Below are 55,761 nucleotides of genomic sequence, written 5' to 3'. Positions count from 1 at the left end.
ATAAAAGCAATTATAAAGTGATTGTATTTGACACAAAACCCAAACATTATTAAACCTCGATTTATATATAATCGATGCATAGTAACAAAACAACATGATATAATTCAAAAGTAATTTGTAAGTAGTTCTGAGATTTTTCTTTTTCGTGAGACTTATTCGATCTCCAATAATTTCCATAATTCACGTTGTCTAAATTTTCATGTAGATATATTATCCAAAAAAAACATTGGACTACCGACACCCATTTGACGTTTTGACTCCCGTGGAAATGGGGTCCCTGGAAGCGGAATACTTTTTTTTAATTATTACCCCATAGGTTCCTTCCCATTTAAGATTCTGAAATTGATTTCGCTTTCTTTCTATTCATTGGATATTGTTCGTAATTGAATAATAAATATTAAATATGTTAAAAATATTAAATCTTAATAAATAATAAAAAAAGTTTTAAATTTGTTTATCACAATTTACTCGAATATAAAAAAATATAAAATTTTGATAGAATAAATATATAATTTAATTAAAGTATAAAAAGATTACAGACTAAAAATTAAAAACTGAAAAAAATTTAATGAATGTAAAATGTGCAAGTCTTGATGAAATGTTGATTAGTTTTTTCTGTATTTTCTTCTTTCTATTTATAATGTCAGAATAGTGAAAGTATTTTTCTTGAAACTTAGCACGTTCTATCGAAAAATTAAGAATCTCGCGAAACCTATGGAATGTGCTCTCCATTTTAATAATCAGCCCGTTTCACTGAATTATTTGCGTATAAATTTTAACATTACTTATGATCGTGTTTTCATACCAACAGTTTAATATTTACAGTTGATAAAATTTCGACATGTTTACTTGTTGTAACCTTTATTAAACTTTGAGGCCGGTTTCTTTTATTTATATTTGGCTTGACGTTTTAATTATTCAGCCTAATTAATCTTATAACCTATTTGATTGATGTTTTATATTTAATTCAAACAGATATTTTTCTTAATTTGGTTAAATGATTTCTCGTGAAAGTGAAGAACCTTCAAGAGGAAATCCTGGCTGGTATCCAATCTGGTCATGCGTATGCGTGGGACCCCAAACAGGTCGCCTTAATTGGATTTTCCAAGAATAATACATAGAAGAGAACGTGAGAGTTATTTTTTTTTCAAAATAAATTATAAATATTAGTTCTGGCAATTATAAATTTAAGAGTTTAAATTATAAATAATATTTTTAAGGTAAAAATATAATTCTTAGTTCATCATGAAAATTTTTATTTTAAACTATTTGAATTAATATTTGTAATGTATTTTTTTAAAAATTGTTGAAAACCTATCCCTTATCTTGATAATTTATCACCGTGAACAAACTTTTCTTTTAACGATGACTATGAGATATCGAATTGTTTTGTAAAAATAACAAAGTCCTGACAGTTTGAACTAATGAAAGCTCGGTTTTTAGTAAATTTTCTTAGGAAAAGAGCGGCAAATATTGATTTAAAGTTGCAAACAAATATCTCGATTACAGAGTGAGAGTTATATTTATAAATGGGAGAATTAATTTATAGGTCTTATAGTTTTTTAAATTTTGAATTAAGCCCTTGTCATTTATTTTGTTTTAATCAAATCCTTATAATTTGATCTATTAAATATGTTGATCATTGAAGACTAAAATTAATAATAAATTATTAAATTTTCCAAAAAAATACTTCTAGAGTTTATAAAAAATTTAATTTAATACTTGAAAAAATAATAATAATAATTTTCTATATTATAGAAATAAAAATTTAGTTTTTTAAAATGCCATAATTTCATTAAAGTTTTTAAGGAGTTTTGTGTTATTAAATATTAAAGTGATAAGACTATTTTACTTTTATTGATAAGTTATAATTTATTGTTTGATTCTTTTTTAATGAAAAATATTATTTTTTAAGCAAAAATTGTGACTAGGCTTGTTATTTTAAGAACTTGTCTTTTCATAATAAAAATTACATTTGATAAGTTATAATTTTTTGTTCAACTCTTACAATTTACATAATAAAAGTTATTATTTTTTAAGTAAAAGTTGTGATCAAAGCTTGTTTATCAATAATAGAAATTACATTTGACAAGTTGTAATTTCTTGTTTAACTCTTGTAATTCACAAAACAAAAAATATTATTCATTAAGCAAAAATTCTAATTGGGTTTGTTATTTCAATAAGGGTAAAATATTTTTTTTACTTTACAATTTATTGACACAAAAATCTTTAGAGGCTTAGTGAAATTATTGCATTTCAAGAGATTAAATTCTCATTAATATAATTTAGAATGATTTGATTGTCATTTTCTCTTAATACCTTTAGCAATAATAGAAAAAGAAAATTTAATTTAATGCACTATTTAAATTTTTATTAATTTTTTATTAAAATTCTATAAGTATAAAAAATATTTAAAAGACAACATAATTATATAAATTTTGGGTTATAAAAATTATACAAATAATTTTTAAAGTTATATAATTGTGGCCAAACAGAAATTCTAAAGTTATATAATTATTTAATAAAAGTATAAAAGTTTTTATTTTTTAAAGAAAAAATTTAAGGAATTTAATTTTCAGGGGTCAAAAAAATTAATTGAACAAACTATAAAAGTTGAATTAAAATAAAATAAATTATAGAGACTTAATTTAAAATTGATGAAAATTATAAAAATTTGCAGATATATTTTCCTATTATAATATTTTTTGAATAGTAAGCAAATGGGGGTGGGCAAAATTGTTAATGGGATCAACTCAATAAAATTGTTAATTGCGGAAGTCTCCGGGACATTGAGAGAAAAATGATACCAAAAATATTCAAAGTTACTTCTTCCATGGTCCCTTTTATAAATAAATGCAGTAATCCAGTAAGTGAAGTGAAATGAAATGAAAAAAAGTTAATGATGAAATTTTATTTTTTGTTAAAAAATAAAATAATATGTTGTTATTAGAATAATAAAAAGTAATGCATATATGTATGTATGTATGTATATATATATATATATATGTCTTTCTTTTTAAAAAAATCATATTTATTCATAGACTATTACTTTTGTTCCTTTGGGCAGTACCAATGAGCTTCTTGAGACGATATTGAACCCTAAAAAAAGTTTAATTAAGTGGGGCTAGACTATATGGGTGTAAAGACTTTCTTGCAGTAATTTCCTCCATATATAACAATCAAACAAATCACTTGAACCAATATATTGTTATTCCAAATCCTTTTTAACATTTAACTTCTGTTATTTAGATTCAATTCTTTTGTGGTAAGGAGCAACAAGGTTTGAAAATTATAAACTAAAGTATTTATATTCTTTTTTTACCAGTAAACTAAAGTATTTACATTCAAAAATCTTAAATTATAAATTGTAAAATTATTGTAAATTTATCGCGAGAGATTTTGCTCCGTATTTAATGGAAGGGAGAAGAGGGGAGGAATTTTAATACACTTTTGTTTGGTTTGGAAAGAGAGAGGAAGGGAATAAAAAATAAGTTAATAATTTTATTTTTATCAAATTTAACTTAAATTTTATTTTTTGCTTTGAAAAGAATTGTCATATTAGAATTTATTAAGTTTTTATTTTAAGAATATAAACTTATATTAATAAAAAAAATTAAAGAACAAATTATATTTTATCAATGAGTCTAATGAAAAATATTAAAATTTTATATATTAAAAAATTATATATTAATTTTTGTAAGGTGATAAAATTTATTTTATTATGATAAAGAGAGAGAGAAAGATAATACACAATCTTTTAACATCAAAAGTAGTTTAGAATTTTTAAAATAAATATTTAAATTTGTTTTAATTATTTTCTCTCTCCTCTACCCTAAAAAAAATCCCAAATTGGAAGGAGGTTAATTTTCTAACCAATCCCCTCCTCTCTTTTTATTAATTACTAACCAAACAAGGGAAGAGGCGCAACTTCCCTCCCCTTCTATCCCATCTAAAAACTTTTAACCAAATAGGCCCTTAAATTCTTTGAACAACTCATGTATTGCGATTTAAAAATTCTGACTCAAATGCCACTAAAGTTTATATCCAATAATTCAAAGACTCAGATTGATGTAACACCCTAAATTTTAACACTTTTTTTTCACAAATTAATAATTTTATAAACTATTTTAATAATTTTAAACTCTTATCATGATAGAAAAATAATTACAAAACATTTCACAAATAGTCTATCATGATAAAAAGAGTCTATTATGGTAAAAATATTCAAACATAATAAATTTACTTTATCTTAGTAATTAAGAAAAGCAATCATAAAATACTTCAAATGTACATCTCTATTATAATTTCAAAGCTCTGGTCAATTGAGCAACGTTTAACAAGCCATGCTTTTACTACAGATACCTAACTTGGGTCCCAAATTATACTTTTTCAAACACTGGTAACCACTAAATACTACTATATAGGGCATACTTAATTGAAATTTTACTTCACAAATACCCAGGGCTATGAGAGACAGATGAAATTCTTTTGACATATAAAGTACAATAATAAATAAAGTTTATATATTCAGTATATATATATATATATTCTAAGCTAGCATAATATATATCATTAATGAAAATAAAGAGGCTAAAATAAAAAATGGTGTCTTATACACCGAATTATGCTTCAGATACTTCTTTAGCCGAACTCACTCTTGAAAAATTTAATAACCACGAGAAATGAGACTTAAAAGTTCAAGTTGTAACACACCAAATTTTTTTTTATAATTTAACTCAATCATAGTTGGGTTATAGTCACCCAACACATTTTATATCAATAAATTTAATATAAAAATATTTTATAATTGGCTTCAACTCGCATAATACAACATTTCAGCTGAATTTTTACCTCATACATGTCATTAGGCTAAATCACATTTGTCCATCCTTATACTCCCAACAAGTAAACTAAATCACATTTGTCCATCCTTATACTCCCAACAAGTAAAATAACTAATTTAGTCAATTTTCAAAACAAGACAGTTATTTAACCTCATAATCATGCCATTTTAACCAATCCAAAATAAACCAAATATTAAAATTACAGTCATCCAAAATGTACCAAAAATAGAAATAGTTTAAAAGGCATGATTACATTTATATATTCATATAATTGTCAATAAACAAAAAGCCCTAATATTGACAATATAAAACATTATAAATCATAAATCAAATACCAAAAAAAGACAGTAGATCTATACCAAAAAATAATATAATTCTAACAAATATAAAAAATATTACTATACACACAAATAATCATCCTTATATCCCTCCATTAACCTCGAGCCGTAGCCCTCACTCGGTGCTAAATTACCCGGCCAAAGGTAGATTAGCCCGAGCCCTTACAAGCCACCTATTGAGCTCCAATAGGGGTGTACCACGTGGCATATAAATACAACAACAATAGCAAGTTTCCCAACACCTCCCACAATAATCAAACAAATTCATAATAATATTGCACAATTATACAATATTACAAAATTCATAATTTTCTTAATAATCACCCAATTAACATGAAGTAACAATAATCACAAATTAAAAGCATAGTTACCTCGTGACTTTTTTAATAAATTATTCCTTACAAATTTCTCTCCTACCACAATCTTCACCAACAACACAATCTACAAATAATATATTATTTATAAATATTAGTTTCAATTATTGAAACTAATAAAATAATTCTAATAATAGAATTAAAAATATGACATAATTCCTAATCTCAATATTAATACAAATCTAGAGTTAATACTATTAAGTAAAATTTTTAACTCCTCTTTTACTCATCAATAAACATTAATAATCTAAAAATCAACTTCTAAACTAATTTCTATTATCAAAATTTTCTTTTTATTTCATAAATTCGCACCTAAAATATTCAAAAATTAAAAATTGAATCTCTAGCTTAGAATTATAATCCTATAGCCATAATAATTCATTTCTCATCCGAAATAATTATCTAAACCTTAATAATTCAACATATATTTTCAAATTTAATAAAAATTTAGTCTAAGATTTGATCCTTAAGCCACAAATTTAAAGATCATTAACAAATTTATACTCTAGAACATTTATTATGCTACTAACAACCTCAAAAATCATATTTATTCAATATAAATTCATCCCTCTTTCAAATCCAAAATTTTCTACCACCACAAACTCAGAAACCAAAGAGGAAGGATGGTTAAGAACAAATTTTAAATCACTTACTTAATCTTGAAAAGCTTGAAATCACATCCTAAATATCCTATTAAAAACTCTTACCTTAAAAATTTAAATCTTCCACACCGATGACTCACGCTCATAGACGCTCTCTCTGATCGCACACGAAAGAGGAAGGAAATGAAAGAAAATGAGGAGAGAACGGTGGCTTTTTAAAAATGAATGTGGGTCTCACAATTTTTTTATTATTTTTCTCTTTCCTCTCTCTTCTTTCTTTTTTTATTATTATTATGAAATGATCGTGCGCCGAAAGTCTTTTGTTCTCCTCTTCTTTTTTTTAATTTATTAATATATATATTTGTACATTACACTGTATGAGCAAAACGTCCACCTCCTCATTTTTTTATTTTTTTTCAATACCTTTTCTCTTTTTTTATAATAATAATAATAATTTAATAATATTTTTTAATTAATTAATTAATAATTGTTTTAAAAAAATTTTAATTTAGAATTATATCCTAAGTTAGATTGAATAATCATTTTCTACTAATTAGCTTACCTCTAAATATTTTTCAAAATTTCCATTAACCTAAATTAACTATTAAAATTTAAATTGGGATGTTATACAAGTAATCAATTATTAATATGTAATAAGTAATTAATCATGTGATTGCTAAATGGGCAAGTAAAACAACAATCCAAATAATTACTTAATTAGGATGACTACACCTTATATCCTTCCTTACACCATGCTCAGACGCCAAATCACCCAACCAAAGATGAGTTAGACCAAGCTATAAGCCACATATTGGTTTCAATGAGGGTTTATCATGTGGTAATTTAACCAAACAAAAATCCCTACTGAACAATTTTCAATATATTTCGACCAATCATGCATTAATTACAGCAAAAAAAATCATTTGGTATATTTTATACCAACCAGACAATTTATCTCATGTTTTCAGCAGTGCAAATATTCATAATATAAATTTAACCCACTAGGTAATTATTTCTAAACAAAAATATACATATGTATTATTTCTCAACAAAAATCAATATTTTCCAAATAATAAAACAAACACACAATTAATCACACACATACATGCTACCACACATTAATAATGCTTATTTTATGTCTTGGATAACATGTTCAACTATACCACAACTCTTTTACCACTCTCTTGGACAACACAATCTACACAGCCATTTAATAATATATATATATATAACATTAATTTTATAATACTAAATATTAATTTTTTATTAAAATTAATAAATAATTATAATTTAAATAGTTAAAAAGTTTAGACTTAATTTAGATGTAAACCTAAATCAAAATTAATACCTCTTTTGATTTTCTAAATTACTTTATAAATTTCTCATACCTCAAAAGACTATATCTAGGTGTTAAATCATTTATAATATCAAAGTTTCATCAATTTATTTTCAAAAAATTCGTTCAAAGATAAATTAAAAATTAAAAAATTACCTTCAAGCCTCAAATCACCATTTCATAGCCTCAAAAATATTTATTTATACTCAAATAAATATCTAATAATTAGAAACATATCCCAACATCTCATATCTAATATAAACTCAATCATATAAGTCTAAAACTTAACTAAAAAATTCTCAAATCTAAGTTTCAACCTCAAAAAAAGATTTTGTAGTATTTATTATACCTCTAACAATCTCAACATTTATTTTGAATTATCATAACCTTGTATTAACTATCCTATAAAAAAATTTAATCAAAATTTTTTCTTTATGTATTAAAATAATATTAATGTTAGATAGTTTTAAATGAGTGAAAAATATTTATAAAAATATTTTGAAAAATAAAAGTTATTTCGTATATCTAAATGGTCTAGAAACTTAAAATCTTACCTGAAAAAAATAAACAATGCTGTGCGAAGGTTGAAATGGAATGAAGAAAAAGAGAAGGAAGTTGTGCGCATGAGAAGGGAATGAGGGGTTTTATAATAAGGCGTGGGTCATTTATTACTTAATATTTATTATTATATTATTAACAAAAAATTTTAAACAAAGGGGAGCAAATTCAACATAAGGGATAGCTTTCAATGAGCGAAGAAAAAATAAGGGATAAATTTCAACAAAGGAAGGACAAATTTTTTCCAACCACTTTGGTGGCTTGTCTTTCCCTATATATATTAATTATATTTAAATAAACATCTCTTATATGATTATGAGCTTAAATTTAATTCATATTTAAATGCCTAAATATGTGATTAATTTTAAATAATCTCAAATATAAATTTTTTTATTCTAAATCTAAAAACAATATGAATTTTTAAATTTGAATGCTCAACAAAAAATCAAATTTTACAATTTATTTACTATATACAGATCAGGATGTTATAATCAAAATCTTGATCCGTCCGTCTATAACTCCTTAGAGACAATAGGATTTCTTTGGTTCTATATAAGAGAGGAAAGGAAGAATTTTAATGAAAAGAATGAAAAGAACTTTAATGTTATTTTGTTTGGTTTATGAGGAGAAAGAAAGAAAAGTAATTGTATATGAATAACTTTTACTCTTATTGCCAGCTCTAACTTTTTTTAATTTGTTAAAATAATTTGACATTGACCGTGAAGTTCTAATGATAAAACTAAACATATTAAGAAAAGTTGGCATATTTAATAAAATTAATGGGCATCAACACACCATTTTTGACTTTACAATATTAGAAATTCCTAAAAAATATTTATGAGTATTTTTACATTATTGTTTGCTACATTCTTTTAACAATTAAAGTTAATAGACATTAATTAAATTTAATGGAATAAAGATTGTTACAATAATTAAAATAAGTTTATGAGTGCTACAATACCTTTGTTTACTTAAAATTATTGAGGGTTCTTGGAGGAACAAATTGCTAGATACTTTTACCCTTCAACCCTTGTGAAATCTGCTAGAGGCCGAACTTTTGCCACGTTCGTAGGTTAACGCATTGAATGCCAAAAGTCAAAACTTTGATTCTCGTTTTTTTTTTTAAAAAAAAAATCACCAACCCAGCAATCTAGTTTGGAGTGGGAAATTGGTATTAATTTTTTGTGTGGTTTTAAATTAAGTACCCAATGATCCTGGGAACGAGTGGCTTAGGCCTTATTTGGTTCATAGAAAGTATTTTAATAGAAATGAGATAGGAAATAAAGATGGAACCGGAATCCAAAAAATAAAAGGAATTATATTTAAAAATATGTTTAATATGATTGAGAAAAAATAGAATACAGAAATAATTTTTTCCTAAATATATATTCAAAATAATATAATAAGAAAAATTGCTAAAAAAGACCTCATCACAAATTTAATTGCCCTTCTTCCCTCACAAAACCGATTGCACTCACTCGTTTTCATCCTCACATCACCCATCACCACTCACCCTTCCTTAATATAGCTCCCTCACTTTCAAGACCAAAACCTTTGAGTTTTTCACTAACAACGATCATGCCGCTAATGCAAAACAAATGGGACGAATCTTGTCAATCCTATTTGCAAAGCTCTTTGTGATTCCAATTTCTTTCTTTCATTAAAAAGGTTTATTTGCTCACTTTGGTTTCTTGATGCAGTTTTCTTTTTCAATGCACTTTGTTTTTATAGAAACTTTTTGATGTTGCAATCGAGATGGAAAGGAATCTAGGAAGGATAGCTCCAAAGAAAGTGGGAATTTTAGTTTTAAGATGGGCTTTTGCATAAGATTGTGAAAGTGAAGTTGAATACCACTGGATGGCCCCCTTGGCTCACAACTGTTGCGAGGGAAGCTATTTATGGATGGGCCTGTTAGGACGAATTCTCTAAAAAAGTTATAAAATGTGGGAAATCTTATGTCCATATTTGTTAATATAAGATTGATTTTTATTCACTTGTGTCTTTTGAAATCTATATAAATGTCTAAATGGATTGAATATTTTTCTCAAGACAGACTTTGGGCTCACTTTTGAAAAAACCAATCACAAAATCCTTATAAAATCTCAATATGAATTCCAAAAATCTCAATCCCACTAGAATTCTATAATATGATAAGATATCCTCAGGCATGGACACCTTTTTTTCATAATCTCAACATTATCTAGTCACCTTAAACTTAAGGATTACTTGTGCTACAAGTACATTATTATCACCAGTATATTAGCATGGACATTTCTTCATAGATAGATAAACCTATATATGTCTTCAAGAACAAACATGCTTAAACTTCAGTGCTCGAGCTCTCAAATTTTCTACATTATAGAAGAATTTTATGTGATAGAGCCTGGGGAGTTAATTAGAAAGTTTTTATTAAATTATTGTTGTTGTTATTATCTTGTTATATGGTTTGCATAACATCCAAAAGTTTAATCTAAAATTAATTAAGCTAGTCAAGAACAAATGAGTAATTTTAGAGAAATATTTAAAAATAAATAATTTTAATTAAAAAATTATTATTGAATCTAATTTAAAATAAAATCCTAAATTATATTTTTTTAGAAAATAAAAATAATAATATTATTATTATAAAAAAAGAAGAAAGGGGATATAAAAAAAGAAAAAAGGGGATGGGGGATGGATTAACATCCATAGGGATGTGTGTGTTTGGCATATATAAATTAAAAAAAACGAAAGAGGGAGTGACATCGGGGGGCCTACAATCAATTAAAAACAACACACCCCTCTTTCCTTTTTCATTTCCTTTGTTTGCAAACAGAGAGAGCAAGAGAGTACGAAGTCAGGCTTTTTAATAAGATATTTTGGCTTAGATTTCAAATATTCTAAAATTATATAAGTGTCTTAAATATTTTTTTAATCATATTTTCTCTTGAGTTTCTGATTTTAGGGTTATGAAAAATCTAGGGTTTAAAAAGAAAATAAATTTATGATAAATAAATATAGTTATTAAGATTGTTGGTAGTATACTAAATATTTTAAAATATTATGTTGTTGATGTAGTTTGAATTTGAGGCTTTTGAATTAAACCCTAGATTTTTATAATTAGATTTTTGATTAAATATGACAATATAAGTTAATTTTTTGATATTTAGATGATTATTTGAGATGAGAAATAATTATTATAGCTATAAAATGATGATTCTAGACTTGAGACTAAGTTTGTAATTTTTAGGTATTTTTAAGTGCGAATTTATGAAATAAAAATGAAAATTTTGATATTAAAAAATTATTTGAAGGATGATTTTAGTCAAAACTTTAATCAAACTATTGTGAAAGAAGCTATTGAACTAAATGGATAGGTTTAAATATATAAAATTGGATTTTAAAATTCAAGAGGCTAAAACTAAGATCTTAAAAAATATATATTTAAGTATTGAATTGTGAATGAAACTTGTGTTAATAATATTAGTGATATATTATGATATGATTAATTATTATTTGGCACCATTCAAGCTTTAAAAAGCTTTGGAAGTATTAATTTGAGGGATAATCTACTAATTTTTGACTTTTCAAAGGTTGAGGTAATAAAAAAAAATTTATTTTATGCATTTGTGTATTAATTAATTATTTATATTTGCGAAACAAATGAATATATATATATATATATATCCAAATCTTGAAATAATTGTTTGTAATACATAGGTGGCCTCATTGAGATCTTATAATTTGTGATAAAGTTAATTGTAGCACATGTAAAGAGTTTGAATGTGATAGCTGTATGTGGAAAAAAAGAAATAAATAGAAAAGTTTGCTTGTAATGTGGAGTGTTAATATCAATTTATGTTCTCATGGGATAATGTAACATGATTTGAGTGATGAGATTGAGGATTGATAATGATGTACATACTCTTAATTATAAATTATGGATTATATATAGTGATAAATTGTGTACGAGCATGTTGGGTTTTCATATAATGTTAATGTAATTTATCTGGTAACATGAAAATTGATGCATGAGACATGAGTGAGATATGATAATTTTTTATACTTGTTGAGCATGAAATTGAGCAACATGTGAGATAATTGTAAATTACATATATAAGGATTATTAAAATGCATTGTCTCATGAGTATGATCATATAGTGAGAGTTTGTCTTAGAGAAAGAGTTAATGGTTGTGCAAAATTCATATGGTACTTGACTATTAATAGTTAATCTTAGGGGTTATGGGCATTGCTTACCTTATAGGATACTGTGGTATTGTTCTTGTTAAGAGATTTAACCCTATTAGCCTACCTAGAGTTTTAGTAAATGCTTGTCTTAGGTATAACATTTCATAATGTGTGATTTGAGAGAAATCGTGTTTATAAGTGAGTAAGGTAACTCTAATTTAGTAGCCCCTCACGATGATTAAGACCTTGAGTAGTCTCACTATATAGATAATCCCTTTCAGTTGTTGGCCCACAAATTTCATGCTAGAAGAAATAAGGGGAGTGTAAGGAAGAAATTGATCATGTATTTCATTATTCTTATACTATTTGTGGAAATGAACATTCAATGCTTATAGGCAATTGTGTCAATTTTGTACTTGGCTTTATTCTTAATATTATTCACATGAGTTAGATGTTAATATGATTAACACAATTTTGATATGATTGTTTACATGGTTATCTTGATGAATTTATTAGCTACTTGCATTCATGATTAATTATCATGCATTTGTATAACTTAGATGTACCTTAGTTACTGAATAATTGTACTTACCTCTCTCTTTTAACATGTTATAGGAGCTAGCTCATTTAGGAAGAATAGAGAAAGAGAGCATTAGGCCATGTGATAATAATCATTTCTATAGGCTTTCCTTTGTTTATTTTGATATGTGTATTCAATTTATGATATTGCTAACTACGATAATATATTCTTAATTCACTTATATTATGGGTTTTGTGTTGGATGGAAGTGTTTATATTAGTGGGCCAAAGTACTTGTGCAAGTAAAAATAATTATTATATGCATGATTTAAGAACTTGAATATTATTATGGTCTCCCCTTCTGTTTTTTATATTCAAGGGTGAATAGTTGATATTAACTATATATGAATGAAAAGAAAAATTTATACATGTGATGAGCTATTGATAAATAAATGACACACACGGAGTATGATAACTAGGTGATAATCATCGTGACAAATGTGATTGAGACTTTAACCCCTCATTATCAGTTATAAATTTGAGTGGTCAAATGTTATGTTGGTGTACGTATATTTTATGTGGAGTAGAGCACAGAGAGGAAATAAGAGAGGAAGTTTTCTCTCATCTTAAGATGTGTTTTTTAATATTTAATCAATCTCATGCTTCTGCACAAGTTTAATTGAATTATGTGAGTTTTTTAATTATCTTAAAGACTTGAGATCCCTTTATTTTAAATAGTATGTGAAAATACGTGTCAATGACTTGTTTAGGTTAATCTCTTATAGGATAATCCTTTTAAATTAATCCTTAATTACTTATAATTAATGTACTGATTTAAGTTCTAATTTAGGGCACCCAACCAATAGACTAGCCTAGTTCTGGGGGGAAGACATAATGCCAACAAGGGATGGATCTCAGAGTTTAAAAATGCAAGAGATGCTTTGGTAAGAAAAAGTAAATCTTATGATTGTAGATTTTACCGTCATTGAATTGACTTCATGTTTGGGCCAATTTTTATTTTTCTCACGGTTGATTTTTATTTTTGAGAGCTATATAGTTGATGATATTCTTGATTGTAGATTTATGAAAAAGAAAGCAAATAGGCTTTTCGTAATCATTCCACAAAAATATATGTGATTGATTTTGTCCCTTTATTAGCACGTTTTTGAAGTTTGAATTCGATGTTTTACTCAAATATTGTATTTTCTTCCTTTGAACAAGTTGCTAATCTCTACTTTGCTTGCTCTTGATCAGGCTTGTTCTTTCTTAATTCTATCAATTGCAATGTACTCAATGGAAATTTAAGTTAGTTGGTCTAGACTTACTGGGGGTAAATACTTAGGTCTCTTGAAAAATCTCCACTTTATTTCTTATAATTTAATGTATGTGGAGATTGTAGTTTATCCTACTAGGTTGAAGATGAATTTGTAGACCCAAGTGGTAGCGTTTCATCTCCTGGTCAATTTGTAGACAGCAACAATATGATGAAAAAAGACAAAAAGATGTATTATTAGAGTTGACAATTGAGAATGCATTCTTGTAATTTTACTCCCTCTTTTCTTTATTTGCATTTGAGCAAATATAGTTGACACTTAACCCTCAAATTGATTGCTTTCTTGGTCAATTACAAATTTAGGCAACTAGAGTATAGATTATGATTCTTGTATTTATGTATCTATTTTTAAAAAATGTATTGAGGCTGGTGTCAAAATTGTTTAAAATAGAACATTAATTTGCTAGATGTAATTTGTTACTTTGTAATTTATGAGATGCATAAAAGAGAACATTTCTGCTCATTGGTCTTCACTAAATTGCAAGGAATTCTATTGAAGAAGATCATTCCATTAAAGCAAAAGAATGTGTTTTCTTGTTATAATGAAGGCTTTGAGAAAAGAACACCACCTCATATATTATTTTATTGTAATGTAATTATCATGTGTTCTCTTGTTATAATGTAGTTATATTCTCAAGAGATGTAAGAATATATCATTATTTAATAATAAATGAATTTATTTATTGATGTTCAATTATTTTGCTTGATGCATTAAGTTGGTGTGGATGTCGTTTTTAAATTTTATAAAATTTATTTATAAATAAGTCTACTTTGTACAATTTATATGTAATTTTCTCAATTTTAAAAGAGTTGTCTTTTAAAACAGGACTAAATGTATGCATCGGGGTTAATGTATGTTTTTACCGTTGTTTTAATGCGATTTGCCTTGTAAACAGTTACGATCAACAACCTCTCATTTAACGATGCGATTGACTTAAAAATACAAGATTTTATACCATAAAAGCATTTGATCTCTAATATAAACCCTGCAATACCTCCTGGAAGATCCAGCAGAATTAGAGAGCAGATGAAAATAAGATGAATCTGTCAGGCTTCTTTTCTTTCGTTTTTACATTGCTGATACTTCATTTCGAAGTCGGTAAAGCCTTCAATTGCAGAGGCCCTCTCAAAACCATAACAGTTAGGCAATCAGGCAAAGCACAGTTCAAAACCATTCAAAGCGCAATCGACTCTGTCTCTAACAAAACGCAAAACACTCGATGGATTCGTATCAAGATTTTTCCTGGAGTTTACAGGTAACATTTCTTCGTGTTTTCTTGGTACAAATCTATACAGAGATTTTTGATAAAGAAAATTGATTTCAATACCTCGATTTTATACACTCGTTCATCCCACTATTCTAATCGAATTGTTCTATGCTCGTTGCAGACAACAGGTCATAATCTCCGGACTTCAAAGCTGCATATATCTAGAAGGAGCTGGCAGCAAGTCAACTTTTGTGGAGTGGAATGGCCACGATACACCGTTTACTACTCCTACCTTGATTTCAAGAGCAGATAATATTGTCGCAAAGGGCATTACTTTCATGGTAAGTATTCATAAATCAACTAATATATTTTTTGACGGTTCACGTTTATACTTTGTATGCAACACTTGGTTGGTGCGTGTATTTTTGTCAGAATTCACATAACCACCCGCTTGATGGCGGTGAAGCGAGACTGGCACCAGCTGAAGCAGCAAGAATAGAGGGCGACAAATGCGCTTTCTTTGAATGCGCTTTTCTGGGAGTGCAAGACACCCTCAGTGACCATGCTGGTCGCCATTACTTTCACAAGTGCTTCATCCAAGGCGCTATTGATTTCATATATGGGAATGGCCAATCTATCTACGAGGTTTCAAACCGACGCATTCTTTGACCCCTTTTAATTTCTGCAATGAAATGATGAGTTGTTGAATATTGCATGTGCAAGTGCAGGAATGCACACTCTTCTTTTCAGTGGGGGCAGATCTTCCCAAAGGAAGGGGTGGTGTTTTCACTGCACACAGAAGGGAATCAGAAGAAGATCCAAGTGCGTTTGTCTTCAAAAATTGTAACATAACTGGGAATGGCAAGGCGAAGGCTAACCTTGGGAGAGGTTATAGGTCACACTCTCGAGTCATCATTGCCAATTCGTATCTCGGCGACGTCGTTTCGCCTGCAGGTTGGGATCCTTGGAGGGGTAAAAATAATGTGTAAGACATCCATCCATCCGATTGGATTCTTCTTATTCTTAGTATTAATTTTCTCAAATAAGAATCTAAATCAGGTGGATTGCAGACAAGACCTGACGTTTGTGGAGGAGGGATGTTGGGGACCCGGCTCGAACAAGTCAAAACGAGTGCCTTGGATGAAACGTTTGAGTGGAAGCGCTCTTCGCCGATTCGTGGATAAAACTTTCATTGACCAACAAGGATGGATTGCTAGGCTTCCAGTAAAGAGCTCCTCATAACTTCATTTTTAGGCAAAAAGTCCAATGTTGACTTTTATTTTCTAGAGTGTGTACTTGCTAATATATAAATAAATTAAAAACTCTCCGTAAGTGTTTTTCGACAATCAATAAAAGTAAAGAAAATAGTTAAGGGTTTTATTATAGAGCAATGAAAAATTGCACGTTGACGAGGTCTTTGCTCTGTCTACATCTAATCGACTTAAATTGATGAAGTCATGGCATCGAAATGTTGTACGTTAGCTTTAGTCCCATGGTAAAATCCCCGGTGATAGTGTCAAAGCTAGACTTCTGTTGGGATATGGGATGAAGGAATTGAAATTCGAGTAATTGGAGGGCTCACATTGGACAGCGATGGATGCTGAGTTCTCTTGAGAAAGGCTAGTTCGCAAGTGCTCTAAAAGTTTTTTTTTTTTTTTTTGGGGGGGGGGGTGAGGGGGGATAATCTCACTGGAAGCGAAGTAAACAAGTAGGCTTAATGAAGCTACACCTAGAATAGGATGGGTAAAGGGAAACGAGAAATTTTCGTCTTTGCAGGATCTTGATTTTCCATGATGTTCATTTCCTTGAAAAAAATCCTATCTCAGAAGGAAATAATGCTTCTGGAAAATCTTGGCCACTCCATCAGATGGATTACAGATCTTGCAGACTTCGAGCCGGGCTTTTTTCAACTTAACCCTGGTCTTTGTTCACACAAAACCAGCTAGATTCCATTTGAAGAAGGCTAAACAGTTTGCAGACTACAAAAATCTCTTGTTGGATATCATGAAGTTTACATCTAAAATCTCAATGGGGTAGAAATCTTACCTATAAGTAAATTTGGAAATTGGAATGGTCTTCTTAGGAATTTCATTACTGCAGTTTTTCTAAATCCCCTAACATTGTCCTAGTTTATTTTAAAGAAAATTAATTTTTTAATCTTTTAACTTTTAACTTATTTATCACTCAATCTCTCAATTATTATTTATTGCAACTTAATTCCTCAATTATGACTCAGTATAACTCGATCCCTCAAACTTTGATCCAATTATAATTTAATCATTACTTTTTAATTTTTTTAAATCGTCCTTATCAAATAAGAAGGATTAAATAAATACTCATATCTTTTTCTAAAATATCATTCTCTTACTTTTTGATGTAAGATTTAAGCTAACATGAAAAAAAGAGTTAATAAAAGTTGAGAGATTAAATTATAAATAAATTAAAAATTAAAATATTAAATCACAAACAAGTCAAGAGTTAAAAAATTAAATTATAAGTAAGTTAAAAATTAAAAAACTAAAAGATTAATTTTCTTTTCATTTAATAAGGTATAATCTTTAAATTTAATACACGATGAACTTTAGTGTTCACTTTATATAAAAATATAATGCAAATTACAAAGCACTAACAAACTTTCAATTAGAAAAAAATAAATTAATATTTAAAGCCATGTTATAAGAATTAGTTATACAAGTCCAAAGATTGAAAATAAAAAAATAATTATTTAATCTTTATAATTTTGACCTAACTATACCTTTCTTTCTCAACTTTAATTCGTTATAACTCAATTTTTAAAATTTTAATTCAGTTAAAAATCAATATTCAAACTTTATCTCTTACAATTTAATTTCTAAAATTTTAACCTCTTTTATGTTAGTTTTTATATTTTAAAAAATAAAATTATAAAAATTAAAAATAATTTAATAATTTAAAATATTAATAATAAATTTTAAAATATTTTTAATCTTTATAATTTTATTTTTTTAAATATAAAAATTAGTATTTAAGAGGTTAAAATTTTAAAAACTAAATTGCAAGAGATAAAATTCAAAAATTAATTTACAATCCAATTAAGATTTTAAGAATTGAGTTATAATAAATTAAAATTCAAAAACTGAATTATAATTAAATTAAAATTACAAGAATTAAATAATTAATTTTTCCTTAAAACTATTCCGCTATGTTCAAAGATCCATATTACTATAATTCTGTAATATAACGTTAATTTAGCAGATAATGCATTTTTCCTAATTTCAATTTCAATACCACTAGTTACTGACTATTGAAATCCTGATCTATTTTTACATGCACAAATTTTACAAACTCGTCATGAATTATTTGAAAGTAGCAAACTAATGACACACAGGCATCATAGAAGGACGTGACCTAGACTACAGAGACATTCACACGTGACAGTGAGGGTGTCCTTGAATAGTAATACACTATCTGTCCCAACCTGAAGGCCTCCTCCTTTCTCTAGGCCTGGAGCTGCAGCAAAAGAAAAGAACTTGATCAGCAAATCCAATGTCCTCCAAATAAAAATTAGCCTGCAATTAAGTTCCGATCAGAAAGAAACCTGTCGGTATTCCTCTGGCCAGCGTCAGCTCCAGAGTTGTGAATGCTGGCATTTACAGCCGGAGCAGCAGGTCTGGATGAAGCAGGAGTCTGATGATTAGCATTTGCACCGCCACCAATTGACCCACCAGATATGAAGCCAGGGAGGGCGGGTCTCTTATTAGCAGGCATACTTGTACTGTTACTGAAGCATTCGTTTTGAGAGTTTGATGAAGCAGCAACAAAGTTGCTCCTAAATTGTGCCATCATCCCTGTCCGCAGTGAGTTTACAGCGGCAGATCGACTTGTTGTGCTAGGCGAAGGGTTATTGGACTCCGGAGTGTATCCAATACCCAAGCCATAATCCACTCCACGCACGCCTCTACCACCGCCCCCTCCCCTCCCCTTACCTTTTCTCCCACCTGCCCAAGACGTGTTAATCACTACTCAGCAGAGAAATTGGCAAAATCAGTAGTTCTACTGCTCGGGGGCTTTAAAAAAGAAAAACAGATAGTGCAGCTCATAACAGGTGCATCAAATGTTTACTGCCACGTGAAATTGATCTTGAGCAAACCATTTATTATCTTATAAAGCATAATACATCATCTTATAAAGTCATACCTCCTTTTCTTGCATCACGTTTGGACCTGAATCTCCCATCCTAATGATTTACAAGATAAACATCATTAACTAATTCAAGACCATGTGTTAAATCTAAAGCTTTTAGCATCTTAAATGAATCAATATGACAGTAAGAAAGTGTTAAGACAATTAGCATTATTTGGAACGGCATGCAATGATGCGGATAAACATACAAGTAATGGTTTACCAATCATTTAAATTTCTTCCATTCTTTCACAAAATAAAGAAACTTCTATTCAAAGAAAAGAGAAGAGTTTGCAGTTGGGAGAATATATCCACTAAGACAGTGCTGTAAATGGTATGCAGCGACAAATAACAGGAAGCCACAAAACCACCACACCTCCACCATGAATATGCATGACAACCTTTAAAAAATTACATAATTAATATTGACCTTTTTTGCTGTAGAATATATCATAGGTAAAAGCCCACACATAATGCATACCTACAGCAAAAGGTCTGCCAAAGGTCTCATTTTTTTTTTTTTTGGGGGGGGGGGGGGGACAAATGGAGCATTTGAATCCTGGACACTATCCATGCCCCATCTCATCCTTATCGTCTAAAGCTACCGCCGAGTGACAAGGTCTTGTTTGATAGACACCCAGATGGCAATAAAAAAACAAAAAAGCAAAAAATAGCTTGCACGCTACTAAGAAAATATTGACATCCATTCAAGATCAAGAGTTAATATAAAGGTCACCACACAATGGAAATCCCTTGACCTTTTTCCATGCCGTGATGGTATGGCAGTCATGCGGCTGCATTGATAACGGTACTCTATGGTAAATTAATAAAAGCAAATCACAAAACAAGCGCCAGGGCACAAAATGCTCTTCAAAACATCCAAGCACCAAATCCCAACAGCACCCAGATTGACAAGCATGCACATCAAATCACCAGCATGCACAAGCCAATCATAATAATTACATGATTGCAAATAGCATACTTAAGATCAATGAAGAGCTTGTGAAACCACCAACAGAAGACACAGCGAGTGTCACAGACTAGCCTTTCATTTGAAATAAGCTTGAGGTCTAATGGAAGTTGGGAACAATCAACTATGTATATACTCTTCCCCATCAAACTCTTTACCTCTAATAAGCTAAAATCTTTAATGGATTGGAAATGGCAATTTAAATTGCTGATATAACAAAGCTAAAGTAGCCAAAAATTGATATCAAACATTGATTTGATTACTTGTGATTTAATTTACAACTCTAGCGTACACAAAAAAGGGAGCACCATAGAGCAACTACTTGTACTGATATGCTCGTCCCAATATTATTTCTTAATGGTAAACTCTTGTCCTCTAGCTCAAATTTGAAACGATAATTCATACACTCTCCACAATCTTATCCTTCCCAAGTCTTGCCAAATTGCATGGCCTCATTTAGAAACTTCAATCACTCAACATTCTACAACAAAGCTACAACAACAACAACAACAACAACAACAAGCCTTTATCCCACTAGGTGGGGTCGGCTATATGGATTGCAAGACGCCATTGTGCTCTATCATTTATTAAGCTTTTAGAAATATTATTAATTAAGAGATCACGTTCAACAACTTCCAAGAGTGTTCTCTTAGGCCTTCCTCTACCTTTCTTAATCGGACTCAAAGTTATATGTTCCACTCTTCTCACTGGTGCCTCCCTTGGTCTTCTTTGTACATGCCCAAACCATCTCAACCGATTTTCAACCATTTTTTCCTCAATAGGTGCCACCCTCACTTTTTCACGTATGTGCTCATTTCGAATTTTATCTTTACGTGTATGTCCGCACATCCATCGTAACATTCTCATCTCTGCTACTCCAACTTTATGCTCTTGCTGTCCCGTTAGAGCCCAGCATTCACTACTATATAACATTGCCGGTCTGATAGCAGTACGATAAAACTTTCCTTTAAGTTTATTAGGCACCTTACGGTCACAAATAACTCCTTTAGCTTTTCTCCAATTAAACCACCCAGCTTGAATTCTATGTGAAATATCTCCACTGATTTCGCCATCATTTTGGATAATGGCTCCCAAATATCTAAACTTTTCCACTTGAGGTATAATTTGATCTCCCAATTTCACTTCCAAATTATTTTCGAATAGTCCTTTATCAAATTTACAATATAAATATTCCGTCTTACTTCTACTCAGACGAAAACCTTTCGACTCCAATGTCCTCCTCCATAACTCAAGTTTGCAATTAACCTCTTCTCTTGTCTCTGCTATAAGAACTATATCATCCGCGAAGAGCATACATTTCGGGATTTCCTCTTGAATATGTTCCGTCAAAACATTTAAAATCAAGTTGAACAAATAAGGACTCAGAGATGATCCCTGATGTAGCCCATTCTACAACAAAGCTAACCCTGCCAAAATCCTTTCATTTTCAATAATACTTGTGCAAATGCAATAAGAAGCATTACAATCTAAGCTTACATCTGAAACCATTAAAAGAGTCTAGCCTCACGTGTAACGGGCCTATTGATGCATCAAACCATAATGTGGTATCTTTACACCGGTTCCTCAAGACCTATCATGACTGGCACTACTTCAAGTCTAGGATACAGTCAAGAAAACTACATAAATCAATCATGACAATTTGTGGCACGCAAATGTGGCATTATCATACACACAATAAATGGTAGATCATGAACGGTACACTCAAAACGCTACTAAAAACACAAGCAAACCAATCTCTAACCCAGATATAAAAGAAATGTCAGACATGAGACTCTACAAAGCCCACAATAATATGAACCACAACATATATTTAAATAGTGTGCCTGCAAGCATGAGGTCAGTTCCATAGATGTCAATGAAAATTCATAAAACTAAATAACATTACCAATGAAAAAAAATTACCTTCATAGCAAGATCCATCAACTCCATGGACACATTCTGACCAGCTGCTATTAAGCTATTAACCAGCTCACCAGCAAAACGTGCTTCTTTCTGAGTTATAAGAGTGTATGCAACCCCATCCTTGTCACCAGCACGACCTGTTCTACCAATGCGATGTACATGCATATCCATATCTTTTGCAATATCAAAGTTTACCACAGATTTAATTGATTTGATGTCAAGACCACGAGCAGCAACATCAGTTGCAATAAGAACATGGTATACACCAGATTTAAACTTCTGTAAGATATCCATTCGAGAAGCTTGATCTTTATCACCATGCAGAGCTGCCGCTTTAAAGCCTCTTTGTGCCAGTTGTGATTCAATTTCATCCACAGCAGCCTTTTTGGAAGCAAATATTAAGACATCACCTTCATCAATCATTCCAGACAGCTTCTCAAGAAGCCATGGCAATTTCTCTGTATCAGAAGAAATCACTTGAACAACTTGAGTAATGTCTTCATTTGCCATTCCAACCTCCCCAACTGTCACTCTAACAGGATCACTAAGAATTTCCCTGGCCAACTTCTCAACTTTACGGGGCATTGTCGCAGAGAAAAGTAAAGTTTGGCGATCAGGCCTGATCTGACCAACGATGGACCTTACTTGTGGCTCAAATCCAAGGTCAAACATCCGATCAGCCTCATCAAGCACCAAGCAAGTTGCTCTCATCATCGTAAGTGCCTTCATTTTCAGCATGTCTATCAATCTGCCAGGGGTAGCAACAACTATCTCACAGCCTGCCTTGAGTTCTTTGAACTGATCAAGTTTTGACATTCCACCATAGACAGCAGAGACGCGTAACCCATAGGGTTTCGCAAATTTCTTGGCCTCCAAATATATCTGATGCGCCAGTTCTCTAGTGGGAGCACAGATTACTCCTATTGGACCTTCATCCTTCTGAAGTTCAGGTTGGTCCATGATATGTACAATCATAGGAAGGACAAAGGCAGCAGTTTTACCAGAACCAGTTTTTGCTATACCAATTATATCCCGGCCAGAAAGCACAACTGGTAAAGCTTGGCATTGTATTGATGTTGGCTTCTCATAGCCTTGCTTCTTTATGGCATTCATAAGTTGTGGAGAGAAACCACAGTCTTCAAATGTCTTAACTGGCCTCGGAACATCAAAACCTGATATACGAATGGCCAAACTCTTCCTGTATTCAGAAACATCTTGCTCGCTCATACCTAGAGTAGGTTAACAACAGAGTCATCGGCGGTTCCAACTCCAGTTAACGCATATAAATTCAAATGGGGGCGATAAATATGAAGGAAGCAATAATTGTACTTAAGCTAAGCCATCCTTTATTTCAAAAGCCTCCATGTAGCCAATAACTGGATTGATGTGTAAATGGAGAAAAATTTCAAACCCCAAACGAAAAGTGACATGCAGAAATTCAATTCAAGGATGACAACAAACGATATGCGCGAACGTTAACTCAAGGAACTGACCTCAAATCCAATCACAAGTTTTGGCCACACAAAATAAGTGTTGTTCAATTACCTGATATTGAAGGTTTCTCCTCGTAAAAATCCTTGTTAAAGGGCTCGTACTCAATCGAACTGTGATCCAGAGCAGGAATGGGCTCAATTTTCTTCTTGTCAAGAAGAATGGGGTTGTCATCAGAGTCATACTCTACCATTCCCGCGTCTACAGCTTTCGCAGCTGCATAAACCTCCTCATCGGAGTCATATCCAGCGTGCAGAGCCTCGGACGCCAGGGTCAACCCTACGTCCTTCTTCGCCCTCAAGAAACTCTCCATCGGGTCGTCCTCATCATCATCTCTATACCTGTCCTCTGCCTTTTCCTTCGGCTGTGGAGGCGGCGCGGCTCTCATTTCCTCGTGAATCCCTTCCATAAAAGCATCCAAGGGATCAATATCGTTGTTGTTGCTGTCATTACCATTGTTTCCGTCTTTGGGAGCATCATTATCGTCATATTCGATGTTGTCAAGGTCAGTATCCTCGTAATTGTCATGCCCGTGACGTGATGAAGGAGGAACATACAGTCGCTGAGGAGCTTGAGATCTCTCAAAATTATAGGTCGATTGGCGGTTGATGCCAAAGCCTTCGAACCCGAACTTCCGCTTCGACATGCCTCGGTGTTGAAGGGTATCCAATACCTGCTCGCGCAAATAGATATCACAAACCCTAACAGAGCCCGCAGGCAGCAGAAAGAGCTCGCGCAGACAGGGAAATATAGAATTTAGGGAAATCACTTTAACAAGACCGGAGTTTGAGAGCAATAGCCAGGGCGCTCCTGTCTTTGAATACAGTGAAAGGTTACGCTTGCGCCTTGTTTTGGGAACGACGGTGGCCGACTGCAGAAAAGGGGCAGTTGACGATCGACGGCGGATCGAGCTTGATTTGATTATTTGGGTAGGCGGCTGTATTCGAACTGGGACTGAGAGGCAAGATGTTGGGCCTGAGCCCAGTACTTTAATAGTCAGGGAACCAATGGCAAGGCCCGTTTTGTCCCCCAGTTACAGAGCAGCGATGATGATCATGCACGAGAAAGGCTGTTATTCTTAAGATGTACTTTATGTCATTTTTTATTTTTACGCTGGCAGGCAGTCAAGATAATTGACTTTTTTAAGCCATGTTGTGGGAGAATATGCTTAATCTTGTAGACTTGATCTTTGACATAATTTAATTATACTTCCTCTAATTTATATTATTATTTCAACTCAATTTATGAATTTGAAAACTCAGTCTTAACTCAACTTAATCAATCTTAAAATAATTAAAAATAATTATTCATAAGCTTTAGCCACTATGTAAAAATTGGATTTGAGCCACTATCTCCACACTCCATCTATGATGCTTGAATTATGGAAGTTGGAAAATTGGCTACAATAGAGTAAGTACTTTTTAAATTTAAGAAAAATGGTGATCATGAGACTTGAGCACTAAACCAGGATCATCTGTGAATGGAGAAGCCCTCTCTCATCAAAGAAGGATCATCATCATTAACAAACTATTGGTCAAATTTTTAGACTTTCCGTCTACTGCTTTATTTTTTCTTTTATCATGTAATTATAATTTTTACTTTTCTATTGTATAGCCGACATAACCCACCACCTCTTTCTTTGTTTAAAAAATTTTGCTTTTTATATTTACATTAATTTTCTTTACACCACATTTTTACATCCAGATGAACTGTAGTGATAGAGCTTAGGTTCCTCGCACTTAATTAAAAATCAAATTCTTCTATCTTTTTGAGACTCTACATTTTTAGCATGTCTTACGATACCCTTTTTTTCGCCAAACAATTGTAAGGATTCGCAGGCTGCTTTATATAGATTAATAAAATTAGTTTCAAATGGTCAAGTGTCCATTTTTTTAATTTTTCAAAATTATCATTAATCATGTTGAGATGAGATAAATGGTGAGACTAGTGAACATAATATTTTTAAAATTGGGTCATGAGAATTCTATTAATTTTTGTAAAATATCTTGCCCTGAGTATCATGAGAATAAGTCTTATTAATAGGACTGAACAGAGTATGTATATGTAAACATAGAGTAATTTTGTTGTATCAGCGCATTCGCTGAGTGTGACAGTAATCATCTCCGAGGGGACTTGCACTTTTGGTCTGATGGCGTGTCGGTGCAACACACTGTCCACTTGTCGTCTTTAATTTCGTATACTCAAGAGAAACCAGCACCGCAAGAAATTCACGAGGATCACTCATTTAATGCGTACTGATGACACCATTGCGTTCTTGCAAGCAAAAAAGACAATGTTGTTATTAATTTCGGCAAGAAGCATGGGTTCAAAATAGATATTGGAATTTGCATTGTGTCCTAACGTAATAATAGCCCTGGGTGTTGACCCCTATTTTCACCGCATCTGTTTTGTTTGTCCAGGGCTTTCTGCCTCGTTTGTTGTATTACTCTGCATTGAACGAAGAAAGGCGAGAATTGCAAAATGACTAGGGGCATAGTTTAAAAGGTCACATCATCCCATTAACTTGATCGTGTCAAGACCTCAGTCTCCGAACATGGCGGTGAATTGCACTGGAACGAAAACCATGGACAAGATGGGAACCACGAACCCACCATTTTTGTTTTGAAGTGCTAAATTTATATCAGAGAAACAAGAATCAGTCACTATTTTCAGTAAACTTTTCACAGGTGTATTTTCCCATATAAAGGCATCGGAGTAGCGAGGCTTTCCAACCTTTGTCTCTGCTCTTGAACATAATATTCTAATAAAAGAGATAGAGACAATGGCGCTTAGCAGAAAAATAATCCTCGTGGTTCCCCTGATCTGTTGCTCGCTCCTTTCCGGCAATGATGCCGTTCCCTCTCATCGCAACAAACTGTTGGGAGAGCTCCCGTCGGCAGCCCCAGCTCCATCTCCCTCCGACAAGCAAGTCCTCGACCTCGCTGGCAACGCAGTTGACACAGTGGCGTCAAAACACAACGCTCAGCTAGTGGCGCTGTGCCAAGACGCAGAGTCGCCAACTCTGTGCGTGGACACCATCGCGCCATTCATCCAGGGCGCACTTGACCCCGTGGTGGCCCTTAAGGCCGAAATGGGGGCGACCATGAACATCACTGTGAAGGTCTCTAATACTATCAAGACGCTGCACGCCAAGCCAGAAACTACTAAAGACGAGAAAGCGTCACTAGACATATGCGCGGACCAGTACTCATCGATTGTGGATACTATAAATGACTGTTTGGATTCCATCAAGCAGAACGACGTGTACGGTGCCTGGATGAAGTTTGCGGCGGTGCTGTCGTACCAACAGGCATGTGAAGATGCTTTCAAGGAGGGCGGAGGGTCCATTCCCTTCCCGGAGGATTCCAAGACTCTGTTCCAGCTGGGTGGTAATTGCTTGGCCATCCTCATGCATCTTTCCGGCGAAACCTCGCCTTATTGATTGAGGAGCCTGCACATGCTCGGGACCTGCACCGTCAATGAGTCTTTTTTGTTGTCACTCGTCTGTGTTGTTTCTTATCATCCTTTTATATTTGTTGTTCTGGAAAGACCAGACACATGCGACGCAATACATCAGTTTTAATCGTGGACTATATAATTTCGTGTTGCACACAGTTGAGGGTTTTTTTTTTTTTTTTTTCAAAAAGAAAAACTACAGCTTTCACAAGCAAGCAGTGACGCTGCAATGAAATTTAATTACATTTCATCCCTCATTGGATAATCAAGTGTTATTTTGAAATTTTAAAATTTAAGTTCTTTTTTAAATTATATTATTACGCGTAATTATATGAATCTAACTAAAAAACAAATTACGTGCATTTTGTACCATACATAGTCTGACAAGCTTGCGGGTGACTGTGAGTTAAGTCGCTAGGATGCACGCGTTGCACTTTAAAAATATTAAAATAGTCTGCCACTGCATTAAAAAAAAAAAATTAAAATTACTATCTTTCGTTCGAATTTTAAAAGTGATATTAAAGCTATCAAAGTTTTAATCTGAATTTTCAAATTAACGGTACGAGATAAATCATAAATATATTTGTTTGAATCAATAATAATGCATTGTATAGCCACATGACATAGGGCATTTTTTAAAAGAATGTATAAAATTTTGAAAAAATCTAAGTTAAATTATGCTCCAAATAAATTTCTCAGTTAAATTGGGGAAAATATTTTAAGGATAAATAAATTTGGAGAGTAACTGACCAGTTTAGAGTAGCAGGGATAAGGAAAGTGAGAGTTTTTGTATCTTAAGCTCCGAGGCCTACATTTTTATCCCCATTTTTTTTAAAGGTTTTCGTTATTGATAAAAAGGCAGAGCAAAATTATTTTTTTAATCGAGAACTGAATAAATGGACAGAATTTGTGTAAATACTATTATTTGGTCAAATGTGCGAAGTGTTGAGGAAGAACAGAAGTAAAGAACTTCAGACTCCAGAATGATGAAAATTCACGTCATCAAAAAAAAAAAAGATTGATGAAAATTCAGGCCTTCAAAAAACGTGGGGGGAAAAAGAACGACGAAACGGTACGTCACCCACAAGGCATTTCAGCGTTTTCACTGTCCAGGATCCAAATTGGACGAACTGTAGCGTGTAAGGATGTGACGCGTGTCCCGAAAGAGATGAACCATCAAGAGAAGAATGTCCAATATACGCGACAAGGCGTGCATTTCTTTTACTTGCGCGAACATTTGCAGCAAGACCGTGTGTAGATAGAAGGCGAGAGAAAATAAAAGGAAAGAGAGCGGGGGCAGAGAGAGGGAAAGAGATAGACAGAGAAAGAGGAGCGAGTTAAGATCGGCGAGCGAGCCCGAGTCGAGTCGGGTGACCCCATCAAACAAAAAATGGCGAACAAAAAGATCATTAGTCATCTCTCGCTTCCAACCAGCAGCGCCTTCTTTCTCTCTCATCTGTTCTCATTTCTGTCATCAAATTGTTCCAACCCTAAACCCCAAATCCAACTCTATCTCATATATCGCCTTTCCTTTTGCCCTCTCTACCACCAACAGACGCGAATCCGTCATATTTTCTCACGCGCAGCCCAGTCAATTGCTTCAGGGTTGGCTGTTTCTAGCGTTCTTCCGTTTCCGTCGTCGTCTTTATCGCAACGTTTTTGCGATCCTGATCTTCGACGGACGGTCTGTTTCTGGAATTCTATTCGACATCAGAGGTAATCGAATCGCTCTCGTTGTTACGTTTGGTTGGTTTTGGCAAAGGATATAATTCGTTGGTGTATAGATGTCCATTGTTTACTATGCAGCTTACGATGGATGCCTTTTTCATGTTCATTTTATTTTTGATTGACGAGCTATCACCATGACCGAATGAGGGAGCCGTTCACTCATCTAATGTTTGGTTTTGCGAAGACGTTAGTCTGTTTACTCTAGGTTTAGCATGTTTTTGAATTCAGTTATTGTTGCTTAATTAGTTTTTATTTATTTTTCGAAATAGATTTCTATGTTTCGTGGCCATGGATTTCGGCGCCACTTCGTTGAATTCTAGGTTTTTTTTCTCTTGGTGCCTCTTTCCGTTGATTGGATACCTGATTGCACCTTACATTACAAATTTACGATTAAAATCCTCTCCAATTTCCTTTTAATCTGCCTGGATTTTGTTTTAGCTATTGCGGCTTATCCTGTGGTGATTTTTGGAGCACCATGCCAATGTTGGCATAGCTTATTCAGTTCTTCTAGTTCCATGCTTTTCTTTGCAATTTAAAGGTACACTCCTTCCAAGATAACTTCACAATGACAAAGAAAAGACAACGTATTAGACAGTGTATGTGGATGCTATGTCTTAAGTAGAGTAATTTGTTACGAAGCTTGGGTGATAACTTCACTCTAGTCATCTCTCAAGAATTGCTAATGTGGTTACTGATGGTTTATTTTTATTCTGTTGCAGCAGAAATTTTGATAATTACCAGATGTTTGTGTCTATTTTGTCATCTCGGTGGTAGCTGAAAGAGTACCAGTGAAGCTGTGCCGTAGAAACAATTAATTAATGGAAGATTTAGGTGGTACCCGATTTGATGGCCTTGGCAGTGCAGCAAGGAAGAAACGCAGTCAAACTTCTCGCCGGCCTCGGCCAGATTCACAGCCCATTTCTGATGGCCCATCTCCCTTATCATCAACACCTTCAGATGATGCAAGCAAGGCCTCTAGTGATGAGAATAGTGGTTGTGATAATAATCCTAAGAGAAAAGAATTTAATCTCAACCATTATGTTTCCAGTGTCCCCTCTGCTGCTGCAGCTGAAGATGATAAACTCTGGAAGAAGAGTAGAACGGATGGAGAATTCCATTTGTTTTTCAATAATGAACCTGGACATGTTTTATATAACAAGCGGCGTAGCGAGGGTGTCCTTGCTCCTGCTAACTGGAAAGGCTCTAGCAAATCAAAGGATAGCTTTGAATCAGAATCAAGAGGTGCAGATATATATAGTATGAACTTGGGGCAACCAGGAGCTTTTCAGGATGGCTCGGAGAATGATAACAGGGTCAAAAAGGTTAAACTCAGGGTTGGTGGTGTAATGTGTATGATCCAAGCTAACTCTACTCCTAATGGTTCATCAAGCAGTGGCACCACTGCAAAGAGCTCCCAATTGTCAGATGTCTACAGACCACGCCCAAAGCAACAGGTATTTCACACTTGGAAATGATTATAGTTTCAGTCATCATTCTTGACTCTAGCTTACTCCTTAGCATTTCTACCTTGCATGGGTGTTCCTAACTGGGTCTCTAGCTTCTACAGAACCAGTCAATTGAGTATTTAAAGTTTAAACCGAGCACATCTTATCTTCAGGCAAAACCAAAAAAAAAAAAGAAAAGAAAAGAAAAGAAAAGCTGAGCGCGCCTTATCTTGGCTAACTATGTGGACTTACCAATTCAATTAAGTATTTAAATCTTGCTTTTATGGAACGGTATCTGGTGTCTTGGTTTCTTATTATTTATAGCACGCTGTTCTATCTCTTAAATTCTGCTATTGCAGGGAAATTCAGATGATAACCAGTCCCCTTCAGATAAGAGGAGTGGCCTACAAGGCATTCCATGGAAGAATTTCTCAAGGGAAGGGTTTGGTGTTGGAAAGGTGGATTCTATGATAGGGAAGATGTCAGGAAAGAACACGTCCAGTAAGCAAGGTGACAAGACTGAACCAATTCGTAAGAGCAAGCGAGTACCAAAGAGGCGTGTGTTGGATGGTGAATTCGGTGGTGATGACGACGACGACGAGATTCGCTATTTGGAAAAGCTCAAAACGACAAAAGTTTCTGCAGTGTATAGAGATGAAGAAGAAGTAAGCAAGAAACATCGAAAATTGTCTAGTGTCTCTGATATGGAAACTACTGCCTCATCAAGGTCAGTCAAAGATGGTAAAAGCAAGTCCACATCGGATAGAATGTACGAAGATACGGATTATGAGGAAGATGAGGATTCTGGGTCTGATGTTGAGCCTGAGCACAAGAAAAAGAGAAAGCAGAAGAAGGAATCTGTTGATGTGTTGATGGATAGTAAGAGGGAAATGACTCTCACTACACGCCAAAGGGCTCTTCAATCAAGCAAAGATGCATCTGTATACGGTGCAAGTTTAATTGAGTTTCCTAATGGATTACCACCTGCTCCACCTAGAAGTGAGAAGTTGTCTTGCGTTTGGTGTTGTTTGCCTTCATGTCATTTTGTTGTTTTATACTATTCAGCTTTATTCATGTTGCTATTCTGCAAATGCAGAGCAAAAAGAAAAGCTTTCAGAGGTGGAGCAGCAACTAAAGAAAGCTGAGGCTGCCCAGAGGCGTAGAATGCAAGTTGAGAAGGCTGCTAGGGAATCTGAGGTTTGTTCTAATCCGTCCAAAGTACTGTTAACTTTCTGTTATGGTTGATATCAAGAAAATATAAATGCTCATGTGAATTCATTTTGTAGGCTGAAGCTATCAGAAAAATACTTGGTCAAGACTCCAGCAGGAAGAAACGGGAAGAGAAAATGAAGAAACGCCAAGAAGAACTGGCACAGGTTTGGCAGCAGTAATGGATCTTTACTCACTACTTTAATTTTCTATGCAGCTTCAATTTTCGTTGTATTGATTCTTTGCAGGAGAAGGCAGCTAATGCGCAGATGCTCGCATCAAACACCATCAGATATGTGATGGGTCCTGCTGGAACGCTTGTTACTTTTCCTGAGGAGATGGGCCTGCCAAGCATTTTCAGCTCCAAACCCTCCAGGTACCAATCCTTTAGCTAATTTGAATGAATTTTCCATGATTTTGGCAACCAATGTTGGCGAGGAGATGGAGATTCTCATCTGTCCAAGTTCATTGGAAACATCCTCTAAATGATAATATCATTTGGTAATTGTTTCAGTTATCCACCTCCGCGTGAGAAATGCGCGGGTCCATCTTGCGCCAACCCGTACAAGTATCGGGATTCAAAGTCCAAGCTTCCTCTTTGCAGTCTGCAGTGCTACAAGGCAGTCCAGGAGACGTTGACGGCTGCAACCATCTGTTGATGTTGCCAACGATTTATTGGATACCTGGATTGGATGGGCCGTTGGTGTTTACGCTTTGTATCAGCCATCTGCTGCATGTCCATTTGCGCAGTTGAGGGTTGTGGTATAAACAACGTGGGTAGCATACATCTTATTTAGCTGGTAAGGGTTAGAGTTTATAGCATTTGTTGAACTAGAAGTGAACTATTTAGCATCATTCATTATCGTTGTAGCTACAATAACTACGAGAAAGTTGTTGAAAGCGATTTTACCGTAGTGGCGCAGAACATTTGAAGTGTCCCCACCAAGGTATCCGATGGAACAAAAAAATAAAAATAAAAATCTTAATCTTAATTTTAAAGAGTTGGTATATTTTAGTTTAAAAATAGTTAAAATGATAATAAAATTTCTTTGAGATATGTAAATAATAATTTGATTTTTTGAAATATTATAATATTAATGAAGTTTTTGGAGATTTTTTTTGTCAATAATTTTTTTAAGGACCAAATGATTATATCTTTATTGATAAATTATGATTTTCTGTTTAATCATTATAATTTTTTTAAAAAAGTTATAATTTTTTAAATAAAAGTTGTACATGAAGTTTGTTACTTTGAGGGTTTATTTTTTAATAATAAAAATTATATTTCATAAATTATGAGTTTTCGTTCAATTTTTGTAATATACAGAATGAAAATTATTTTTTAAATAAAAATTGTGATTGGAATTTATTTTTTAATAATAAAAATTATATTTAATAAGTTATGATTTTTTATTGAATTTATAATTTATAAAATAAAAGTTATAATTGGGTCTTCTTATTTTTAGTGAGAGTAAAATGTTTTTTTTTTAAGTAAGTTATTGACAAAGATTTTTAAAAATTTTATTGATATTATGATATTTTGAGAGATTAAATAATTATTTATATAATTTGAAGGGGTTTTATTGTTACTTTTCCTTAAAAACATACTTTGAAAAGTTCATGATGGAGGGTGTTTGTATTTGGTGCTTATTAGTGTGATGAGCATTAAGTGCTTATCATTACGTGGCATTTCATTTCAGTTTGAAGTGATTTCAATCATTCATTTTAAATAAATTTTTAAATATTTTAAATATTATATTTATTAATATAAAAATAATAAAAAATCTTGATATCAAAATTGGATTGTCTAGAGTATATTTATATGTGTAAAAAAAAATAAAATTTAATATTAAATTGAGTTATTTAGATTATAACTGAACTGTTCAAAATACTTTTAGATAGTCAAAATATAAAAATTATAAAAAATTTTAAATTAGACTTTTTAAATTAAATCTGTACTGGCTAGATTGATAATAAACAAATTGATTAATTTTTTTATTTTTTAAAAAATTATTTTGATAAAGTAATTAAAAATATAAAAAATTAAATTTAGATGGTCTAGATCTTATCAAATATTATGAGTATCATAGTTCTCATTCTTGAATGAATACAAAAGATGGCCCAGATTTAATATCAAGATTTTTTTATAATTTTTATATTAATAAATATAATATTTAAAATATTTAAAAATTAATTTAAAATGAACGGTTGAAATTATTTAAGGTTAAAATGAAAGGCCACGATTTGGCCACATAATGATAAGCGCTCGGGTGTAATAAGCACTAAATGCAAATGTGATGGATTGGTGATTCATGAATCATGGCTAACCACACCCTTGTATAGTTGAGTTAATTATACCTAAAGGCTTGTCACATATACTCCATTTGATCTTATTTGTAAAATACATTCTAGAAGTAATTTTTTATTCAAAATATAGGACATCTTGTAATAATTAAATTACTTTTTTTAATTTTATCTCTTCTTAATTAGGGTAAAGGTATTTAATGTGGTTGTATTATTATTTAAAAACAAAGGTAAAACTGAATACATCTCACTTTTTTTATTATATCAAGAAAAAATAATTTTTTTAATATGTGTGAAACGATTGAAAGTATTTTATAATAATAATCGGAGGAAGTATCAAAATAGTTTATATTACATTTAGATGGATATGAATTTGAATTTAGATTTAAGTCAAATATATTGTTTAGATCCATGAAAATTTATGGATTTGAATGTGGTCCCATGTTTAACTGTAGTTTTTGTAATTTCAAATTTTTGTAACATATTAGGAATTTTAAATTTTAATTCACTTTTAATAGCCCTTTGTTGCCACCTGGTGGTGGTTCGCCACCACCGCCGTAGTCATCTGTTGTCCATCTATTACTGTCATCTCATGTTAATTTGCTACTACTGTTTGGCATTGGTTTGTCACCTCTAACGATGTCGGTCTATCACTATCGTAGCCGTCTGATATTGGTTTGTGATCACCATTTGCGATCTATTTGCTTTCATCGTCCAATGCCAAACACTATTGCTAATCGAGAATGACCTAGTGTTGTCATATAGGATCAATCCACAACCCTTGGACTACTATGGCCATCCCGTGCTAATCAGTTAGCATTATTTGACTCCTGCACATCGTTCGAGGCCTATTTGTTGCCATCACCTAAGACCGGACTGCCATTATTGACTAGGATTGGACTGTCAACGCTAAACGTTATCGAACATTCACCATCTATTATTAATGACCAAACTATCAACATCGACTATGACTAGACTGTCACTAATGATTAGTGTCTAACTTTTGACTCCAATTGCTATCAGACCACAACCACCAATAAGGATTGGATCATTAGAGCTAATCGAAGCTAGATTGCTAACTTCAACCTAGATCGAAACACCTACCCTAATAGGGATAGGATCGCCAATATTGACTAAGACCAGGCTGTTGTTGCCGATCGAGACTAGAGTTTGATAATCGATGTCAATTGAGATTAGGCCGGCATCCCTGATCAAGATCGGACCATCAACCTTGATTAGGACTGAACTGTCGACGTCGTTGAAGTTGCCTTTAAATTCAAACATAAAATTTAAAATTTAAAATTTTACTTAAGATTCAAACAAAAAAATTTTAATATTATAATTTAAAATTTTTATATTATCCAAACAAAAAATATAAAATTTATAAATTTCAAATATGAGATTTAAAAATCTAAATTTTTGTTTCAAATTACCCATCCAAACATAACCTTAAATTATTTCAAAAGATTCACTAAACACTTATATTATTGTGATTAATTTTCTTATCACTTGATGTGAGACTATTATATATCTAATAGTCTTAAAGTTCAATAAACATATATATATATATATATATATATAAATTAATTTAGTTTCTTGTGTGTTTGAAAAGCATGTTTAAGAAAGGAGAGCTCATCCTAACAAAATTAATGCATTAAGAAAGATGGACCTTTACATTCATAAATCACAGTCACTTATGAAGCTCTCTTATAAGAGAGACTTATAACAAAATACTTTTTCCGTTTCTATATATAAAATATTTTTAATCAAATCATGTAAATCGATAAAAGTTGATTATTTAATTAAAAGCACAATAACATTTTAATTTTATTCTTAATTATTATAAATAAAAAATGAATTTTTTTAAGGTAAATTGATGAGATTACTTATCTTTTTTTCTTTTCAATTTAATAAATGTATAATGGTTTATTTATTAAAAAATATACTAATGACCATAAAAAAATGTTCTAGAAGATCTTTCATAATTAGGGATGAAGGGAGCAGTTGATTAATTTTTCCTTTTGTGGTTTTCTTTATTTACGCAGTTTCAATGAGACAAACTAATCGGTGGTCATGATCATAGGCAAATGAAAATGTTGCATCATAAAAGCCAACCTGAATGGCTGAATGGATATCTCTCGCATCACAGGCCTAAGGCCTAGAGAAGATTAACCACGCTGCAGATCGTGATTCATTGAGTTCAGAAGAAGACAACAAATATGGAATCATATAAATAAGGTCATTATCATTGCTCTCGAAGCTCAAAAGACATTATCGGCTACAGAAGAAGAAAGATCTAGATATAGTCGTTTCCAGTGAATGAAATAATATTTTTGCACTGAGCGATTGAATCTAAGCGGCTCATAAAATATGCTGTTCTATATAACTGGGTGGTGGGTGTTACGTTAACCCTGTCGGGGGAAAAAAAAAAAAAAACTCTTTTGCACTCTTCTCACAGTGCAACAATTTGGTGGAGAATCCATCCACATCGAGGTACGAGGAAGGGCCAAAAAACTGTGCAAAGCCCTATAAATCCGTAATGGAAGAGGGAGGTGTACGAGGGGCAGCCAATAGAATAGCTGAATATTAGCAACCGCAAAATGATGAAGACATATAATATATACAATGGATGTTTGAGAATGAGACCAAAATTACCAACACAGGATAACTTGTGGGTTTGGCATCTTGTGACATGGAATCTCTCGACTTTTGAAGGATATACGAACAAGAGTGTCTACCTTAGTCTTTCTCGAGAGGCCCGTCCACACATCCCTATCGATCCACGAGGGTTGCCAACAAAAAGTTTATTTTAGATTAAGGTACTCCTCCACCAAATGAAGTAATGAATCACCAAAGGATCATGAAAGCAACCCAAAACTTAAAAAAAAGAAAAGAAAAGAAAAGGTAAGCAAATAATGGCCGCCGAAAAAGCATCACTCTCTCATCCACCATCACTTGAGGTTACCCCAAGTAAAATAAAGACCTTATCCTGAAATGATATTTGAGCACTCACCCCTGAACCTTGTGCTATCTTTTAGTCATTAAACTAAAAGGACAACTACTTCCCTTTCTCTTGCTCCACCACCCGAAATAACCCTGCGTGTTTTGGCGTGAGAGAGAAAGATATTGGGGTTTTCCCATCAACCTACTGCATTATTTCCAGTCTCCCAGGATTGTGTCTGCCCACTGACTCTGCTCATGACTAAGTGATCCACTTTCCATGTCTGTGCGCTCTCCGCAACAACAAATTCAAGAAAACAATACTAAATACTAATACTAAAAAAGAAGATTCCGAATCGAGCACTAACTGAAACAGGTGTAGTAGTACATAGGAACATTTCAGTTACATTCTTCGGGCAGCAACTCCTCAACAAAAAAAAAAAAAAAACTTAGAGTCATGAAAGGGCAACCGCAGTCCTTTCCTCGGAGAAATTGCGCCTGATTAAGTTTAAGAAAGGTGCAGATATGGGCAGCTCTTCAAGTTCATCGAAAAAGTCATGTTCTTCGGATTTGGGTGCTGATGGGCTCTTGAACTGAGAATCACTCGGGAGCTCTTCCTCTAAGAGGAGATCTATTCTACCGTGAGTTTTCTCTGGGTTCATTTCGAAAGGATGGTCTTGGTCAGTGATAATGTCTTGAGAGCACTGAACTGACGATTGCAAGTAATGAAAATTTTCTTCGTTTACACACTGATCAGGGACCGTCGTGGGCTCATGACTCTTTCGCCTTTCCTTTTCTTCCTGGTCTTCCACTTTGGAGGTCGCCGGAAGATCTTCAACGGACTGGTCTTGGGACTTTTCTGGGAGGGTTAGATTAGGGTTGGAGGGACGATAAGGAGGTGGGTGGTTATGAGTAGAGGTATAAGTAACGATGAGCACTGAAGCATCTGTTCTGCATCTCTCTACTTGCTTTCTGGCCGAGCAGCCCTTGGATGTGCTGCACCTGTAATAGCCTCTGCTAAACGAGAGAATGGATGAATTCTGATGGAAAGAATCAACATCTGAAGTAGATATGCTTAATTGAACATGAATAATTTGCTGCTAGTACTGACGTAAGCTGAACAGGAACTAAATTCGCTTTATTCTTTCGGTTGAAACATGCTTTGATTCAAAGAAAGAAATTTTAAAAACCTTGGGTGAGGAGATCCTTTAATAGGCTTTTGTCCATATTTTCTCCAAGACCAGGAATCAGAAGCCAGCCATTCGTTCTTAAGTTTGCCAACATTCTCTGCAATTCTCACTTTCACCGCTGTTTTCCTGCAACAAGCACAGGACAGGACTTGTTTACGAAACAACCCAATACCAGAAATTTGATGAGGGGGAAAAATGACAGAAACAAAAAGGAATTTGAAAACAGACTTGAAGATCCAAGGCAAGCTTTAACGCACCGTTTTTTGAGCGGCTGGGCTTCTTTTGCGTTGAGCTGCGGAGAAGCTTCTGACTCAAGTTTTGGGGAGGCAGTGCCATTCATGGTAGCTTATTGTCCCCTCTTTTACTGGCGTTTCTGGGAAGAGGCTTAGAAAAGAGTGAATTTTGAGAGGGGGAGAGAGAAGAAGTGGATCAAGAGGAGAGCTGTGATTGATTAGAGAGAGAAACAGGAGGAAGGATAAATAGCCAGATCTCATGGCAAACCACGCAAGTTGCTCCCCTGCTCACTTCTCGCTCATTCAAGTCACGAAGAAAACGATAAAAAAAATTTAGAGACATGTAAGTTAAATTTTAAGTGTTAAATTTAAAAAATTTATAATTTAATTTTTTAATTTTGTAAATGTGTTGTGATAAATTTATAATTTTTTTAAATTTTAATATGATTGAAGAATAAAAAATTTATTTTTTTATTAAAATTTAAAATATAAGTTATAAATTCATCATAATGTAATTATAAAATTGAAAGATTGAGTTATAAATTTTTAAAATTTAACACTTAAAATTTAACTTAAATTAATTAATTTTTTGAGACCGATCTATCATTCTTCCCAAGTTATAAAACATGTTCATGTGGATCTATATATATATATATATATATACACATTTGTCTTAAATGACTTATTCTCGATTCCATTAAAAAAATGTTATTTATTCACTTATTAAATACGTTAAACGCTTAAATTTGACATATGAAGCATATTTTTTAAATATTTTATCTCGTAGAAACAGTTAAATTAGTGCTTCTTTAATGTAGATCCGCAATCTGAAGTTATGTATAAAAGCAAAATTGATTATAAAAAAATAAAAATAATTAACACTCAAACATCTTGTAAAGTACTCCCTTTATTTTTATTTGTAGGAAAAACTATCATTTTTTACTTTTTTTATATAAGTAAAATTACATATTTTAATAAGCATTTATTACACATTTTTTAAATTATCCCTCTTAATTTACATTAACGAGAAATAATAAATACATACTTATATTGATTAACATAAGATATTTTAGTCTATTTTTTTATTTTTAAATATAATTATTATGGTTAATTAACTTTCTTAAATTGTGTAATATAATTTTTTCTCTTATATATATAAACAGAGGGAGCAACCAGCATTCCTGACCAAAAAAAAAATCCTTTTTTATAAGACAAAAAAATCCTAAAAAGTAAATAAGTGCTAGAGTAACTTATAAATAGTATTTTAATAAATACTATAATGATAGATCATAATCCCTTTATTCCTATTTATAACTAGCATCTCTTAAACTGAATTACATAAATTGAAAACTAATTTAAATTATTTAATGTTCTTGATATTATAAAAAATATTAAAACAATTTAAAATTAATTATACCCTTCATTTAATTCTATAACTCCTATTATAAAGTCAAATATTATTCTTTCAAGTAAGACCGTAAGTGAGGGTTATGATTGTGAAACATGATATTTAGAAGAAAAATAAATAAATATTTCATAATTTTCGTAATTTTTATATTAAATAACGTAAACAATTTCAAAGCAAGTTCTTATAAATATGAAGCAATGAAAAAGCTCTATGGCAACTTACACGTTTTGTTGAAGTAATTTCTACGTACATGAGCGGGCCAATACTTTTTTTTTTTTTAATGGAAACTGAATACCATCAATAACCCAGGAGAACAAATACAAAATCAACGAGGACAAGCGAGAAAAAAGACCAAAAACCTATACTCTTTCATCATCTTCCAACATTAGGTTAGGAGATGGATCTCTATTTTGCTCCCTATCTATGTGATTGAAAATAATGTAGCCTTCTCTAAAAAGAAAAGCTCTAGTTTCATCAACCAAGTCTCTAAAAACATAATTGCGATCACAACTATTTAGAACAAGGATAGTGGTATCTAAGCTATTTGAAAACACATGTATCTTATGTAAGCCTTCTGCCTAGCATAAATGTAATCTTTATATGATACCAATAAGTTTCGCAACTGTCGGAGGTACCAACGATAAATTGCAGCTAAAACCACAAAATTCAATTACCATTCTTGTATCGTAGGATTCTCCATATCCAATGCTACCATTTTGCCTAACAAAGTCATCAATATGAAGCTTGAAAAGCTTTGCCCCATTAGACTAGGTCTGATCCAATCCATTACTTCTGGTTTTAAACAAGTAAGCAAGTAACTAAAGAGCCAATATTTTAACATTTAAAATTTATAGGAGAACTAAAGGGCCTATTTGGTTTGCTTTTGTTTCATATTCAGGAAGGATTTTTAAAAATTTAAGAATGTTAAAGTTGTTTAATTTCCTAATTATTCCAAACTTCATTTGAAATTGTATTTAAAAAGTTCTAGAAGTTCATTTCACACGACTTCACGTAGCTTTTTGAAAGTGTTTTCAACAATTTTGTTGCTAGAACCCCCAAAACATGCACGTCATTCCACCAAAACAAGAAGTCACAACAAAAGCAACCACATAAACAAAAAGAAATAGAACAACAACCAGGAAAAAAAAGGCAAGAAAATGAGTAAAAAATAAACAAGAAGAAATTGACCATACTGCCTATGCTTTTTATATTACAAAAAGAAATTACAGGTAAGTTTTTTACAGATCAAGTTAATCATAGTTCTATTCTTAACAAATTTTTTTTTTGAGAAATAAACTATAACAAGACATTGTAAACTAAACAATTAATCATGTTAATTTTTAATATTAATGTATATTAAACTATTTACGTAATTTTTATCCAATATATCAAACCTTATATTTTTTATCCTTATTATTTCATATGTCAAGTTATATGTTATTTAAAATTTTCATTACATATATTTTTTAAACATTTTTAATATAAAGCATTTGTATAATAGAAATTATAAATCATGAAAAACAATGTCCTTTTTGGCATTTATATATTTAAAAGTACTTTTCATTATATATAATCTATTTAATTTTTAGGTTATTAAACTGACTTTTAAAAAAAATATCTAAACATCTATTTCATTATAATAATTAATTTTTATTAAATTAATTTTTATTAAATAAACTTTTAAAAGCTGATTTTTAACTATCGGAAACCAAACACACTAACAAAGAATTACAGACCCATGGGCCAATGTCTGTGAGTGACAACAAATGTGTCACGTGGGCATACCTTGGATGATAATGTTTGGCTCAGGGACCTTCCAATTCTTTTTTTTTTCTTTAATAAAGATTGAAAATCTATTAATGAAACACCAACAAATACAAGGTATTAACAACCAAAACTGCTAAGACCTGATCTCTTTTATTATTCTTCACCCTGAATTAAGAGATGAATGATGATCAAAGAAACTAAAGCTACTTTCATAACATAGGAGAACCTAACTAGATAATCTGCTTTCTTGTTTTGTTCCCTATCAATAGGGCTGCACATGGGTAGGTTAAAGTCAAACATCACTCTTGTTTAGTGATCAATTTGATGTATAGTTTGGATCAACTTAATGTTTTAGTGTTTGTTTGAGTTTGGCCCAATTGACACATAAAACTTTTTAGAAACATTTTTTTTAGAAAAGTACACTTAAAAAAATATTTTAAAAAATATAACTATTTTCATTTAAAATATATCTTTATAAAATTAATTATAATCAAAAATTATTTTTTTAAATTACATATAATTGACAATTATCAATTATTTTTATATAATATGAAGTTAAAAATAAATTTTAAATTTTGAAAGAGATTTAAAAATTGTAATGATAAGAAATGTTAAAAAAGATTATAAAGATAATATAATTCATGATAACTCTCAACTAAAAATAACATCATAAAATAAATATTATTTACAAAAAATGGTATATGTTCAAGCTGAGTTAGGCAACCCATGGTTTGATCTTTACCTGGTACCTGGCCCAATGTACTCAAATGGCTTGAGCAGGATTAGATTGTTCGAGCTTTTGGGTAATGTACATAGCCTACCTATCAGTCTGATTTGTGTCATGGTATTTGATTTGGTGCTGTGGCCATTTCATCTCATGAGAACAAGTTAGCTCCTTTCTTTCTTTCTTTGTTTTTATCCCTTGAATATTTGTTGTTCTTTATAATTTATAAATGGATATCATGGTACTGTCCAGTGCATTGATCAGTGAAATAAATCGATTGGTCAAAATAGATGGATTAATGGGTTTTGATGGGGAACCTTCTTTAGACTATAGGGAGTATTTTTGTCAAGTCTAATAGGCTTTTCAACTCCTAAATTTGGGCCAAACTCCCCATATCTTGATATGGAAATGGAACAAAGGATAATGAAAACATGATATTATTTTAACCTAAAAAAGATATTACTAGTATTTATGCTCTTATTGACCAATATATACCCCTCCCTCATTTTTTTTAGCAAAACAATATCATTTTATTAATTACCAAAGGATATAAATACACACACTAATTCACCCGTAAAACATAAAAGCAAGTAAGCCTAAGGTACAACATAAGAAAAGCAACAAAAACAAAAATACAACCTATAGATCAATTCTTCGATCCAAACTAAAACACTTACCAACATGCATCTTTTGTTTAACAACAGCATACTTACCATAGAAGTCTCCAATCAAAATCAAATTCAGAGAGGATGGTAGTTGATGAAGCCATCCTTGATTGCCTTGACTATAATGCCTTAGCTGCAATCCAATTCGCAACTTGATTGCCTTCATGAGCTACTAAGGCCCAACCATACTTCCTATCAAACTTACACAATTCCATATACTTCTACAAAATATCAAGACAGCCCCATTCACATCCTAAAGCATTCATCCTCATCATCTTAGTATATAGCACCTGACAATCAATCTCAATCACAGTATCATTATCAATAAATAAGTCATGTACATTTAAAGCATGTAACAATGCCAAGCATTTAACCATAAAAGCTGAAGAAGCTTCAACTCTTTATGCCACCTCTCCCATAAACTATCTTTCACAATTTCTCCCTAACAAACCAATAGGTGCCACCTTGCGATTAAAACAAAAGGATCCATTTATGTCAATCTTAACACACCTAACTTTAGGCCTGCACTAATATCTAGCCCTATCATGATTCCTAAATGACTTTTGCAAAACCAATTTCTGACCTTTACACCCCCAAAACTCATTTAGCAAACCTACAAACCTTCTAATGTTGTCATCATCCTTAAAAACATTAATTCTCAAAAATAAAACTTTAACTTACTTTCCTAATCATTCAAAAAAGAGTAGCAATATACTTATCATCCCTTTTTAAAACCAAAAACCACTCCTCCAACCATTTGTCAAAATAAGACAACTTAATCCAACTCACTTTTAAAACTCATGGAGAATAAAACCAGCACTGCCTTACATATAAGTATAGAAATAAAGCATGCTCAGTAGATTCATCTTCCCTATTACAAATAACACATATAGGACTATTAGAACATTTCCTTTTAAATAAAGCTTTTTCAGTCGCCAAAGCACCACTTGCTACCTTCTAAATAAAATGAGCAACCTTTAGGAAAACTTTTAACATCCAAATGTTCTTCCACAACTTCTTAAAAGCCCTATAAAAACAGCCTAGCCCTTTATTCTCTACAACCTTGGCTTTCTTGCTACAACTTTACAACCATTCTTCATAGTATAAGTCCAATTTATGCTTCTCAACTAAATCAACTTATCTCTTGCTTCTACCAAAAGCAATATGATTTTACTTATAATCTCCTTCTCCTCCATGCTAATCTACTCTTCAATAGTAACAAAGTCCCACCTCCTTTCTCTAATAATCGCACATACTTTCACTGCTTTCATCTCATCAAAAGATTGCTTCTGCATAATGATCTTATATCAAAATGAGAAATACATTAATCAGTAAATAAATTAATCTCCTCACCATTTCCAACTTTCCAACACAAATTATCTTCTAATAATTCCCTTTTGTCCAAAATACTATATCACCCCAAGAGGCCTCATTACCTCTTTTTGCATGAAAGAAATCTAATTTAGGAAAATAAATCCCCCTTAATAGCATATACCAAAATTCATCAGGCTCTTGTGTCATTCTCCATGCAGTTTTAACAAGAAGAGCTTTATTAAAAAGCTTAAAATCCTTAAACCCCATCCCTCCTTCACACTTAGCCTTCTTCAAATCAGTCCAAGCTTTTGGTATAGCCATCCTATCCAAATCCATGCAAATCTTCTTAGGGAATTTAAAGCATGACATAGAAAATATAGGTATGTCATTAGCCATAGCCTTCACCATCACTTCTCTCAGTGTAAAAGTTAGAAGCCTTTATTTTCACCCTTAAAGCTTAAAATCCATCTTACTTTTCACAAAAGTTAAAGCCTCAGACTCAAATATTCCCTAAATCATTGGCAATCCCAACTACCTTCTAGGAAAATTTGAAGCATTAATCCCCAACACCTCAAACACCACTTTTTTCAACTCATTGCTTGCATTCTTTAAGAAACAAATACAAGATTTATTCAAGTTTACTGCCAAATGCCTTACAATATGCTTTAAGGATTCTTTTCAAAACTCTACAATTCTTCTTCCTTGCCTCCAAAAAGAACAAAGCATCATCAATAAATAGACAATGAGCTAAAATAGGATATTTTTTAGCAAGCTTAACCCCTTCCACTTTCTATTATTAGCATTCCATTACACCATTCTTGACAAGACATCAACATCTAAAATGAAAATGTTGGGAGATAATGTAGCTCCTTGCCTTACACCCTTCTTCATGTCAAGTACACCTATCATCTTACCACCAACAGTTATATCCACATCAACAAACTAAACACAAATCATTGTCCATGCTATCTATTTCTCTCTAAAACCAAACTTCCTCATTATAGCTTCTATAAAATCCCACTCAAACCTATCATAGACTTTATTCAAATTAATCTTAATATCCATTTCAACCTCCCTACCTTTCTTCTTATTTCTCAAGTAATGGAAAGCTTCATGAGTTATTATTATATTATCTTGAATCAACCTCCTAAGCACAAAAGCTCTCTAATTAACAAAAATCAATCTAGGCAACGAAGCTTTCAGTCTATTTGCAAACACCTTAGACATAATATTATAAATGAAGTTACAAAGCCCAATTTATCTAAATTGACCCATATTTTCAACATTATCAACCTTGGGAATTAAAACCACATTAGTTTTATTTATACTTTCCAAACTTGTCGAATTCTGAGGAAGAAAAAAATCTTGCACCATTCTTACCACATCTTTACTCACCACATTCCAAGAAAGAGTAATAAAAAAAATTCTAAAAAGCCATATAGACCAGGTGCTTTATTTGCACCAAGTTGGAATACAATAATTCCAATTTCTTTAACAATATCAAAACATTGTAGAAGTTGATTGTCCTCTTCTATTACCTCATAATCCACATACCTCAATACTTCCTTAATGCCTCCCTCATGTTACAAAGGTAAATGTCATGTGAAAAGTTTTTTTTATCTTAAATGTAAGATTTTAATATTTTTTTGTCTTTTATGTTTATTATTTTGCTTCCAAATTATAGGCATATGATCAATATGGGTAGTTTTCAATATAAATGATTAAAGTGAGAGATATGTTGAAGAAGTTAACATATTTTTTTATAAATAATAAACTTAACTAGTTTAATTGATATGTATAAAATATTTATCTAATTTCTACATTTAATGTCTTGTTCAGTAGCAAAGAATTAGGATCGGGAAGTGGAATCACAATTTTTGTCCGGATGGTATAATGGTATCATAGAACTTGATTTCTCATGGAACTCACTTCCATCAAAATCAATAGAACTAGGTTTCATGCCTTACCCGATTGAGTTAGGTCCTATCATCTCCTTATACTTTTTTACCCCTGCTTTCTCCTCCCTCTCTCATCACATTCTCCCTACTTCTCTTATCTCGTTCTCTCTCCCTTCACCAATGACAGCAATGAACCTTCACCAGCAATGATGGCCCTCCACCAACAACGACAACTATTCTTCATAATTTTCTACCAGTAACACACAGGCTAAAAATTAGATCTTTGGCATCTTTGGTCTTTTACACTAATGTGAGTCTATGATGATGCTTGTAGATTCTAATGATCTATCTAACCTACAATTTTTAGTTTAACTATGAAAAGGGTAGAGCAGAGGACAACAGCGGATGGCGATAACTTTAATGAAGATTATGGCAAATAGTAATGACTCTTGATTGACAGACAATGATTTCTGGTTTGATTTCTTCTTTGATTTTTATCTTTGATTACTCCAGTGCATCTAAAGGTTGATTTCATGTGGAAGGATTAGAGGTTTTCGGTCAAACCTTTGATTTCCTTTATCCTTTTATGTTGTTGTTTTTTTTTTTTGTGGTTTTGACTATTTATGCTTGTATTTATTATTTTTGATTTGAGATTTTGATTATCTATGCTTGGATTATTCTTTTCAATTTGGGGCTTTCATTCTTGATTGATTGTTGTTGCCATGCTTGCCTCGATTTTGGGTCTAGGTGGTGGTTCGCAATGGTGGTGAATGCTTTTGATGGCGATAAAGATTTTCTATTGAAGGGTATTTTAGTATTTTTATATTATAAACACATATGTCAATTAAAAAGTATACTCTACTTTCATGGGCACACCAAACATGCTTTAAAACTTTGTTCCCATCTCACTTCCTCTTTCACTTTCTTTTTTACTTCCACCAAAAGCTCTTTTACACTACCAAACGAGGCACAAGAGATTTAACATAAGTATTTGAAAAGAAAACATTAACTTGACATGATGATTAGAGTTGAAAAATAAGCAGACTCGGCTTATATGGGCTTGACCTTTAAGGGCTTGAGGCCTTAAGCCCGATTTTCTTAAAATACCTCATTTTCTGAAACTCAATTCTTATATAAAGGGCTCAAGGCCAAACTCGTAAGCCCTTATTTTTTAAAAAAAATTTTAAAAATTAAAATTTTTAATTTTAATATGTCATATATTTTTTAAAAATAAAAATTATAATATTTAAAAATTTAAAATAAAAATTATAATTTTAAAGTATAAATATATATTTAAAAGTCTACATTTAGTTTAAAAATTAAAAATATTTTATTTTTAATAGAAAAACAAAAAGGGGCCTGAAAGAGCTGCCCAAACCCATTTTTTCAAGGCCTATTAGGGCCAGGCTTGAAAGCCTAATTTTCTTAAAAATGTCATTTTTTCAAGCCTAAACCCTTATAAAAATGGGCTTAAATGGGCAGTTCTTCAAGTCCGGCCCTTATTCTTAATTCTAATGATGACATCTTAAAGCAAAGAGTTTTGTAAGTACTTAAAACCAATGAACAAGGGTTCACCTGAAAAATAAAAATATAATTTGTACCTTTGTTTCCATTATTTAATTGAAAAAAATTTATATACTTATTATTATATATTTAAGGTGCTGATTTTTAATTAAATTAAGACATGTATATCATTTATAAATTATTTATTTTATAATAAATTTTTATTATTAATATTATCAACGCATTAAAATCTACTTGTTTTAATTTTATTTGATAAAAATACATTGAGTATATAAAACTAAATACTTAAACGTTGTCTAATTAATATCACCGTGCCAGGTGTTAAATTAAATTGACCTAGACAAACGTAATTTTTCAACACACAGAGAGAAGTATGTATAATTTATCAAGAGTGCGTATTATCTACGAATTATGTTTATGTCTCAGATTTTATACAAAAACACATGATTACAATTTAATTTTATTGGAAAACTGCTCCAGTTAAAACAAAGTTGACAGTATTCTTTGAAAAAAAAAACTAAATAGACTGTATGTCAGTCTATTTTTTTTTTTTTAACCGGATGTTAGTATAAGTGCCTGGAGCATGGAAAAGTGAAATTGAAGTTTTCTTGTGGATGAAGAATCTATGGGCAAATTAAGAACCACCTACTGACACTCACTCTTCATCGCCTAATCTTTTTCTGAATCAGTTGTTGCATCGCTGTAGCGTAAGTCCAAGACTGCAAAATTCGCCTCTTGCTCCAAACATCAGTATTTTGTTTAATTTAATTAACCAATAAATATTAATTAATTGCGATGACTTGCACGTACCGAACAGCTCTGCTTTTTTTAAGCATTTGAAGTAGGTACGCCCTGGAGGATGCAAAAAAGGCTGTCAACTATCCATTTGATAATTGCCTAAGTAATTTTGCCCCATCCTTCATAAGGACCTGTTTAGTTTTTGTTTTTAAAAATTGTTTTGTATTTTTAAAAATAAAAAAATAAAAATTGTTTGAGTAAGTATTTTAAATTTAAATTTCAAAACTGTATTATTTTTTTTAAAAAAAATAAAAAATGAAAACAACTTGGAACTATTTACCTATTTATCATATTTGACTATTATAAATTATTTTCACTTATGATGAACAGCTACTATAAAGCTTCATCATTAATCACTGACAATATCCTATCCGCCATTTTTTAGTTGTAAAATTATTTTTAAATTAACATAATCAAATAAATTTTTATTTTATTTTGTTTTGAAAAGTAATTTTTAAAAATTTACTTTTTTAAAAAAATAAAAAAAATAGAGCAAAACCAAAAAAATCCTAAAATTTTCAATTTTCTAAAGAATAAACTCCATTGCCCTACTTTGACGTCACACACACACACACACAAATTACTTTTTTTTTTTTGGCAATAACATGTAGAATAAAGCTATTTTATTTTAATCTACTCAAGAATTCAAGACGGAGAATAAAGCTGATTGAACGTATGCGACCTTACACAACTAGCCGACTGGCATCATCTGACTTTTTTTTTTTTTTTAAGTACATATTCCTCATTGACTCGTCAGGTGCGCCGTGAGAGAGCATGTGAATCCAGTTAATACGCGAGAGATGGAGGAGATTACCAATTCTATACGTTGGTAGTACACTCTGATGCCTTAGATTCAACTCTGAATTCTGTAGCAACGATTGAAAGATTTTTTTTTTTTTTTTAGGGCCAGAAATAATTGAAAGAATAAAGACTCCCAAAACTAACCGAAAACTAGAGCCAAGAACAAGTTTCCTGCGAATTCGACCTAATTAGTGCTTTCAAGTTTCAAGTCTTTTTAGGCTGAAGTTCGTTGCTAGTATTACTAGCAGCTGGTCCCGCTCGTGGTCAAAATTGATTCTCGCGATTGGGGGGGGGGGGTGGAATGGAGGAAGCGTGGATTGGATAAAATTATTAAATACGGACATTAATGGACGTGGCAACTACTTCCAAGCTCCTTTTGCAGCACCCAGCAGTTGCCAAGTCTGCATATATAGAGAGACCTTAAGGTGGAAGTTGGCGTTGCTGGTTTTGGTCAAATTAAGTTATTATGGGTTGGCAGGGACGGAATCTGAAAGCCAAAGATCTACTCGGCTTCGCCTCTCCGATTGAGGTCTTTCACCTCTTTACGCTCACAATCCTCAGTCTTCTTCTCCCAACCTCGTTTCTTCTCCTAGCCAGGCTATCTGCTGCCCAGTCGTTTCCTTCCCCTCATCCATCTCCTCGTCTATATTCGCTCCTCCTTCGCATCAACCCAAACCTTCTCTACCTTCTCGTTTCTATTGTTAGCGTAGCCACTCTGATCCACGGCTTGACGTGCAAAATCACCCTTTTCACCCAATCATCAACCCCTCTTCTCAAACCTCCGCTCTATGCTTCGTGGATCCTTCTCTGTTCTTTCCAAATTTGCGTTGGCTTGGGCATCGAAGGAAACATATCGGCGGCTGCAGATGACTCTGGTTCCGCTTTTGGCTTCCCAGGAAGATTCTTCAGCAGACTGATTTTTCTCCTGGGGTTGCATGAGACAACGCAAGTTTGGTCCAGGACGGTGGTGAAACCGGTTGTGGATGATTCGGTGCTTGGGAATTCCAGGGAGGAAAGATGGGTTGAAAGGGTGGCCGTCGCTGCCAGCTTAGGTGGCATGTGGTGGTGGAGGTTGAGGGAGGAGGTGGAGATTCTGGTGGTTATGGCGGAGGCCAAGACGGAGCATTTAATGGATATGGACGTGCGGGATTTTGTTGGATGGTGGCTGTATTATCTGACGGTGACCGTCGGGATGGTCAGGATTCTCAAAGGGCTGTTGTGGGTCGCCATGATTTGTGTGCGTAGGAGGAGGGAGAGGGGGACTTCCTTGGCTGAGCCCGACGAGAATGATGACAAGGTGTGAATTTGACCAATTCTGTATTTGTCTTCCGTATTTTTTTCTTAATTGCGATTTTATGGTGCCAATTGACTGATTGAGCACCAATCCAATTGTATAAACTCGAATCCAATATCATGTTCATGATATACTCAGGGAATGGTTGACCTATATATATATGTATAAGATAACGCTTATCGAGCCATTATTCTTGAATTACAATACGTGTTCTTGGATAATAATTTATATAAATATATACAAGTGAGGTGAATATAACAGAGCAATAGATCATAGATGTAAACATGGTTTTGTAACAATTGTTTGAAGGCCCAAGAAATGATTTTTTTTTTTGGGGTATGCTTTGCACCTCCAGTACGGCCATTGAAATGCCTATATAGGACTGATGGAGCTATTTTAGAACAAATCTATACACTTGGATATTATCCACACAAAAAAAAAAAAAGAAAAGAAAAGAAAAGAAAAGAAACTGCACACTTGCCGTGCCAATTTGATGAGAAAATTAATTAGACCATAGAAAAAATGAACCGATAAGCTAATTACCATTGACACTTTGACAGTGTCTCCAAATTATTCTCGTTCGCGACTTGTGATTTATATCGCATAGTGGGATTGTGACTATGTGTGAGCTATTTCCGCGAAGAGTTCTCCTTCACCGTTATTCGTCATTGATCTAGTCAGAAATGAGTACCTGATTTTTTTTATTAGATGGGCAAAAGTTAAGCGTTTTAAAATTCTGAACATTTGTGACTTGTAATTATTGGAGTGCAAAGGATGTTAAACATCATTATTTTAGAAATAATCTTCTGTCCTTTTCCAAGTCCTTGTATAAGATAATATTCACTTGTAATGCACTTCTTTTACTACTGCTGCTGCTTGTACAATAACTATAATTTTTCTTGATAAAGAAAATCAAATCTTCATATATGTATGTATGTATCCATAATTCATCCACACAAAAACATCGGGAGAGACTCGCTATAATATATTTTACCTATAATTATTCAGCCATAAGCCCATAACTTAGTATGCGTGTAGAACATTTCAAAGTACTCTTGTTTCACTCCCCTGTATTTATAGAAGTAGCTAATCCTTCTTCCTTCATCCTTCATTATTATAAAAAAGGATCTCCTCTATTTTATAAAATTGTTTCGACTTGCTCGGCTGAAATTCTTAGGAAACTTTTATGTGATAGTGATATAATATTGGACAAGTTATTGGGCGGTCTGTTTGGATGCTAAAAATCGTTTCCGCAACGACAAACCAAAAACTGATAAGCTATAATGGTTACGGCAGACCTAAACCAGCCATCTTTGTTTAATACAAATTGTAGGGCTTTTATAATCGCTAAGCGACAGCTTTGATGGAAGTATCGAAATATCATAATCGAAGTTGCGTTGTTCCTTACACGATACACGTACTTTAATGTTTAAACAAGTCCGTTATGGTGAAGTTTCTTCAACCAATTAAATATTTATGTTGTACAGTTAGTGATGATAATCTATGCATCTAGCCCCGTCGACATTTAAATAGAAAAGCTCATTGTCTCGAATGTAAACCGTTAAAACTTTTTTCTTGCTTTCTTCTATCATCGGAATGGGGAATGACCATTTTTCTTTTACACCTTTCAATTTCAGAGGCATCCAGGACGGTTGTAGTTCCGTACAAGGGCAAGTAGTTGCGTTCCCAGGGAAACACGTTTTCTTTCAGGAACAGATTGATTCTTTCTCTACATCGCATGGGAAAGGAACCCAATCATATGACGCTCAAATTCATCTCCAGCAAGATGTGCCCAAATCTGACATCCAAATGTTTGAAGAGTTCAGCATTGACCCTGCTCTGCAAATGACACAGCCGTTCCAGGAAATCGTGGGGCTACAGAATCAGGAAGTGGCAAGTTCAGAACTTGTTAATGAGTGCAACAATAAGAAGGTTCCACAATCTTCTTCTTTAGCATACTTGGAGCTCCTGAGCAATTACGCAAGCAGATTCAAGAAGCTAAGGGTACAAGACATAACTGACTCGAACAATAGTGAAGCTCATGTGAGTCGCCAGGATTTGTCAGCTGAAGAAATAATAAGAGTGGCTGGAGCAAGGTATGTACAATTCTCTGCTCATTGGTATGATGATTATTGCATGCCTCTGCATCCATATGCCTCTGGTCTCGAGGTTCTGTCTGAAGAAGAAAACAGAGATGTTGAACTTGCTCAATTTCTTCTTGCTGCGGCCGAGAGGGTTAGTTGCCAACAATTTGAACGTGCAAGTAGGTTGCTTCTACATTGTTTATTTAACTCATCTCCTAGTGGAAACCCTGTACAGAGAGTTGTCTTCCATTTTGCTCAAGCGCTCCAAGAGAGAATCGAAAAAGAAGCTGGGAGCACCACTTCAATGGGTTGTGCTAAGAACTTAGAAAACGAGTTGATTCAAAAGTTGGATACCAACATAGCTCTTACTTGCCATCAGAAAATCCCTTTCAACCAAGTGATGCAATTCACTGGCGTGCAAGCCATAGTGGAGCACATTGCATCTAATAGCAGAATCCATGTTATAGATGTTGATATTAGGCATGGAATGCAGTGGACATGCTTGATGCAGGCACTCGTGGGGAGGAATGAAATGAAAGTGGAGCTCTTGAAGATAACTGCTATTGGAATTGTTGGCCAACCCAATGTAGAAGAGACAGGCGAAAGATTGTCGAGTTTCGCTGAGTCGTTGAACTTGCCCTTTGTTTATAAGCGAGTTTATGTTACGGACATGATCGAAATCAAGGAACAGCAGTTTGAAATTGACGATGATGAAACTGTGGCTGTCTACGCTCCATACGTACTCAGGACTATGGTATCAAGGCCTGGATGCTTGGAAAACCTGATGAGTGTAATAAGAAATATCAAACCAACTATAATGATGGTTTCTGAAGTAGAAGCCGATCATAATTCATCCTCATTTGCCATTCGCTTCACTGAAGCATTGTTCCACTACTCAGCATTTTTTGATTGCCTTGAAACCTGCTTAAAGGATGAAAATAGGGGCAGACTGGCAACGGAAGCAATATTATCTGAAGGGATAAGAAACATTGTTGCTGCGGAGGGAAGAGAAAGAACAGTGAGGAATGTGAGGATAGAAGTGTGGAGGAGGTTCTTTGCGAGGTACAGGATGGTGGAAATTGGATTTAGTGAGTCATCTCTGTACCAAGCTTGCTTGGTTGCCAAAGGGTTTGCTAGTGGCAGATTTTGCACTCTAGACACTAATGGGAAATGCCTTATAGTTGGGTGGAAGGGGACCCCATTGCATTCCGTTTCAGCTTGGAGGTTCCTTTGAGAAAATGATTGACACATTTAACAGATGGACTGCTTCAATTCATTGCAAGCTGTAATGTTGTATGTCCCCTTCAAATTCCCTCCGATCTTGTCCAATTCACATATTACTCAATTCATATAAGTTTGTGTTCATTATATCTGAATATAATTAATTACCTGGGCTAATTTTTCTTTGGCCAGAGTACTTGAATTACTTAGTTGATATAGGTTTATGTTTATTATATCTAAATATTTTGACATTTGCAATCCATGGGGTACATACGGAGAGGAAATGGGAAGATCTCATTTAATTTGCAATATATATGTGCGCACGCGCTCGCTAATTTTACGTTTGTGTAATCTTGAGAAGACATAAATGTTGGAATATTATTTATGGATTAGCATTAATTAATAAGCTCAATAGATTGGTCTTTATGATCTTGTGTGGACGTGATTGGTGGATCACACAAGTGAGTCCAATGAACAAAGGCTCAATCCACAGATTTTCAGAGTCTTCAAAGAGTTCAAAGATAATGGAGCAGTAGAAAAATTGAGTCGTATGTGTGCGATTATCGACTGATCGACTTATATGGATCAAATTGATAACCACCTTATTATATAATTAAAATAATTGTATCACATTATCTCTAACTTAGTCAGTTAAAAAATGGGGAATAACTGACAGCTATTGAGTTGTGGGTTGGGCCTCTGTCTACACTCGAAGTAATCGAGCTTTCTCAAGCGATCAATGGATTCCTCATGTACGTACAAAATTACTTTATTTTGTCATATTTAATTATATATATGAATTGAGATACTAAATTTAACAATAAATACCTAAAATACCTAAATGTTAAAGGAGTGCGGATTCTTCTTTGTTTTCTTCCACAAGTAGAAAGGATGATCATCCATTAAAAATATAGTCATATTCAATGTCAAAGTAGTGATTTTTCTAATTACTACTATATATTCAAACAAATTGAACATACTCATTTGCCTTATGACCTCCTCCATGATTCCGGTCATCTCGTGATAAGTAGTAGTTAAGGTTTTATTTAAGAGATGATTATTTTCTCACGGTGTCTAATGAATTTTATTGATCTTCTCTAATAGTATACTAAAAGAGTTTGAATTCTTAACTTTTACTCACCCAAACCCATCATAATCTTTTAAATTCAATTTACTTGTTCACATTTCACTTTGAGTTGGGAAACCAAAACAAAAAACTCATTTTGTCAACTAGAGGTATGAATCACAAGATGGGAGGGCAATTAATTTGAAAAGAAATCTTGAATTTTTTAAAGACCGGCATGTTTATAAATTCACAAATTTTAAATTGTCAAAATCATCCTTCTTTCTTTCTTTTATAAAGAATGGGAGCAACCTCTATTACTCAACTAGAAACAAATCGAGAGGTAGAAATCCCCTCAGAATCTCAACACAACCAATGTAAGATTTTTCTTGGAGGATCAACTAAAAAATTGCATTTATATTCCCACCTAACACTAAATTTTACTAACCAATTAGCACACATATTAATTTCTGTATAAACATGATTTATTTCAATGCACCAGGCATCATCAATGAATTTCATAGCGTGACAAATTTGTGTCAAATTTGTGTCAAATTGTTTTTTATCACTAAAAACAATTGGAAGTTCTTTAAAAGTCAAAAATAACTTTTGAAAAGTAATTTAAATAACCTTTTGAAAAAGGGTTTAATGAAAAATTTAGACCTAAATTATAGGTCTAAAGACAAATTAAATCTTAAACTTGTTTTGAGTATATTTTTAACTCTAAATAATTACATTTGTGGCAATTCAATCTTGATCGTTAAATTTGATTCAATGTTCATTATGCGTAAACAGTCATGTTTATTTTTGATGTTGACATAGGTGAGGTAGCCTTCTTCCTAATCTCATTCATGTCCACCAACAAAACCC

General features: G+C 32.6%; 7 protein-coding genes across 10 annotated transcripts; 5 read left to right on the top strand and 2 right to left on the bottom strand.

Annotated features, from left to right (window-relative positions):
* Window positions 1–15,089: 15,089 nt before the first annotated feature.
* LOC129302771 (probable pectinesterase 66) lies at window positions 15,090–16,798 on the top strand. The gene is made up of 5 exons (XM_054941658.1): window positions 15,090–15,328; window positions 15,462–15,621; window positions 15,713–15,925; window positions 16,009–16,265; window positions 16,351–16,798. The coding sequence occupies exons 1-5, from the start codon at window positions 15,111–15,113 to the stop codon at window positions 16,520–16,522; spliced, it is 1,020 nt and encodes a 339-aa protein (XP_054797633.1). The 5' UTR covers window positions 15,090–15,110; the 3' UTR covers window positions 16,523–16,798.
* A 1,708-nt stretch (window positions 16,799–18,506) lies between these two features.
* LOC129315993 (DEAD-box ATP-dependent RNA helicase 24) lies at window positions 18,507–24,746 on the bottom strand. Its single transcript, XM_054960206.1, has 5 exons — window positions 23,880–24,746; window positions 22,335–23,563; window positions 19,457–19,496; window positions 18,858–19,257; window positions 18,507–18,769 (listed from the first exon to the last, which is right to left on the bottom strand). Exons 1-5 carry the CDS (start codon window positions 24,469–24,471, stop codon window positions 18,724–18,726), a joined length of 2,307 nt encoding a protein of 768 aa, XP_054816181.1. The 5' UTR covers window positions 24,472–24,746; the 3' UTR covers window positions 18,507–18,723.
* A 1,798-nt stretch (window positions 24,747–26,544) lies between these two features.
* Window positions 26,545–27,423, top strand: LOC129301890 (uncharacterized). The gene has a single exon (XM_054940517.1). The coding sequence runs from the start codon at window positions 26,608–26,610 to the stop codon at window positions 27,265–27,267; it is 660 nt and encodes a 219-aa protein (XP_054796492.1). The 5' UTR covers window positions 26,545–26,607; the 3' UTR covers window positions 27,268–27,423.
* Window positions 27,424–28,518: 1,095 nt separating this feature from the next.
* Window positions 28,519–32,590, top strand: LOC129315257 (uncharacterized). 4 transcript variants are annotated; one of them, XM_054958870.1, is made up of 8 exons: window positions 28,519–28,997; window positions 29,448–29,547; window positions 29,732–30,463; window positions 30,814–31,453; window positions 31,551–31,651; window positions 31,741–31,830; window positions 31,912–32,039; window positions 32,178–32,590. In XM_054958870.1, the coding sequence occupies exons 3-8, from the start codon at window positions 29,828–29,830 to the stop codon at window positions 32,320–32,322; spliced, it is 1,740 nt and encodes a 579-aa protein (XP_054814845.1). In that variant the 5' UTR covers window positions 28,519–28,997; window positions 29,448–29,547; window positions 29,732–29,827; the 3' UTR covers window positions 32,323–32,590. The 4 variants fall into 4 exon arrangements, with proteins under 4 accessions (XP_054814845.1, XP_054814837.1, XP_054814828.1 ...); XM_054958862.1 differs by having other exon boundaries at window positions 29,729–30,463; XM_054958853.1 differs by lacking the exon at window positions 29,448–29,547.
* A 4,654-nt stretch (window positions 32,591–37,244) lies between these two features.
* On the bottom strand, window positions 37,245–38,573 carry LOC129315282 (probable WRKY transcription factor 14). Its single transcript, XM_054958880.1, has 3 exons — window positions 38,355–38,573; window positions 38,098–38,223; window positions 37,245–37,921 (listed from the first exon to the last, which is right to left on the bottom strand). Exons 1-3 carry the CDS (start codon window positions 38,435–38,437, stop codon window positions 37,363–37,365), a joined length of 768 nt encoding a protein of 255 aa, XP_054814855.1. The 5' UTR covers window positions 38,438–38,573; the 3' UTR covers window positions 37,245–37,362.
* Window positions 38,574–49,510: 10,937 nt separating this feature from the next.
* LOC129312669 (uncharacterized) lies at window positions 49,511–50,656 on the top strand. Its single transcript, XM_054955372.1, has one exon. It carries the CDS (start codon window positions 49,696–49,698, stop codon window positions 50,530–50,532), a length of 837 nt encoding a protein of 278 aa, XP_054811347.1. The 5' UTR covers window positions 49,511–49,695; the 3' UTR covers window positions 50,533–50,656.
* Window positions 50,657–51,478: 822 nt separating this feature from the next.
* On the top strand, window positions 51,479–54,003 carry LOC129312582 (DELLA protein RGL1-like). The gene has a single exon (XM_054955278.1). It carries the CDS (start codon window positions 52,120–52,122, stop codon window positions 53,839–53,841), a length of 1,722 nt encoding a protein of 573 aa, XP_054811253.1. The 5' UTR covers window positions 51,479–52,119; the 3' UTR covers window positions 53,842–54,003.
* The last annotated feature ends 1,758 nt before the right edge of the window (window positions 54,004–55,761 follow it).

Source organism: Prosopis cineraria, unplaced genomic scaffold, assembly GCF_029017545.1.
Source record: "Prosopis cineraria cultivar Desert tree isolate PC_DT_omini unplaced genomic scaffold, ASM2901754v1 PC1, whole genome shotgun sequence".
Lineage (NCBI taxonomy): Eukaryota > Viridiplantae > Streptophyta > Magnoliopsida > Fabales > Fabaceae > Prosopis > Prosopis cineraria.
The sequence above is the reverse complement of the archived record's forward strand: the minus strand, read 5'-3'. Positions and strand labels throughout refer to the sequence as shown.

Excerpts from the sequence above, each read along its gene's own strand:
- LOC129302771 (XM_054941658.1), top strand. The coding sequence starts at position 15,111 with ATGAATCTGTCAGGCTTCTTTTCTTTCGTTTTTACATTGCTGATACTT. Across the intron at positions 15,329-15,461 it reads ATTTTTCCTGGAGTTTACAG|ACAACAGGTCATAATCTCCG; the intron begins GTAACATTTCTT and ends TGCTCGTTGCAG. Across the intron at positions 16,266-16,350 it reads TGGAGGGGTAAAAATAATGT|ACAAGACCTGACGTTTGTGG; the intron begins GTAAGACATCCA and ends GGTGGATTGCAG.
- LOC129315993 (XM_054960206.1), bottom strand. The coding sequence starts at position 24,471 with ATGTCGAAGCGGAAGTTCGGGTTCGAAGGCTTTGGCATCAACCGCCAA. Across the intron at positions 23,564-23,879 it reads GGAGAAACCTTCAATATCAG|GTATGAGCGAGCAAGATGTT; the intron begins GTAATTGAACAA and ends AACCTACTCTAG. Across the intron at positions 18,770-18,857 it reads GGCCAGAGGAATACCGACAG|CTCCAGGCCTAGAGAAAGGA; the intron begins GTTTCTTTCTGA and ends CTTTTGCTGCAG.
- LOC129301890 (XM_054940517.1), top strand. The coding sequence starts at position 26,608 with ATGGCGCTTAGCAGAAAAATAATCCTCGTGGTTCCCCTGATCTGTTGC.
- LOC129315257 (XM_054958853.1), top strand. The coding sequence starts at position 29,828 with ATGGAAGATTTAGGTGGTACCCGATTTGATGGCCTTGGCAGTGCAGCA. Across the intron at positions 30,464-30,813 it reads GACCACGCCCAAAGCAACAG|GGAAATTCAGATGATAACCA; the intron begins GTATTTCACACT and ends CTGCTATTGCAG. Across the intron at positions 32,040-32,177 it reads TTCAGCTCCAAACCCTCCAG|TTATCCACCTCCGCGTGAGA; the intron begins GTACCAATCCTT and ends TAATTGTTTCAG.
- LOC129315282 (XM_054958880.1), bottom strand. The coding sequence starts at position 38,437 with ATGAATGGCACTGCCTCCCCAAAACTTGAGTCAGAAGCTTCTCCGCAG. Across the intron at positions 38,224-38,354 it reads GCCCAGCCGCTCAAAAAACG|GAAAACAGCGGTGAAAGTGA; the intron begins GTGCGTTAAAGC and ends TGCTTGTTGCAG. Across the intron at positions 37,922-38,097 it reads AAAGGATCTCCTCACCCAAG|AGGCTATTACAGGTGCAGCA; the intron begins GTTTTTAAAATT and ends CTCGTTTAGCAG.
- LOC129312669 (XM_054955372.1), top strand. The coding sequence starts at position 49,696 with ATGGGTTGGCAGGGACGGAATCTGAAAGCCAAAGATCTACTCGGCTTC.
- LOC129312582 (XM_054955278.1), top strand. The coding sequence starts at position 52,120 with ATGGGGAATGACCATTTTTCTTTTACACCTTTCAATTTCAGAGGCATC.